This window comes from Melanaphis sacchari, unplaced genomic scaffold (assembly GCF_002803265.2).
Source record: "Melanaphis sacchari strain LSU unplaced genomic scaffold, SCAv2.0 Contig1_pilon_pilon, whole genome shotgun sequence".
Taxonomy (NCBI): domain Eukaryota; kingdom Metazoa; phylum Arthropoda; class Insecta; order Hemiptera; family Aphididae; genus Melanaphis; species Melanaphis sacchari.
The window spans coordinates 4,219,054-4,291,142 of record NW_020270976.1 but is presented as its reverse complement, the minus strand read 5'-3'; the positions used below and the strand labels follow the sequence as shown (position 1 = coordinate 4,291,142).

The window sequence follows — 72,089 nt, the reverse complement described above, 5'->3', positions numbered from 1 at the left end:
TATTCGATTTTGTAGTACTGAATTTTAACATTAATTTATAATTAATATTAAATATTTAATAAATATGTTTTGGTTACAGTATGAACTGTTTTAGAAAAACCTTGTTTTAAATTTACAATTCTTAGCTATGAAATTGAACATTAAATACATTTTTAACTACAAAATTATTTACGATTTGCAAATGTTCATGATTTTGATGAATTTAATCAAAAATTTGAACTTAAATTGCTTATGAATAAAATTGTGAACATATATCATTGAACATTTTTGAATTGATATGAAAACATATTATGAGGATTTATGCACTTAATTTTTAAACTTAATAAACTAACAAAAAACATTGTATAGACATGTAAAAAAAAAAAATTTTAATTTTAATTTTCTATAAATAGCTTAAAAAGAATGAACATATTTTAAAAATTATACTAAAATTTATTAAAGAATTAAAATATCAATTTTTTCGGAAACATGTTTTGCATAAGAATTTCCGTTATTACTTAATTTTATTTTCACTCGGTTATTTTGAAAAGTTATTTTTATTTTTGACTCCCCAAAATATCAACTAGATCCAATTTTATAGTCAACATAGGAAAACATCTTAACTTCAAATTAACTTATTTTACTTACTAGTATTATGATTACATCATATATTGGTTAATACAAGATTTCCAAAACTATTGTTAATCGATAGTGGTGCTTTATATTATAGATTTTAATTTCAGAAACAAGTTCGTGATTGTGTTATTATTTTCTGACAGTTAATGCGGTTTTTATTAATAATAATTATTATGAAGTGGTCATAACTTAAAAAAAAAATAAGTCTATTAGCTTCGGGATGTTATAAACGTGGAGTAAATGTGTTTCACACGTTCAAAAATACGGAGGTTTTGTTAAATAAAATTATTAACTATGCAATTATATATAATATTAACCAACGACTCACGAAAATTCCATTAAATTGCATTTTGATCTATTTTAGTGTAACATTATTAACATCGTGTCTTCTGTAAGGCTTGCAGGTCATGATAGGTACCGAGAATATAATACTTTCCGACATTAAGATAGGTAGATATATCATATGTAAAGAATAATATTTAATACAATGCGTAATTTGATCGTACATTATACAACTTTCATCATAAACAATGGGTGATAATATGTACAATAATAACATTTCATTTTTATTGTTTTATTTCTTAAATAGAAATTACAATATAGACAATTACCTTACGGTTCGTAACTTTCTATTTTAAAATATGGAACTTTGTAACTTTATATCGTTTAAATGTTATAAAAATAATTTATTATATGACATAAATATAAAAAAAAATTAAACAATTGATTTTTCGTCCATAGATAAAAAATTGAACTTCCTATAATTTGTTTATGTTTAAAATAATTATATTTTTATTAATGGTTTGATTTTCAAACTTGTTTAGTTTTTTATTTATTTATTTTTTTTTATTTTTTATTTTTTTTTTAATTTTTATTTTTTTTTTTTTTTTTTTTTTTTTTTTTTTTTTTTTTTTTTTTTTTTTTTTTTTTTTTTTTTTTTTTTTTTTTTTTTTTTTTTATATTACTTAATTATCAATATAATAAATTATACTATACATACTACATAAAAAAATCACATTTAATTCATTGATTAAAACGAGTTATGTTAAGTGTTTTAAAGACATAGTTTAATATGGTGTCAAAGGTTTGGTCAAGTATGTTCAAAAAATAAAAATAATAAAACTTGTTTGTTCATAAGCCAAATAATAGAATAATAATTTATGGCATCGCGCAGCCACAAACGATCACTAACTTGTACTTCTTAATAAACAATATGTGTTATATTTGTAATCACTTGTACACCTGTATTTTTAAAACAACGCATATAGTTTAAGTAAAATGTTAATTTATTTCAAGTATAGTAAGAGCATTTTAAACGCCATAGATTCAAAAAGTGCGAAAACAATTGTACAAATATTTTTAACTAAATCAGATGTAAAAATATATCAATCTAAATACCTACTTCAAAATATATGCAAAAATGCTAATGATATATATACACGAATAAATGGTAATTGTCAGTTACCAGCCGTTTTTGTGCTTCTATTTTTGAGTAAAAATGTTCAAAACTATTTAATTCTGGTATTCATATCAGCAACTTACAAGAAATAGTTTTACACCAATGGCTAAAAGTATATAACAAAGAAACTTCTTAATTTTAAATTAAGAGCAGTGATATATCTATAGTGGATAAAATACGATAAGCTGTTGAGCTTAACAATTTCAAACTTTAGAAATGTAATATACTTATCTAACTTGATAGACTAAAAATCAGTTTTTTCAATCTTGATAATAATAAACTATAAAACTTTTGTTTTCCAAGCTTTCACTTACTTGAACCAAATGTATTATAACAATAAGCAAATTATTTCTAAATATTGGACATACCACACAAACAAACAAATTGAATTCCACCAAAACTAATCGATTCCATAAGTATAAGGTATTAATAATAATATCGAAAGGATCCAGTTCATAAACTTAACACGTTAAGTCTCTCGGGCGTCTCTCATTTAATGAACAACATCACGTTTCGATGACTTCGTGAATCAATAAATACAACGATAAACCTGATACATGGCATTGCTCTTGTTCCAATCGGTTAAATTCCATCGAAAATATGATTGATAGGGAATGGTAAATCCATTACAACTGCAAACACAGAAGCTCAGCGGTATGCTTCATCGGATCGGATTAAGGTCGAAAATAAATGGATTCTGACATTTAGTTCAATAAAAATACATTACGATTTACGGTATCGAAATATGTTAATATTTTTAAAACATTATTTGCCAAACAATAAAATATGATATTATTTCCATTAACATAGTTATTTTTAAATGTACAATATCGTTTACCGGTATTTTTCATTTTTATTTCAAGTATAAAATCACGTACAAATATTCTAATCCTGTGTAATAAATAAAAAATTAAAAATTAATTATAATTGTATAGGTTCGATAGTATTATTGTGGTGATTACTGATCATAATTGGTTAACAAAACATATTTTTATGATTCGCATTTGAAAAAAAAAACATGTTTATTTAAGTTTCATTAAATGTATTAATTTATATCTATTATATCTATTATGAGTTTTGTTATTTATCATACAAAACATTACATAGAAATTTAACAACTGTCGGCGTATTTAAATCAACGTCGAAATTAAACTTAACAGTATCCGTTTATTGCTAAATGGTAGAATTTTAATTAAATATGTCAAACTTTAAATTCCAGCATATTCGTGGATAGAATTAATTAAAAATTGAAATCTTAAGAAAGAAATTGTATTTTATTATTCACTTAAGAAGGCGCCACACTCGCATGTATTGTCTCCGTCTTACAAACGCACAACATAACAAATTTTTGTTCAGTAGAACCAATTTTGTATATTTAGCTTAAATTTTAGATTGAAATTACCTATTATCAAACTTAAAAATAAGAACAACGTTTACGCATATCGATATTTTAATTTTTTGCATGATATAAGTAAATGTTCTCACTTTTAAGTTTAATAATAAGTCATTTCAATCTAATATTTAAATTAAACACAAAATTGGTTCTACTGAACAAACATTTTCTGTGTTAATACGTTTATAAGACGAAGATAATACAATGCGAGTGTGCCGTTCTCCTAACACGATTATAATACAATTTATTCTATTGAAAACCATCACTATTACTCAAATTATTAAAATTAATTAAAATTATATTGATGTTAAAATAATTGTACGATATAAGAATATTAATATTGGTATTGAATCTGAAACAATTTTAATGAATATCATTAATATTTCAGTAACAACGTTGAAGGATTAAACGTATAACCAACCTGATAATAAACATAATTTTATTAAGTCTTGAACAAGTAATCACAAAATATAGCAAACATAAGCACAAAATGGAATAAAATGTTCATTAGTTTTAATTTATATCTACTTATTATTTGTACATTAAGCATGTAAACATTTTTTTTATACGCATATTTGCTGTGATAAAAATACAAATACCATAAAACACACGTTTTACAAATATAAATATAGTTATTTAATCGTAACATCTAAAATTTAAAAATATACACAGTAGAATTTGCTAATAAACAGGATGATTCACCAAATATTGCTTTCCTATTTATACATTTAGTATTAAATTAATTCAAATTCTAAATTTTAAAATTTTTAAGAGCCATATTTAAAATTTTTGATATTTTTTTTTTACTATTTAAAGAATTTATGTACACTCGCACAAACTTGTTATTTTGAATGATCACAAGTTTTCGATCAACACTTTTTTTTTTCTAATAATTTTTATACTTTTTTTATTTTATTTTCATTACTTAAAAACTGTACTATAATTTAATATAGGTAATAAAACATTATAAGGTAAGTATACTTGCCATTAAACTTACATTGTTACCTAATAATAATATTGGTAATTAATGTATTCAATCGCATGACTTTCGATTTCTACTTTTTAGTTGTACCCAGTGGACGTTTTAATAATGATTTTAGTGTTATTATGAAGTCAATAAAATTATAATATATGAATTATGATAAAAAAAAACTAAAATTATTATGCAATATAAGCATTTACCATCTACCATGATGTAAACATATTTTCCCTAGGGTTCTTAGATGCTTGTTAAATCAATTTTCTAGTTACATTGCTGTTTTTATTCGTCGCATAATGTTTAGCACATGCGTAAGTTGTGTCTAACATTGAATATTATATTGATTTGTTTTTAAAATATGTCAAAGCTAAGACAAAAGGTGATTGTTTTAGTCTCAAACAGTATAAATAATGGTTTGATTACTTATTGATTTCGTGTAACAAGGCTTTTTAATTCGTGTTATTATTTTAATCATATTTTACTCTAACATATAAATTCACTTCTGTCAGCAACTTAAATTTATCCTGATGTCTAATTAACAGAAAAATTTGCATCAAATGTAGGCATGTAGAATGTCTGTCATACCTATATAAGCTCACATGTAGCATATTATAAAAGGAGTTGATCATAATAGTCATAATTATATATTTTCAAAACACGAGAATGACCTGGTGTGGCGTGGTTTTTGGCCTCGGTCACTAATGTGTTTTGAGGTCAAGCATTGGTTGGTATTGCAAGCTCTCAGACGAGTCGGATGGGTGACTCCCAAGTTCTTAGTGACGAATCCATGGTGCACACACATACACACATTTTTTCAAGCCCTACTCACCTAACTTTACAAACAAACCTTACACAAAAAAAAAACCTACTAATCATATCCACAAACTAATGGCCTTAGTTGCCGGGCTTAAATTAGATCAATAATTTTTAAAATAACACAAGATACTTATCAATTGGCTAAAATATAGTTTCACAATAGCTGAACATTACGCGATGTATAATTTTTTTGAATTTATCAGCAGCGAATTGTTTTGTACTGAAAATTAGAATGATGCACAAAATTATATTTTACAATAAAATTAAGAATATTAATGTTACATATTACATAAATGAATATATTTTAATGAAAAATTGTACTAAATAATAATTAATAATATATATATATATATATATAGTAAGACCGATAATAAGCACAACTAAGCACGAGTCTTCACTGGAATAAATAATTACGTATCATAATATAAGTTGATCACAGTTTGGAAAACATAGATACGCATACGAATGTCTGTATTATATTTAAAAATCAATGTCAGTTATCTAATTAAAAATCGACGTTGTTGTTAATTAGTAAAATCAAATTACTAAGCGTGATTTGACCAAAATTACTTGCAACATTATTAAGTAATATTCGTTGTTAAGTTTATCGAGTTCCTTTTTGTGGAGAGAATGTCAATTCTCAAAAATAATTAAGTATTAGGTACGATTTTTTTTTTTTTTTTAAGTTGAACTCGGTGTTGTAGCTAAAATATTAAATATTAATGGAATTAATACTTAGTTATTTATGTTATTTTTTAATCGTTTTCATTTTAAATTCCACTAATCAGGGATTTTTTCCAAAATGATTTTTGTTTTTATTCTGATATCACAATGTATAATAATAATGTAGTTGTATAGTTTATTCTAAAATTATATTGTACAACTTTTCAGTTTCTTAGAATAGCTTTTATTGTATACTAAAAACGTATTTTTGTTTAATCAAAGTACATCTCAATTATTAAATTATACTCATAATAATAACTATTTAATAAAATAATTTCATGGTATCACTATTAAAAAAAAACAAAATAAATCTTAAAACAGAAGATAATTGGTATAATGAGAAGATAATTTGAATAGCACTTGAAAATTAATTATTATTGTTTCACAACAAAATATATTAGTAAAAATTGATGATAAATTACATTAATAAAAATCAATCAGTTTTTTTTTTTTTGTTTTTTTACTTAACTTATGTTGTGATCTTATAAGCCTGCAAGCTCAGTTTATTATCCGTATTTACGAGTAAAATAGTTTGAAAAATAGTATTATATGATAAATAATACCATTAAAAATAATAAAAATAAAATTTACTGATTAATTTAGCTTGATAAATCAGTGTTTGATTCATGTAGCTGATGTAAATACCCGGGTATGATGCTTTAAAGATTTTACACTAAGAAATATTACAATATAATTATAATCATAAGTCTATGAAATTAAAAATATCAAAAATAAAATCAACTCAATAATGTCATGATTAATTATAATTTAAATAGTAAGAAAACTAGAAATTCGAAAATACTTATATTAAATGGTTATTTTCTTACATTTAGAATATTTTTTTATATCTAACACAATACAAGTTATTTCAAAAACATTTTTTAAAAACCTCAAATTCCATAAAAAAGAAAAATATTAGTAAATATTTCTCTGAATAATAATTTTCTTACGTTAATAAAATTGTCTTAAGTACCACCTGTTGTACTTAAAAATAGGTAACATATAATATATCAATAATATATTAAACAAATATAAAACTACTAAAAATGTATACCTACTTTGTTTGTCTGTTAAGTTTTTATTAAATTACCAAAAAAAAAAAAAAATTAAAAAAAAATATATTTATTTTATACTCCGACCCACCACCAAAGGTTATTTGTGATTTAATACATATAGAACCAGTACCCACGCCTCCGCCTGTCAGCAATTGTATACTTATTAGTTATTATACTGTATAAACAATAAATTCACGTTATTGCATAAACCAAAAATTACCTGTTATTAATTTTTTTTTTTTATCAAATTACAAAATTATAGTATATTATACTAAGTATAATATTGATATTCTTGTCTATATCATTAAAAAAAAAATCTATAAGTATATTATTATTATAAAAACCACATAAAATTTAATCGATAAATATATACTTTTTATTAAACAGAAACTAACTTTTGTAATACGTAGTTTAGACAATTTTATTCTTAGAAAACAGTGCATATAAATATTTTTTTTTCTAATAAAATATAACAGAATGTTTTTTTTTTTTTATTATAAAAAACAAATCAATCATGTCTTTCAAATTTGACGCTGAAAAATTCAAAAGTAAAAAAAAAACATAGTAGCTATATCAGATAATGTACGTCAGATAGAATTATTATAAAATAATATTATTTGAATACTTAGATATACGAACTACGTACATAAAATCTTAGTCAATATACATTTTGAGTGAAATAAGTTATATGAAGCTACAATGTTTTTTTTTTACATAATTGTACAAACAAATATGTAAATCAATAAGTTTAAAGATTAAAAACATTTTAATTATTATTTGAAATATAATAAAATAATTTTTTATAGAAAAATCAAAACTATTGTGGCCTGTAAGATCGCGTGGTTAACAATTAAATTCTTATATAGTTATATACTACCTATATAATTTTATAGTCCTAAATTAATATTAATTATAATAGTCACCTATAAAACGATTAAAGTAATTCGCTAGAAATAGTTACAAGCAATTAAATATGATATTATTTACTAAATTATACAAATTTGATAAATGATTTAACCGAACTTAGTAAAATTATTTTTGATTGCATTAAATTTAGAAAAATACATAATATTAAAATAGTTTAATAGTTTAAAAATCATGGTCGATGTATATTATTAATTGTATGTTACGTTAGCTATATTTAAAACCTTTGGGTAAAGGAAAAATCTAATATGCTTTAAACATGTTATACCTATGAATAACATGTAACCTATGAGCAAATGAAGTATCTTTAAAAATTAAATTAAATATAATAGTTTATAAAATAACTGAATAAAACTGACATAATATACCGATAATCTCGATAAAATGATTTTCATGGTAATCTTTTTCGCATGATTTATTATTCATTTTCATATCATATAACATCCTCCTTAAAAACTTACTGTCTAGTATTGTCAAATTTCTCTCGTTTTCTAGCTATGTTAAGTCATTCAGTTAACTAAAATATTATGTTAATAAAATAAAACAATAATAGTTAATTAAAAACACTCTTGTGACAAACAAATTGTATAACATAATTTCTTTTAAAATCCATCGAATGCAATGAACACGATATTATCTTTAAGTAAATGATGATTTTTTATAAGGCTGTGTAATAAACCACAAATGCCAACAAAATACAAAACACCGCACACACCCGCGCATTTTGACTAGTTCGTTGTTTTAGTGGTAGAATTCTGAAAAAAATGGTGAAAGGACAGTAAAGCTTTTCTGTACCATTTAGAGATTTTGTTATCATTAAAATCATATTATTTCGTTGTTCGGAGTGCGATTATACTTCAAATATTTATTTTGGCCGTCCGTATAGGTGTATATTGTACCTATTGTAAACTTAATTGTATGTTTTAATGTTTTACACAATTGTAGCTGACACATGATAGTAGGTACGAAATTGTTTTCCACCGTAATAAATCAATTAATGTATCGTTTGCACTGTGTTCAAAACCGTCTGTCGGATTAAAATATAACGTACGCGTATCTTCGTAGTAATTCAATATTCACGCGATACATACATACGCGAGCTCGCGGCCGAACGGCAGTTATTAAACGCATCGAAAATCGTCCATTATCCGACTAGCTCGATTTCATTAAACCTGCGATAATGGATACCGTCTCGTTTGAGTTACGCATTACTTTTAACTCGTTTCACGAGAACAAAATATCTTTACTTACGTATTATAATACGCGTGCAAGGATTCAGTTTCCGCGTTTGTCGGTATTTTATCGTAAGATATCTAAAACGAACTCGCAGTAAACTGACGACGGGAGGTAATAGCGGGTAGCTCGTATTCGTATAATATGCCAAACTCATTTGATGCCCCGACGTAATTTTCAGTATTTTTTCGAGAAACGCAGAAAAAACCCGGAATATAAGAACGCGTATAATAATGTTGTTAGTATTATAGCCTGGGGGAGGCATTAGGTGCATATTGTGTTCTTTTCACCTATCTGACATTTTTTTTTTTTTTAATTATTCATTATTTTGCTACTTTTATTTTAATAATAACTATGATATTATCTAGGATTATAACAATATTATCAAAGAAACTATAATAAACAATTAGTTCATTATCATCTTATCGCCGATTGTAGGTAACATCAGATAATTACAATGGAGATTTTAATTGTTTTTATCCACAACCACAATTATATGACTTGTTATTTTCTTTTAATAAAAATTTTAAGTAGAATTTAGAAATTTTAACGTCACTATCTTACTCGTTACATTTTAAAGAATACAAATACAGTAGTAATACTAGTAGTAAATTTTATGATATCTTATGGTTTTATAAAGAAAATTCAAATTAAATTATATATACACTATATTATAGTCATACTAAAAAAAACATTTGGGTTAAGTATCTTTTACTACAAATGAAATTGAAGATAGAAAGAGTAGTGACAAGAATGCATTAATATGTCATTTTGAAGATATCTTTCCTAATGTTAAAACATTATAAAAAAAAAAATAATAAAATACTCAATTTTAAAAATGACAACAGCTTCAAGTGATAAAAACTTCATTAGTGTGAAGTGTGGTCGAAACATATATGAAAAATGTTATGAGTTAAAATAGATTGAATGATTAAAAAAAAATATTGATTTACTAGAAAAGAAAGGCGTTTATAGATTTAAAAATTTTATTTTATTATAATTATTATTGTTTTCATTATTATTCAATCAATTTAGCTGTAATTTCTGGTATTTAGTAAAATATTTTTGTTTAGTAATAAACCTATTTTGATTATTTAATTATTATTTTATATTCAATAATATACTTGTATAACTTTCCTAGACATAAATCTCTACCGAAAAAAAAAACAATTATGAATATCCCTTTGATGAAAAACTATCCATTTTATAATATTTAGTCTTATTTTTACAAAAATAAAAAACATAATTTTTTTTTTTTATAAAGCAATGAATTGAAACTGAGTACCATGAGCTAAGTATTCGTAAATCTGCGAGTTTGTTCAAAAAATTAAGTAATAATAATAAAAAAAAAAAAAATTGTAAAAAGTAGTTAATATACATTAGGTACAACGTGAATTTTTTCAGTTTTTGTGAAAAGCACAGTGTTTAAAAACAGTTTGAAAAAAATTACTGCCATTAAGTAATTAATATGCGTAAAGTGAATGTATGGAGCATAAATGCAAACGATATTTCTATGTAAAAAAAAAAAATAAAAAAATATTTAATGAATATATAATATAATTCAATTTTATGGTTACTGTTCGTAAATTAAACATCTGCACTACGTAAAAAGAACAATTATTTGAGTCCGAAAGACTGAAAATGTGAAACCGACGTAAATATTACGTGCGATTACCGAAGTGTATAAATGTTACCCTCATTAAGCATTATTATATTATATCATCATTTGTCGTTTTGTATGTTTACCGGTCGGTTTAACTTTAATATATTATCGTGTATAATATTATTAAGAAATAAAATAAAATGTAAACGTTTCAAAACGCAAATACACACACCATGCACACCGCTACAACGATTCAATAATGATGCTATTATATTATTATAGTTATACATACACACCCCTATACATATACATATATATTAAATCGTTACGTAAATGTCGATATAAGTGACTGCGTCAACCAGTAAGTCATAATGTGTGTACCTATGTGTAATAAACTCGTCGTATTCGCGTACGATACGTATTTATAACACTACACACGTTCACCGGCCCGTGTATTAATAACAGTTGTTAGTAGTAATCGTTTTAATAATGGTCGTTGTAATAATGATAATACAATAAGTAATAACGAAACGCGTGCGAGTTTACAGAGTCGAATACCAAATCGGACCGCGACTGTCTCCTTGGGGCTTCAGCGGCCGTCGTCATATTTAAAATGCACTCGGCGTATTGTCCAATCGACGAGAACGCGACGACGACGACTACAATAATAATTTGTCGGGCACGTAGACGCGTTTTTATTTCTTTTTTTTTTTTTTGTAATGTGTACCTAATAACAATAATAACATACGTATAACATATGGCAATAGGTCAATTGTTTATACAATAAATTATACGTGATGTGTACAGAGTGATTCATCCAAGCACGCTCATCCCCGTTTGTTCAAAACCTGATTTTTTTTTTTGATTTATTCGCATCTCTTAAAAAAATACCATATCTTCAAATTCTTGAGAGTTTTCGTACTGCTAAGGAGTAGTGTTTTATGCTCTTGTGCCCATGTGGATATATCGGTGCTTTTAAGTACAACAGTCCCCGTATTATATTATTACAAATCGGTCGAAGAATCAATATAGTATGGAAGAGTCTAATTTAAAAATAACCATCCGTAAAATTCAAACATAAAAAACGATATAGGAAATATAAAATAAAACGGAAACTTCATATAAGTAATAACCTATTAGTATGCAATTATTTAACTTAAACTATTTGTTAAAAATTAAAAAAAATGATGGTCGAATACCATATGATATAAAAACATTTATTTTCATATCATGATATATTATTGATCCAATGGCATAGTTTGATGATTTTAAAAATTATTTATTTACAATAAATTTTTTTCAAAAGAATCGTAAATAAATAATAACATCGCTGGAATTACCTTTTGACTTACGAATTAAATATTGACCCCTCTAAGTACCTATTTAATAATTGTCGGTACAAAAATATAGTAGCCGAGTACCTATTTTCTTGGGACAGATAGATTACATTATCAATAAACTGGAAAATATACCCATCCCCAACACTGTATTAATCATTATTTGGCGCAGTCATCAATAAATTTCTGTTTGTTTTTCTTTATTATTTCTTTTACTATAATGATAAATAAATACCTTCACTAATAGCACTTAACTTCTCTTTATCATATCATATTTTACTTTGATTGTTTCTATTTTATTTAACATAGATTTACGCAGTATTATTAATAAAATAGGTATGACGACACAGTTTAACATATTATGTGATATGTGATGTACCAGTGTACCAAAGTATATTACGTATTTAAAGGATTCGAAGATACGCTGCAGTGGAATGTATTTTTACGATGTAGTCAATTCACTTTTTTTAACGTGTGGGATGAGATACAATCAGTGACATTAAGAAACTTGTTTTCAAAAATATAATAAATTCTCGAGATGATAAGTTTTTTGTACAACAAATTAATGATTTCTTATTGCAATATTCTTTTTAATACCATATAATCATAATATCAAGTACCTGTGAAGTATCATCTGTTTTGCAAAATTAAAATTTTCAACACATCAAAAGCATATAATTTGTCTCACAAAAACAATAATTTTTTTTTTTCATATTTTGCATTTGTCGTAGCGAAAGTATCCTATAAAAATAGTTTATCTTCTTGATTTTTTTTCATTTCGAAGAAATTGTAAACATTCGGGACAAATTTATTTTAAAAACAAGAACGGACTTTTAGAACAAGTTCTTTTTTATGGTAAAACATTAAGGTATGGATTTCTATTAAAAAAAATCGTAAGGGTTAATGATATGGTGTATTAAATAATAAATTATAGATAGCCAACGCCGTTTGATGATTTATCGTTTTCCGGTCATCTACCCCAGACTTATCGAACTTTACGTCTTCAACTAGTCTTATGACACAAAAAAAATAAATAGGCATCATTAGGTTTGCGTGCTCACTATAGTAAACCATAACGATTTTTTAAGCACAGACCCGGCAAACAAATGGACGTTTTTGAAAAGTATTCGTATACAAATATAAATACTTTGAAAAAGTGTCTATAGACATTTTCAAATACTTTCAAATATTCACCTTATAAATCAACTTTACCGATTATTTCAGCATTTTCACGTTTTACATTCATTTTATAGATCATTTAACAGCATATTATTCGGTGTAACTATAAATTACTCATTTGCTTTTTCTGTGAAGGTATTTGAATTTTAGGTTGATCATAAGTCTTCTCATAAAAAAATATGTTATTATATTCTCCATTTTTTATTTTATTTTACGTGATTAAATTCAATTTAGGAAATATAAAAGTATATGTTATTAAAAAGAAAAAGTTTTAAAATTTAAATGCGTGCATATTTTAATAAAGTATTTGAAAACCTATCGGAGTACTTAAAAAAGTATTTGAAAACTTTTACTGAAGTACTTTACAAGACTGCGAATAAGGAGTGGCCGTACCCGACATAATATTATTACATGGCGTGTACATTTTTTGCGTGTGCCGTCGCTTGAGCAGTTGATAACCCCACCCTGCGCCAGCCTGTGGACATCTTGATGACGGTCGAAAACTTCGTCGCACGTTTCGAAATGCGGTAATTTTTTTCAGATTTTTGACAGTGCGAGGTGCTTGACCGAAATATTTTGTTCAGTCTCTACTGGCAAACGTCAGCGAATTTTCGCCTACGGGCGCGCTATAAAACCATACAGAAGATTATTATAGGTATGTTCCGTGTATGATAAAATATTATACAGAGTAATTCCAACGAGTATGCTCACTCTCGTTTTTTTATTATTTTATAATGAACTCGTTCAAATTTTAATGAATTCAATTTTCAAATATATTTAGAAACCATATATTTTAAGCTCCTGAGAGTTTTGGCAATACTTAACGAGTGGCTTTTCGCGATGCAAACTTCTATTTTTAAAACGAGAAAGACCCCCCAGCCTCTTCTTACTGTAAATCATTAAGCGGACAATGTTTTCGAAATTGTAACGTGCCTGATTCAAAATTCAAACTAATAGTTCACCAGCCGTTTAAATTAATCAAAAAATAAAAATGAATATTATAGGAAACGGTCCTCAAACATGGACCTACAAAAATATATAAAATATGATATCTATCGTGTAACATCGCGGATCTAATGGCTATACTCGATATGCTCGAGCATATGGTCTTAAAAATCCGTCGTCGCGGATCTATATTATTATCCTCGGTGTGCGAAGTGAAATGACTACTCGTTCGAGTTGTGATTTTTGACGGGTCGACGTTTCCGGGAAAATAACTCAACGACTGAGTGATTATTAAATAGGAGGGGATCGTCACGTACCACGTCGTTGAAGGAGAACATACGACAGGGCGAGCAAGTGTGGTGAAGCACCCTGTATAAGAAGGTGCCGCCACCGCGACGTAACAACGGTACGACGTTATCGTGCAGACGGACGGACGGACGGCGTCCACTGCCGCCGGACGAATCGCAATGTACACACTACTGCCGCCTCCACCGCCGCCTCCACCGCCGCCGCCGCCGCCGCCGCCGCCGCCGCCTCTTTGCCGCATGGTGTGCGTGCGCCGTGCCGGGCGCGTGTCATACGCTAAACCGCTCAGTCCGATTCGCCGCAGTCCGTTACAATATCACGTCTGGACAATAGCTCCTCGCCGGTCGCGAATACGATCTCCACGCTACTCGAAGAAATCAAAAAAAAAAAGCCCGTCGTCTTTTTGCCCGAGCGCGCACGCACACGACACACCTACGACCGCCCACTCGAACACACGCGCACGCACACAAACGCGCTGTATGCAAGACTTGATTTGATACTTGAAGTAAGTGTGTGGTCTCCGAACCTTTTCGGTATTATTTCTATGGCGGTTTTTGATTTTTCACGACACGTATTCTGTACCCTAACCGTTGGTCGTGTTTGGTATAATAATAATAATAATAATAATAATAATAATATACTCGTACATGTTATATTATTATTGTGTTATCGAAACGGAAAAAACTCGGGTCAGCCGAGTAGAATATTGTGCGATTGTGTATTATTTATCGATGGTTTTTGATTTGATATGCCCATATTATTATGTATACTATCGAGCTGATATATATCGATACTCATCGTAAACCATTAATGTGTGTCTGTTTTCCTACAACATCGAGTTGCACAGGTATATAAGTCTCGAATCGAAGAGGTTTTGAGTGCGCTCAGCGCTCTGGATTTCTAGAGCCTAACACCTTGATTCCGATAATAGGATCTATATCGTAGTAATATAATTGTCTCGGTTAATTGTACACATTCAGTTTACGACAACAAATATTTTATGAGCCATGTATGACGTATGACGTTGGTCACTCTCGTACCCATTTCAACAACGAAGTGATATAGTTTTTGAAAATTTAAGTTACCTACGCGCTTATATCACAACCTATATTTTTAATTACATTGTCTAAACTAAAGCATACGTATGACGTATAAAATATGATATCGATAAAACTGTACAAATAGTTTTTTTTTAACAACAAGTATTTAAAGTTCAAAAGTAAATATACCTGAACATTTTTCTTACTACTTAAGCATCCATTTATAAACGGTTTGCATCTATGGGAAGGTACATTAATATCGTATAATACGTATTATTCGTATCTAATAGGTTATTATTATTTTGTATTATAATATATCATTCTCTCTCTTCGCTTTTTGGAATGAAATATGTGTTCTGAAAGTTACGCATAGTTAAACAATTGTTCAACAATTTTGTTATGTGTGAAGAAAAACTATCTCAACGACAACTGTGTTGGAAGATTTTTAAAAAAAATGTCGATTAAATCCTTCAAGAACCATTCGAAATTATTTTTCCATTCATTAAACTAATAAGTAGCAATATTTATGATTATTCAAAAGACATTGTAATAGGAAACTATGAATTATTATTTTATCATATTACAAATATTACGGTGTGGCGTATGAGTCCTAGTAAAAAATAACAATGAACATTTAAGTAATATGATGTGCAATATGCACTACTGCTGAAGGATCGGGTTAGATTTTGTAACTTGATACGCTTCCTATACTTAAAAATTAATATATTAAAAAGCGCACAAATCCATTTAAATTATCCAAGTCTATCTAGTTATGAAAGCACAAAATGATGTTAAAGATGTTTAACTTTATGTTTTCTAAATTTAATAAACAAAATTCATATAATTATACAGTACTGATTTCTATAGAGCTATACATGATGCTTGAGACTATTTACTATTTAGTCTTGATCAGTATTTTTTTACCCCCAATAAAACATATCGTATTGAACAGCTGTTATTGTTTGGCTCGAATGTTGGAATGACCGTAACATGTATTACTATTGTATTTTGATTTTTTATCAATAGTACTTATGGTGAGAGTCTCCGTTTCGTAAATTATAATATAACATACTGTTTGCATACTAATCTTTATTATATAATAACTTATAATAGTATATTATCAGTAACTTATTTTAGCGAAGTATTATATTATATGCATCTATGGCCACTATAACTAAATATTATATATAAGTAGATTATAAACGTATTTATTATATTATTTTATTTTATTTTCGTGTTTAAATAATTGTTTAGAAAATCACAATAAGGTCAATCACATATTATGTAAAATCACATAAATAAAAAATATTGTAATTATATATAGCTAAAATATTACATGTTGACATAATAAACATTTTTAATCAAAAGTTAATTTCGTAGAATATTTAAAAATTTTGTGTTTTTACGTTTATATCGGTTTCATGTGGTTATATTATAATAGAACACTATAACTTTTAGTTATAGCTATTAATATAAACTTTTTTTATTTAGTCATAATTAATATCTGTACAAATTGAATAAATAAGTAATATACATATATACCTATATATAAGAACATACGTACATAATGACTATATTGTGCATAATCAATAAATTATTAAATCACTTGATGAAAACTATTTTTAATTTTAATACGTATTTATATAATATAAAAATGTTCAATATATTTTAATATTTGTCTGACTCATCATATTTATATAAAAAAGCAACAGATATTTATATTTTTTTGGTAATCAAAATAATATAAATATTTGTTGCTATTTTTTTGGTAATCAAAGTAATATAAATATCTATTGCTATTTTTATATAAATATGATGAAGCAGACAAATATTAAAATATATTGAACATTTTGATATTATATAAGTACGTATTAAAATTAAAAATAGTTTTCATCAAGTGATTTAATAATTTATTAATTATGCACAATATAGTCATTAGGTACGTATGTTCTTATATTTATATATATTACTTATTTATTCATTTTGTACAGATATTAATTATGACTAAATAAAAAACACTAAAAAAGTTATTATTAATAGCTATAACTAAAAGTTATAGTGTTCTATTATAATATAACCACATGAAACCAATTTTAAATAATAATAAATATAATTAGTTTGAAAACCCTAAGGAAACTAGCTGTAATAGTTAGGTTTTAGGTTATATACGATATGATTGGTGTAGAATAATTTTTTTTTTTTAAGAATTATGAAGTATATATCCTACGGGTACCTACATCTGCATTCACCACAATTACAGGACAATAAGTATGTCATCTCGTAAGAAGGGTATAATGATATAGCTTTGTTTCATTAAAAACTATCTTGTCATTCACTATAATATTTGAGTCCAATTAGCTTATTCAAATGCTATTTAAACTTAAAACCATATTATTATTTCTATTATATATATCTCATAATTTATATTAGATGCTGCAATCTAGTATCTTCTATATGCACGAATAGTCAACATAATTTATATTTACTTTAATATGCCAACTATTATACTAGGGCTTAAAAATGAAACCATTATAAAACGTGTTTAAAATTACAAAAAAATGTACATGATTCGAAATTTTGATTTTGAAATTTCAAAAAAAACTTCTTATTATGCATTTATTTAATCTTATAAAATAACATATTATAGTAAAATATATATGTTGCGTATAAATTTTAAGCGTGAATAATTTAAATAATGTTTTGAATTATATAATTTATTATATATTTAACTCTTTCATGAAGTTGTTGTGGGTGGTTATACAATTTTTGGCTAATCATTTATGTTGTCAAAATAATAAATAAGTAATACATTTTAAAACGAAAATTCATTTATGATTTTATATACTTGTATAATAATATACAACATATTTATAACAAATGACGATGAACGACTTTCATTAAATCGTTTATGTGTTATATAAGATTATCTTAATAATTGTGTGCACGAATTTGACAGAGAATGTTTTTGTTATCTGAAACGTTGTTTCTCAATAGGTATATATTGACTAAATATTCAACGGATAATTATTTATTTACTAATATTACACATTCCGTTTACGAAGTGCGTGCTTCATGGAAATCAAATAAGTTAAATAATTCGAATATATTTAGAATATCATACATAAATATAAATAATATATACTGTGAAGTATTATACGAATTTAGTTCAATTCTATTATTTTATGTTTAGGTACATAAAGATAAATGTTGAAAGCATATTATATCTCCTCGTAATGTGATGTAAAATAAAAGTTATTACACAAGCTATGAGAACGATTGAGATTGATAAAGGTGATATATGAATTCGATTTATGAATCCATGTAAAACAATAACTGTGTCAATACTTTTTAAAGCATTGGGCCTCACTGGCTCTTGTTAAGTAAAAATCCCTTGACCTCGGTCTACGTTGATGCACTGAATAATTTTTCATATTATCAGTGGCCCGAATCATCCATATTCCCTCGTATTCCCTTGACGAATGATCATCGCAAGTTAAACAAACGTATGTAATTTAGTTTAACATCAACACCTTGACTATAGAGGTCTGGAGAACCTTGTGCTGACAGCCGTGGTATTATCGTAATTTATTTAACGCCCAAGTAATTAATAAGTTATATTAATATTGTTAAAAAATAATAATAATATTAATTATAATGTTCATCAAACAAACACGATACAATTTGAAAAACACACACATATCAAATATTATTATTCACTGTAATAGTTTTTATTAGAACCTTAGATCATATTATAATTTCTAAAATGATTTAATAATAAATCAACTACAGTCTGACAATGATCAAGGCAGACGGACTACTAACGGTGTAGTTGGAATTCTGCAGCTACTTTTTTTTTTATGGATCTATCTTTTTTTTTTTATTAAATAATAAACAAATAAGACTTTGACCGTTATTTAATTAGAATACCTCATAAAAATCTTATTTTAATTCGATACTATTGTTAGAGTATTAACCAATATTCTTATAATATAAGTTATTCCATCAACCAATATAAAATAAATCTAAGATTCCTCAAGTTTAATATAAACTTAATATATTTTACTTAAATTTACTTATTTATCTTCAATACGTAGGTGTATGTAGGTGTATATATATAAATATAATCTTTTTTTAAATAATATCCATATATATATATATCATAAAATTATACAATAACACGTTCATAATTTCATCTGCAGATTAAATTGTGAGTATAATTTATAAAATAATTTATAGTACTCTACCTGTTAGGTATTAAAGTTCTTAACTATATTTCATACATATTATATTATCATGTTTTCTTGACTAAATCATCTAAACAGTACGAACTACTACTAATAAAAAAAAAAAATTATTTTTTAATACAAGGAATAAGATATAACAAATTATGCAATAATAATAAAAATAAAATATTATTAAAAATGGTGTTACACTTGATGAAAGTAATAAATAACGCATCGAAGATGCATTCTTTTTTTTATTTTTTTTTATGTAAGACCTTAGTGTATAATTTTTATATTTATATTATATATATAATTATATTTTATAATTTTATCTGAAAATATTGCATTAGGATACGGTTGAGCTGAAAAAGGTAGATGATTATTATTTAGATGTCCATTGTCCTTAACAAAAACCTTATTCAAGCACCTTATATAAGTATTTATTCATATCGTCTTAACATTTAATTTGTTCACATTATTGTATGTAACATGTAAGAATTATATGACTATCTTAGTGTTATCTTCATATTGTGCTACAATCTATAATGGGTCAAGTGTCCACGTTAATCTCACATTACGATTACCACCATTGTCATATATTTGCAATTCACTAAACAATGATCAGTTCGTTATGTTGTATCGTTTTATTTACGATGATCCTCTTCAAAGGTATTTAAAGACAATACACTCCAGCATCGTTCAAAAGTGTGCATAATGCTTAAAAAAAAATAACCATAGCGATATTTAGATAAATCACGATAATCCCCCTTCCAACCCGTCCTTATGGACTTAAGCTATATTACTATTAAGTTCATATTTTTTTAGATACACGAATTTTATTTTAACGAACCTGACTTGTCTATCGTGACTCGTTGTATGTTTTATGTCTCAAACAAGTTGTTATTTAATAATCATTACCCGCGTGTTTGCTTCTGAAACTCGGATAAACATCTTCAGTGAAACACATTACCATAATATAGCTTTATACAAATAACAATTAACCGTATGTTTTTCATGAGAAATATGACGTATTAACTATTTTATACACAATATTTTACACCAGTAGAGGACAAAACAGTTGAGCATGCATAGAGTCAGCCAAGCGGGGGAGTTAACTTGTTGTCGGAAGTTTATTTTCAAACCTGATTATTGCATAAGCACTACATTGCTTTCAAACTACTTATTAAATTGACTAAGCATACATGTATAAAATATGTAATAAACATACATATTGTTTATATATTATTACATTACATATGCTGTAAAAAATTTGACATATAATTTATGTTTACATAAGAAAATTAATGTTCATAAAATCATCTTAAAAACGGAAAACTCTTATCGTATTTGATTAATTCAATGAACAGAAAAAACGTCTATAAAACATCCATTTACATGCACATTATTGCGTACATTTAGCTATGTTAAATAATTTGATAAGATTTCCGCATTTTCATGTGGCGATTATGCTTAACTTAATCAGGAGAATTAATTATTATTAAAAGTTTTACTTTTAAAACCTACAATTTATGTAATGTTCGGAATTTAATGAAGAGCAACATGAACACTGAACAGTTACTTTGGTAAATAAATAACAATCAAAAACAGACAATTAAAACACTTACCATTGTATATGTGTAAAATGTAGACTATATGTGCTATATATATACTTATAGGTACAATTAGTTATTTCAATATATTAATAGATCGAATTGCGTGTAGAAAATTTAAGAAACAAATTCGAATTGAGTTTTGTTTTTTAAATAATTATAATTTACAAATAATTTGATTTTTTTTTTTTAACTATTAAAAATCGTATAAGTTGTTAAAAAAAAATATAATGTAATGAATATAATAATATAAGTAATGCAAGTTATATCAGTATTTAAATTTTAAATTAAAATCTCATATACTAATATTTTAATAACTTAAACCGTGTTCTGGGCATCAGTTAACTTATTTAGATACATTGTCTTTCATTAAACTCTTTTTTCATGAATTTCTATCGTTTATTTGTTTTATTCGACATATCCATTTTGAACATATTTTGTCAAAACTAATACATACTATAATAAAAGTCAAGACCACCGCCCGTGCCTGTCGTAACAAATATATAAATATAATATATTGACCATTTTCTATATTCTATAACTAAACCAAAACAAGTACAAAACTGGTTTCTAAGTTGATAACTTAGCAACTATAGCTTGTGACAAAATAGCAAAATAGTTGTCGTTTTTTTTTTCTTGACTAACCTAATTTTGATGTAGTCGGTTAACAATTAATTAAAACATCAATAAAATACAATTTAAATTGAATATTTTTTAAACAAAATACTTATTGACTAATAATATATAACAGAATAAATAAATAATTTGTTTAGTGTAATGTACATATATCACTTTGTAAGCCTCTATTTCATAGAATATCTTACATTCTTACTGTGAATTCCATCACAATGTCACTATATTCTAAAAAAAAAAAAATTTAATTTATTTTAAACTTTATTATATCATGTATAATATAACATTTTGAGTATGTTATAACTTTTGAGTTTGAGTTATTTCATGATTTATTAAATAAATGAAAATTACCTAGTGATGTTCGTTAATCATTAATATATTATAGTGATTTTTAAATTGTTGTGTTTTAGAATGAAAAGCAGTAAAAAAATGTGTAAGAGCTTTTTTTTTCATGAAGTTATGGAATACATTGCGCACTTTAAAAATCAGTTTAATTTTTAATAATAACTAATAGTACTCTGGTTGAATGCAATGTTTAATATTTTGAATATTAATAATATATATTAACTATTTAATAAAATAAAAAGTAAATAAAAAAATATATATATTTATAAATAAAAATTTTTAACAACATTATTTTATTTTATTTTATAACAAATTATTTCTAAAAAGTATAATAACTAATATACACGAATACTACACGCTATAATACCAAAATGTACTGCATAAAATATAATCTATAGATAAAATATTTTATAATATTTTAAAAGATGTCGAAAATTAATAATTATCATTAGTACAATTAGTATAGATACTTATTTAGTTAATTTTGCAATATTTTTAAATAAAAAAACAATTATTTAGCTATATTCATTAAACGTTATGAATACATAACGTTCTTATATAGTAACATTTTTTTTTTCATTTAACACTTCATTAACATATAATCTCTGATTGTTATTTAAGAACTGTATGTCTATTTCTTTAAGAAATCAATTATACATTACACGTATTGATGCGGCATATCTGTTATACATAAGTAAAATATAAATGAACAATCCATATTTTTTCTGATGTAAATATTTTTAAAGATAATATTTATATATTGTTAATAAAATCTCTTTATATAACACTATAAGTTAATTAATAATTTCATGGATGTATTTTTATAAAGCTTGCTAGTTATGGATATTATAATAACAATTTTATTTCAACTTTTTGCAAAGTCATAAATGTAATCACGTAAAAATATAATAAATTTATATAAACATGAATATTATTTGATTTCGGAATTCGACTTTTAAAAAGCTATAGATTATTACTATCGGTGTCTGCCACCATTGTTCACGATTATACCGACCAAACCGTCATAATATAATAATTCCTCGTATTCAATAGATTTTTAACTATGAGCTGTTTCCTTGATACTGAATGCCATCTGAAACCGAACCCATACTATCCTACACAATAATCTCCAATGAGCCTCATTGTTCGGGTGCATAACAGTATAAGCATCCATGTGTCAAAAATTCTTATGATTTTAAGTATCTTCGAAACAGCGGTTGTATAATTATACACAAATGTTCTCAAACAACTTAACTAGGTACTTCATAATACAAGTCACAGAGCATTAAAATAAGTATAACTATATCCGTATCATAAATACTTATACAATTATTACAATTGTTTTCTAGTATTAATTCAAGTTTATTCTTTTATCCTGAAATTTGTAAGTTGTAAATAACTTTATACTTATATATTTTGTATGATACATTTTATTTTGTTTTTCAAGAAAATATTCAAAAAAAAAAAAATATATATATATATATATATATATGCTTATATTTTCATTAGATGTATGTACGTGCCTAACCTTGTACAAAGTTTCTAGAGATATTTCATTTTCTAGCTTATTTTAAAACATATAAACTTAATCAGATTATTTTTAATACAATATTTATGATATTTAAAAATTATATTCTCTGAACAAGGTTATGCTTTTTTTAAATTTTTAATTATTACAATTACAACAGTATAAAATATGATCTTCAATTCTCACATCGCAACAATACGACATTATTTATAAAATTTATAGGTCAGCTACAAAAATGCATGCTCGTTTATACATATTTTTCTGTTTATTATATTGTAAGTACCATATACTTTGTTGTATATTAGTTTTTTTTTTACATAATATAGTTGAAATATAATTTAATTTTGTCTTATACTCGTACAGTATATTTTTACACTTATATAAAAAAATAGAAGTAATAATAGGAACACATTTTCTGTTAAACGTATGGAAAAGGTTATAAGAAAAAAAATATGTACAAAAATATGTGCTAAAAAGCCAATATGATAATCTAATCGGAACGGTCTTATACATAGTACCTACGTTGTACAAAATATAAACTAGTCTTCAATACAAAATGTAAAATAATAATATATAGATAGACATATCAGAATATTTTCTGAATATACGTGTTTAATACACACATGAGTAGAATAATTGTAATAAGATTTCACAATATTACGGTTACGATATATTACATCTAAATACGCGCAAACGATGGTTCCGAGACGGTCGATCATGTTTTTTTTCTATCCACTAGTTAATGCGACACACATAATATCGAATGTGCGAGAATAATGTCTTGCAGTTAGCTCGACATTATGTGTTGACGGATTAAAATCACAAAGTATTTTGCGGTCGAACACCAGTTACATGCGAGTATAGACGGTACAGTAATTATAGTCACTTGCAGCATTTGTTTACATTTCGTAATATATTTATATATTATTTATTGATCATTGCGATGAAATGAAAATGATATAACGTGCTTTAATGTGAAAGATTTTTAATAGCTTATAGAAAATGCTTTAGAGTAACATAAAAACAACTTTTTAGATTACGATATAAAATCCTTTATTAAAAAATCAAATGTTGTTTTCCTTATGAATCACTGCTAAAAGATAGCTAATCTGACATTACAATCTCGATAGAATCACACTGCATTCATGACCTAGAGCACAACTACTTCTTAATAATTATATAGTGAAGGTTTTGGTTAACGAATATAATATTTTTTGTTTTGTTTTAATTGTTTATAATTTTGATATGAATATTTTTGAGCTATGAATATTTAAAAAAAATAGTATTATTTTACAATTAGAATTCAATAGTATTCATTTATTTTTATTTTTTTTTTTAATTACTTATTCAATATGAATAAATAATAATACACCTAAACGAAACGAAGCGATTAACATTATAATTGATAAAGTCGACGTAATGGTACCGTGTAACTTTATAAAATACAAAATACAAGTATAGGTACCTATTTGTATGCTACTGCATAAGTATTAAAACATTTTAAATTTGAATAGAAGTTATATACTTATATAGATGATATACAATGTATAATAAAAATTCTAACGTTATTTTTTTTTATTTCGTCAATTCATCATTAAATTATATCTATTTCCAGTGAGAAATGTATTTTTTACCTTTTTATCAGTTATATAATATGATCTATAAAACTAGTTAGTTTTACATTGCTATCCATGTATTACTATTTAGAGCTGCGAACATACAACATAAATTATTTACTATCAAAGTTTTTCTTTTCTAATCTCTTAGTAAATATATTTACATCATCGAGTTTGTTAGTCAATGTAAGTTAGTTATTGTTTATTTTTGTCTATATACATAAGAGTTGTTAGTAGAGATAAAACTATATAAGTAAATGTCAATAAGTCATTAATCAATAAATGTAACAATCGCTATTCACTTGCTTTGAAATAAATATTGTAGAATCTTATCGTACATATATTTTAAATTTGTCAATATAATAAAACATTTAATTAATTTTATTATTTGAATTTTCAATTGGACGTGACATATGGTATTTGACACATTGTATTACATTATTAATATTTTACAAAAGGAAAATAAAAAAAATTATATAAATTATAATATCAAATAATATTAAATAGAGTAAACGTATAAAATTAAAAAAAATACAGAATGTATGTTATATTTTATGTTCAATAAAGTCTAACATGTCATGTGACAGTATACATAATATATCTATACAAGTATGCGCTCCGAAATTTCAATTTATAATTCCTATTAGGTATTAAATAAATTTTATAAATGTGATGTTCAATTATTAGTGCAATAATTTTCCATATGGGTGTATAATAGTACACTTTGTTTTCGTTATCACAACGACCCCATTAATTAATAATTTTTTCATAATACTAAAATAATTTTGTCACATTCAACCGGTTTTCGTCGTAATAATGTAGTTACAATGTATCCAAACATACCTCAATAAGTATTATTATTTATTATACAGGTTCATTATATACAGGTGTACTTATAGCCATAAAGATATAACCATCGAATCATTGCAAATTACAGTACATCGAAACATAATACATGGGCATTGATGCATACATGAACTAATACAATGCTAGAAATGGATATCAGACCGAAATATTTTGGAACTATCATTATGCAAACGCGTGTGTGTACGTTAATATTAAAATTTACATTATAAATGTATTTATACATAACTTGCACAATAATAATACATATCATATGGAGGTATGGTGTATTTTAATATGCTATCCTCGTGGAATACAATGTGACATTTATTCAAGAACACTCATGGGATTGGCAGCCGAAATTGGATAGCTAGCTATTGTAGGGGAGGAGAGAAACTATGAAAGCCCAATGTCATATTATCAACAGTTATCATTACTATTGAAATTTAAATGAAAATGAAAAATCGTTGGATGTATAACAAATTTATGTACATTGCTCAATGTCTTTGTTAAAACTAAATATAATAAAATACAATCAATGTGTGTACAACGAATGTGTTTTAAATAATGTGTTATTTTTAATGCATATAAAACGAAATAAATTTTTTTTAAATGCATTTCTACAGATTAATAAACTTAAATACCGAACAATATCTCAGCTAAATGTATAAATACATAAATCTGGCGAATAAATAATAAACTAACAAACGTGTGTATGATCTCTATCATTACCGACAATTTACGTAATTACCTTCGAAATCGAATAAATTGTAACTTATTATAATGTTTGTATTACTTTATAATTTTTCTACTAAAGGCAATAAAAAAATTAAAGATTTCAGATTTTGATTAGGTCCAAGTATGGAACACCAAATCCTTTGATTAAAAATTCTAAATTCAAATTGCAATGTCTATAATATTTATTATTCGACATTTTTTTATTCTTAATGGTTTTACAGCGATCTTATTAAAAATATACACCGAACACATTATTTATAAATATTAATCTTTGAAATGTTCATACTTGAATATTACTATATTAGCATAATTGTTTATGGTATTTACATTAATTCATAGTTGACTCATATACTTATTATTAGCAAATTAATGACTAAAAATGCAAAACAATATTCCTGTTACTTAGTACAGTGAAGTATTGTTAAAATAATCATCGTCTAATACGTACTTAATTAAAATACTAAATATACTATTTTACTTGTATTTTTAAAACTAATACTATATAATATTATGTTGTTTTTTTTCTAAAAATAAAAGAAGATAATTAGGTATTTCAGAATATTCAGAATAATCTGACTCAAAATATTTAAAAAAAAAAAAACCCCTTATTATGTATAATATGAACAATACACATAAATATAGTATTTATCTTTTCAATACTATAATGTTTACTTAAAAAATTATTTGAAATATTTTAAGCTCCCGACTTATGTGCTGAATTAACAAACAATTTTCTCACAATTTTCTCCTCTATAGTTAAAAAATTATAATTTTAAGAAATATAAGTTAACAATGATCTATATTTTATTATATGTCATGATCGATATTATATTATCATATTGATTTTATAATTTAGATATAATGAATATTTCATTCACACCAATACTAACGAGTAGTAGCATTACAATAATGCCAAACTCCATTCTAGTTTAAATTCGTAAATTTAAATCGTTTTTAATATTCAAAATATTTCGTATACACATGATAACACCTAAAGTACACATAACTCAATAAAATATTTGCAAAAGTTTTTTTTAAACATAAATGCACTTTTTTAATTTAATTGTGTCAAAAATAACTAGCGTTAACAATTTGAGAAATATCATTCGTACATTTTTATTTTTATTATAAAAAGTACACTATTTATGATGTAGATAATTTGTTATAATAGCTGAATACGCGAATTACAAATAAAGGTACACAGACTCAAAAATTTCATTAAAGTTTATCTTTGTAAAAATAAAATTTGAATTTTTAGTTAACTAGAACTATTTTAATAAGCTAATTTATTGAAAGATGTCTTAAAAAACACTTCGTTTGTTAGTGGATATCAAAAACCGTGTAAACACATTATTAAAAATTAAAAACCATATAAATTAAACATTGTGTTAAAAGACGAAAAATGCTGTTTTTTACAATTTGACATTGTATATTGTAAGTTAATATTCTCTCAAACTAAAAAAAAAAAAATAAAATCATGATATATAATATACCCGGCGATGCGCAACGTAAAACAATATCGATTATGGGCCTATGAGTAAGCTAATAGTAAATAAATGTTATACACTTATCTGTGTTTATTATTATTATTTTTTTGTTATATGTTACGTATTACCCCTCGGAGCACTAATAATGAAAATAATAAAATGAAAGTAAGCCGCCGCCGGTCATGTAAATAAATACTAAAGTATATTATTGTTCTCTGTATTGGTAATAAACTAGATTCTATCGGTGTGAAACTTTGACCGATTTACTGACCAGGAGGAAACAAATGATCCGTCCGTTCCATTTATCATCGCATCAATCATTATTCATTTAAAATACATATTATACAATACTTTTCAACATAGGTAATATCAAGTCCCAGGGCAGTTTTGTGGCTTACGAGTTTTTATAAAACATTGATCATTTTACTGCCACTGTTACTGCTGAGTCGTAAACACTTAAATATAAATTTCATGCAAGTACTTTTCTAATATCAATTCGATTTATTATGACTGTTTGGGCGATACAAAAACGTATGATATGATTAATATGATATTCAGTGTTGTACAAATAAATTCAATCTGAGCGATAGACGTTAAAAATTATAGAAATTTCTAACACGATTTCAAAAACATTCGTCGAAATACGTCATATATTATGTACTCGATATTATATTTTAATATTAAATTATTATGCGAATATTACTTTGGAAATAGCTTTTTGATTTGGCAGAGTACCAACATTTTATGTTCATATGAAAAAAATATATTTTTTTTTACTTATTAAGATCAAATTTTGTAGTTAATAAATCAAATCATAATATTATTCATATTGTATTAATTTCCAAACTACTATATTTTAAATGCACATTTTAATATTTTCGGAAGTTTACAATAGATTTGTTAATTACTAAAGGATGAATAGTGCCTTTTTTATGTTTACAGTTGTATTATTATATATTGTGCATCAAAAATTACTATCGTTAAATAAATCGTAATAAAGATCTGCATTACTCTAAATTGCAACCATTATCTTCACGATTACACGAAAAGAGTCTAAGCTGACTAAAAACGACTAATTTCAATTAAACGCAATAATTTGTTACGAATCGAAGGTATCTGTAACAATAATAATTTAAAGCATAATTTGTAGTTATATTATTATTATCTGCTCTAAAAAAACAGTCACGTCTGCAAATATACTGAAGATCATTTCTGAATAACCAAAACCGATATAGAAGTCACGAAAACGCGAAGCAGTTTATACAAAACAAGGTTTACACATTAAAAAATAATCGAGAGTAGGTACCTGTATAAATATTTATTTAAACATTAAATAATATTTATTATATTGGAAACTTTTTTCTTTTTTTTTAGTTCAAATAAATTATCAATTGATTAAACCATCAGTATTGTCAGTAAATTATCAATGAAGCCGTTATAGTTATTATTGTATAATATTAATATACACTTATTGTACATTTTTTACATAGGTATAACTATTTTCACACTTTTAATATTTATTATTCAGTAATCTGTTTTTTAAACTGGATATTATTTAGGTTTTAAATTTGGTCATTAGGTACTCATAGACTGAATTTTTATCTAGCAAAAAAAAAAAAAAAATGTTTTGATTTTTAATATTTTACATAACATTCAATACAATTTATATTATCATGTTTTATTGAAGCTATATCTTATTAAACAACAAATTTTTGAATTAATAAAACCGATTTAAATGGTAATATTATCTTATAAACCGCAAAAACGTATTATTTTGTAAACTATGAAATGAATAAACATATTATATGTATGTTACAAATAGGTATTTTTTATTTTCATTTAATAGTTAAGTTTATTAATACGAGTATACTATAATTTATACTAAACCAGATAATAAAACTGTTGTAAAGAAGCAAATTGATGGTTATTATTTCAAACATTTAAGAATATATAAACTAGGTACTTCAGGTTTTTGATAGTAGAAAATATGCTTACAGTTCTCATGGTAATATTGTAATTGTGGGTGAATTCATTTATTTTATTTTATTTTCAGATTTTTAAACATTTTAGCTATTTATAATTTGATTACTACAGCTAGCATAGTCTAAATTATCAGTAAACTTTTAGGATTTCAATATTGAATAACCTACTGGCGAATAAAATATGACATCAAAAAATATTTTCACTTACATTGAATTTTACAATATTTTTATTTTTTTTAAATATATAGTATAAAATACCTACTATGATATACTGTAGATAACATAATTCTTAATCGGAACAAGCCTACCACATCATTTAATTATTAATTCTTTAAGACTCTAATAATGCTATGCTGTATTATATTATATTATATTTTGCAATCTGGCACGATACTCGTCCTTGAAGAGAAAGTGTCCACTCGTGATTGCCAACCAGCTATTGTTTGATTCTCTTCTTGATCATATTATTTGTATTGTACTACTCGTGTCAACAATCCATAATCTACAAATTATTGTTTTCTTAACATTATGATGACTCATGTCACGATTACTAACTTGTACCACCGTTATAAGTATTTTGTATCTTAGGAGTGTTTTTAAATTATAATATTTTAACAAATAACAGAACATTATAAAAATATTTTTAATAGTAGAGATTCACTGTAATATTTCTTACCTAAATTACTTGTACCCATATGAATCATATATTTTTCAAGACTTTCTTATAAAGTATACTCGTTAATCATAACATTTTTTTTTTATTATTATGAATTTACAAAAGTAAATTAGAAAAAATATATTTTTTATTATCCATAATATATTGATAAAATAATTTTACAGTGGTTAATAGCATTAATCATTGGTACTTGGTACCTACCTAATAAAAAATAACAGTTAAATTATATTTATCTTTGCATCGCGTGATTTTACTTTTGAATATATTATGATGACCAATTCATATAATTGCCAACTATTATAAATATTATATTATTTAATAAAAAATAGACTATACTTTGTAAAAGTTAATAATACTTATAACAAATTAAATAAAAAACAATAGTGTCCTTCGCATTAAAATGACTTAAAAATTTAAACTTTTGATCAATAGTCATGTCACGATAATTCAATGACCTATTTATTTTCATAAATATATTAATATGTTACCGAGGGTAGTCTATTTTCATACTATTTAATCGATTTCCAAAGGTAGTATTTATTTCACGAATCAACAATTTTAAAAACTTCGAATCGTTAACATATTATTTACAAGCGTTTTTTTATTTGTTACTTACAAATTTAAAAATTCTACTATACTCAAATAAAGTTAAACAAATAAGAATTTTTTTCGTTTTATTTAAAAAAAAATAAATATTATTGTTGGGAACATTAACGTATTCTAAAAATTAGTATTCAATAGTACCTCCTCAAACCACTCAACGCTTTAATTCATATGTACAACATGAGATTTTAAATAAAAATTATATGAAAATATTAACTAAAAAATTCATTATTTCAAATTAGATTAGAAAAAAATAAAACAATTAGCCAAATATGAGATTAATTAATAACGTGACCGTATATTTTGTTGCGGGTATTTACTGATATTTTAATATAGTAGCTGTTATATTTTATAATGGTTTTATTTTTTTACTAGAAAATAATCGTAATTAAATAATATTATTATACACAACGGCGCAATTGAACAAATCTTATGAAACCCGTTTTAGGATGGTTCTTTTTCGCTGGTTCGGACGGTATAGACTATAGACTCGTGCCTTGAAATAGTCGAGCCCGGGGCTCAGCCAACTTGTTCGACTATGTAATTAATAGATTGGCGCCAGTAACGATGAATTCGTGTAAACTATACTTTTTTACGCTGTATTGTCAGCATATCAAAAAACATAACCTACTTGTCAAAATTCAAGAATTAAAACTACAATTATCACGATTTCATATCGAATGAACGTTTTAATTTGTAACTGGGCACATTGTTAGGGTAACATGGTATGACTTATATCAGCATGTCCAATCTCGGATACCCATTAAACATTTTAGGTCCTTTATCGTGTAAGTTATAAATTATAAGTGTTTACTATTATCAACAGAATTAACATGTTTGTAATATAATGATAAGGGGTAGTGTTCTAGAATATCACACTACTTATTATTGATTCCTGATCTGCTAAGTTAAAATAAAATATATCGTATGAATTTATTTTATGATTTTCTTTAATCACAATAGATTTGTAATAATTGCTTTATTTGAGTAACTAGGGCGTAGAGGGATAAGTTGGTACATCGCGTCGTCCCTGATAGACATTTTTGAACCACAACCTTTAACATTTAAACCAAGCCTTAGAAATAAAACCTTTTCATACATTCAATTATATGTATAATAAACAATAAATAGGTATATAGATTATGTAAATAATATTTTGAAAAATTATGATTTGTGGAGATTATTGATTATAAGCTTGTTAATCGTTGACCATAGATGGGGGTTACTATAGATTTTAAAAGACTTCTCTGAAAAAAACTACTTTGAATTAACTTCACTTTAAATAACGTACACATTTTTAGCCCCTTGACCACAAAATAAAATCACTCTACTTAATTTTATGCTGGTGATCTTAATCTACTCGATAACACTTTTGGAGTCCGTGAACTGATAACGAATTATCAATTTACAATAGTCCGATTATAGATACGAGTATATTCATGCTAATAGATACTATACAAAAATGTGTACCATAGATCTACCAATTAATAAAATTAAAAATATCAATGTGGTTCCCCATAGTGTATTATTGTATAATATTATTATGATTATCTGTTGATCCTATCGCAATTATAATTACGAATAAAAAGTAAAATAAACGAAAATAAGCACAATGTAAAAGTAATCTATTTTTAAAACTTAACGATATATGTGTAGAAAGTCAATCCAATAATCAACTTTTTTTTAGTTTAATGCCGCAATAAAATATTATTCAAGTATCGTCTTAAGCAACTGCGATGTACTGCACATAATATTATACCTTTATTTAGCTATTAAATACCCATCATCACTGTTGCTGAAAGCTTATTAAGCATTTAACAATCTATTTCATGCACGATCTAAAATTACTATCGTTGCGTTTTTACAAACTGGTTTAAATTATACAATTATTAATAATAACGTATTTTTGCCCTTTCATTACTTGATAATTACTATTACCTTCCATTTTTTTAAAAACTATAATTATACATTATCTATATTAACAAGTTTTTAGTGAGTATTGGTTATAACGCAATTAATAAAATGTATTATAGGTATTTGAAAAAATAATTGAAACAATAATAAATTATCTAAAATACTGTTCATTACTTTAATATGACTTAAAAAAAAAAAATGTAATACACCTTATTTCAACGTTCTGGTTTTTGTTTTGCAACGAGATCATACTTACCTATCTATGTATATAATACAGTCACGATTCGAAAGTATCATATACAAAATGAACGGCTTCTGCTACTAGGTACGTTAATTTAAAACATTTTTTAAGACTTTTTTTAATTCTTATTTACAGTTTTGGTTTCATTTCTTTGGACAATCTTACAACCTACACTCTTTAGATTTAAAATTTACATCTTTACAGTTTTATAAATCTAGACTAGATTTCATAATATTACGATCTTTCTCTCGAAAGTAGTCACGATTCTCTTGATGTAATAAGTAAACGATTTTTGTTCCCATGGTGTATGGTTTACTTGCTTTCTATTTTACGGACAATATATAAGGTCCATCATTAACACGGCAAAAGTCAATAAACAACGTGTTAGATAAATTAATAATTTGTATAGGAAACTTTGCGTATACTGTATGTTATGTAGCAAAGTAATTGGATACATCAAACAAATAATTTTAATTTGATTTAAGCCATTTAACTATTCGTCATATAAATATGTAGCGTAAGATAGGTACTATTATAAAATATAAGTAAAAAATCTAAATTTTCGGATTCATTCGGAATATTGAAAAATTATTACTTTATATAGTTATTATTACATATGTCTAATTTATTTATAAACAGTGAAATTAATTAACAATGGTACAGTTGCGTATTATGCATAATATACCACTCACAATACAAAACACTACGAATAAAATAATTTTGAAGATAATTACTCTTAAAAAAAATGATATTACCTTTTTTTTTTATTTAAAAATTAAATGTTTTTAGACTACAGTACCAATTATATCGTTAAATCTTAATACAGATATAAATAAGAGTTATAAATTATTTAAATTAAACAATGTATGTTATAATTTATAAAACACTTAAAAAATCAACAATACCGCCATAACATACTGATCCAAAAAAAAATTGAATTTCTAATTAATGATTGTTATAAATTATTTTCATGCTATAAATTTACTCTGTTGAGTATAACTTTATTATAAATATTTAATATAAACTATATTGTTTACATCCATTAAATATAATTTATTATAAGACTAATTTACATAGAGTCAATAAAAAAATTTCTTCCGAACGCAAAATAACATAGGTAATAAATTTAAATTAATTGTATTTGGTTTTCAATCCCCAATAATAAATTATTTTATTATTGTATTTAAAATATTTGATATTTGATCCATTAAACAAGATATCATAGAAACTCATATACATAACAACTAATACGTATTTCAGCTTCATACATTTTGTAATTTAGAAGAGTAGCAACGGTGCCTTTTACATATTGTAACTTCAAAATACTTCATACTATAGGTTATAATTTATAATAAACTTACACTAGATAGCGTTATATTAAAATAAAGTATTTGCATAAAATTCGATATTCAAAGTATCTTAATTTTTTTTTCATAGCTTACTATGGATAGGATTTTAAACAAAAATATTAATCCAAAATAAAAATAAATATTACATAATACCATAATTCACCCATATAAGTATATTTATAATTGCATGTACGCAGTTCTTGTTGTGATGTGTAGTATTCAAAACATTTAGTGGTGATACTTATAAATAGGTTAATTATTTCGGTTTTTTGTAGATACCTACAACCTAAGTAATTTTTAAAACCGGTTCACTATAAATGTTAACTATTATACATCTATTACTATAAAAAAGAATAACCTTTAAAAATGATGATGTTACGATGCAGAGCTATTATTATCAAACTAAATCGTTGGTAAAAAAAAAAAAAAAAAAAAAAAAAATAAATGTAATAATAATTATGATAATTATTGCTTAAAAGATTTAATATATTATAAAAGTGGGATGTCTAATTTAGAACTATTATTGTGCAATTATACGTTTGACCGTCGTAAACGGTGATTGGTCAACCAGACTAAACGTATCGTGACACTGACGGATTGCAATTTAATTTAAAAAATAATATAATATGCATAATCATAAGAAATGTTTGTGTTTATAACCACCGTTCGAAAACGCACTGGACCTGGCGTATTACGCACATGGTTGCTTCTCCATCCGTTATAAAATAACATTACTTCAGGTGTTTATAAAAGTATATTGTACGGATTTCAAATATATAATATTTGGGATCGCAAATAATATTATGCGTGTCTATACTTTTGTATACTTACGTAAAATGATTTAAACACGGGCACATATATGTACCTTTCACGGAAAATAAATAAATGAAAACCAGTACGGCTTCTTGTATGTATATAATATATATATATATATACATATTTAATATTTATTATCTACAGAAAATAGGTTTTAGTGACACACACACACACATACCGGTTTTTTAGATGTTGTATAATTGTCGATATTATGTCGTTATATATGTATGTATATATGCGTGTGTATTATACAAATATTTACTATTATTGTTGCAGTTTTTGATTTTTCGAGAATTATATACTTTGTTATACCCACTCGAATTGTGTAACACAGTGTAAACAATATTTTTATTAATTTGTCACTTCTATTAATTTCAGTCGGACACGAATGTAACGTAAAAAATATGTAATAACATAATAATAAATAATATTAGTATTGTACTATAGAATACTTTTAATATGTATACATTATTATATACATTCTGTATTTATAGGTACTATATGATATGTAATATGTATATGCACTCACGTCTCGATCATACCTAAGTTAAATTCAGGTACGTAACTGCATACAAGGCATGAGTGTCGAATTCTTTTTAATAATTTTTAAATTGTCACTTCTATAACACTGAATACATGGCTATTATGTAATGGACAATGGTACGCATTATTATATTATATTATTGTAATCTATGCTATATTTTTTTGAACATGTACAAATAATATTATGTCGCGTTAAGCACAACAGAAATAGGTGTTAACTGTTATGTTACCTATCGAAATTTCGAAGATTAGTAAATAGTTTAAATTTCGTATTCAATATAAAATATTAATTGAAATAAAAATCCGATCGTAATATTAATTTTGTAATAATCTAATAAATTATAAAAACAATTTCACTCTCGCTTTAAAATCTAATCATTAGCCGGATGCTATGTTATAGCCACTTATATTGTGCACGTTGGTCGATATTAACATTAAGCAATCAATCATTAATTGTACTACTTAAGTTTGGCGTATATGTAATATAGATCACGAAAATGTATGTGAACATATTAGGTGTACACATTTAATATGTAGGTTAATACTATCTATAAATAGAATTACGAGCATTTTGAAAACTGTATGTAAAATAACTATTACCATATACATTTTTTTTTTGTATTTATAGTTAGTTAAATGCAGTATGAAATTTCATAGAAAGAAAAAACAAATAATACATGGTTTGGATAATTAAATAATAAAATCAATATAACGTGACATTTTTAATACTACTTATTATTTAAAAAGAAATTTGTACAACGATATATTTTTATGAGGAATATGTAAGTCTGTACCTATTTACTTTAAATCAATTATTCAAATATAATTATTTATAAATATATAAGTAAGTAATTATTAATTAAAAATAATATATATAACTGATTTAGATATACATACGTATTTTTTATAATACATATTTTTGTTTCTTTATAATCTAAATATTTGATATTCTAAGTGAATTTCATTAATAATTTAACATTTTTTATGTTTTTTTTTTTTTTTATTCTTGACTATGAACAATTTCGGAAAAAACTCTACTTCTCAGTAATACTATTTGAATAATGTATTTTTATAAGGTGTTCAATTATTTAACAGTTAGAATATTTTTTACAGTAGTGTATACTATATAGTAGTATATACATCATAATATAATGTTTAAATATTTAGTGACGATGTAACATTATACACTTACAGAGTTATATAAACTAACATAAATTGATCTTTAATTCATAAAAATGGAGCAGAATAAAAATATTGTTGCACGTAATATCATAATATTATTTAAAAAGTACTTTTTAACTAAATCATTAATGTACATAAGACAATTCACTTACACCATTTTATACGATCTTGTATGCTGAATCGTTGTGTAGAATGAATTGACCCTATTTGTACGTAAAAACTATGTTCAGTGTATGCATCCTACATAATCAGCATATATTGTACGTAGGTATTTTTAATATCTATAACAACAATAATATGTATAAGTGGGCGTACAAATGGCGTGAATCCATTTCGTCACACTCGGTTTGTGAATATAAACAAAAACGAATTACTTGCTTCATTTTAAATTTCATAAATAGCTTATATCATCATAATATAGACTGAATGAAAACCGAGAAAAAATTCTCCATAATATATTATATTCAAATGCTCATTGATGATAAATTATCTATCAAGGCGCGCGTGAAATATTTCAGAAGGTGTAGATAGATTATATGATTTATTTTTAAGAGTTGTTGAAAAGTTATGTGTTTACGACGCTAATATTATACTAAAAATAAATTTATACTTAGATTCGCATTTTGAACCATTGCACGACGGCATAATTCGAGTGTTTTGCGGATACTTTAATTTACTTGGTAACACTTCACCGGACAACTTGTCAACATAATCTACGAAAAATCAAATGACATTTCTTCTCATATTTGTATACAATAATACTATCGTTATTCAATATATTCTTAGAGTATAATTAAAATACTGTCATGGGGATTAAGAGATTATGCAAAATTAATCGCAGCCCACTAAAGTCCTCCTGTGATCATTCCCCATTACGCTTAGTGCATTGTATTAAAATATGTCTATAAGCACCGCAACTTCAATGACTGCACTACAACTAAAGACCAATGAATTTTTTTTTTTTTTCAAGTATGTACTCTGGGTAGACATTCATACAGACTATTTTGATTGTCTTCCGATCCTTTAAATGTATACCCGATCACAATGAATGATTCATCAAAGAAGAAAATTACCGTTTTTCATTTCTATGCACACGTTTTTGGTTCTTCTAGTCTCTTTTTTTCACTATATCTATCCATTCAAAATAGTACATATTATTATTATTATTATTATATTACAATATTATTAATGATATCTTAAGACTATTATTAGTCCTTTATGTTTTATACTATATATATATATTTTTTTTTGCTGTCTACACACACTTCTATCAAGTATAATGTTTTTTCATTCATTTTTAAACATCAAATTATACTTTACTCAATTCTTTGTTTTCTACTTATAATAATATAACAGTATTATATAATTATTATTTCAAATCGACTAACTACGTTATGTATAATTTTTGGTTGCATATGTTATACGAGAAGAACGTAATTCGACAATATATACAATGTTTTAAATACAGTATCATAGCCAAAGTAAAACCTGAAACAATATGCTACTCAATATTGTACAATATAATATAATATGCCATATTATACTATCGAAATGTACTCATTATTTCATTAACATCGTGTATTATTACTTATTCGTTTATAATTATTGCTTAGACCTTATATTCCGAATATAAGGTCTATGGATTATTATAATCATCGAGTCGCAATATGCATGTGAACGAAAGCTAAAAGTATTTATTTTCACAATAACATACAAATAAATACATAACTTTAAGTCACTAATTACTTCTTTTTTTTTAAGATTTTTTTTTTTTTTTTTTAATAATAACTAGATTTAGCTATGCCAAGTACTACATGAATAGCTAAGATATATATAATTACATTATAATATATGATTTGAACAAAAGGATGCTTTCCTTACTTTATCAAGATTTGAAATAACTATTGATAAAATTATTGACGCATCCATGGGATGTATTAAATTTTTATATACATTAAAAAATTAAAAAATACAAAATATAATGTGTCATTTAAACCAACACGTAGGCATTCAAAAACATCAAATTATTCTTTAAATTATACTCTATATAATACCTAATATTGTTTACTTTTTGATACACAATGGTTCAAATTGTAATATTTGCTTTATCTATAGTAGGAAATCGATAAGAAAATAATTCATCAAATTAATTGTCTATTATAATTATTACTATAACACTATTAATCACTGTCGTGAGCTAGACTCGTGAGGACTTTGATGAATATTATCGTCAAGACAACCACTATCCATAATATATTATACTTGTTTCTTTTATTTAGTAATTATTATAATAATTTAATATGTGAATAAATAAGTCTTATAAATATATTAAATTTGATAAAAACCTAATTAACAAATAATGGAGCTAATTAAACAAACTATATTCATATTTATTCCTTTAATACAATCATTGTTTTATCTAATAATTAATATTTCAAAAATTTAAATTTAAAAACAAGTTATTAAATATGAATACATATAATCTTATGTATATTAATAGTATAATGATTATACAAAACAATGTAAATGAAATACATTTTTTTTCTTCAGTAACTTTAATAATAATTGTGAATATGCTTAAGAAATTAAAAAAAGTTAAACTGTTATAATGTCAAACAATGATTTCACGTGATTTCAAATACACAGTTACTAAAAATACTCCAATTATAATAATAATAATAATAGTATTATATTCAGTATGTTGTTCAGTATCTATCTAATAATATCATCAATCATGTAAATATATAATATATTAGCACAAAATCAAATTGTGCAAATAATCATAGTACGAAAATTAACATACAGTTTTTTGTGATTAAAATTAATTTATTATCTGAGTAAAAAAAAATACGTATTTTAAAGATGTATTAGTTTCAATTAATGTTTGACTCGAAATAGTTAAAAAAAAAAAAAATAATAATAAATTATGAATAAACAAAACTAAATTAAAATATAATATGGTAAATACAATTTTTTAATAATAAGTTCTCAATAAAACGAAAAATATAAATAATAGTAGTACAAAAATTACATATTTTCTTATTGATACCTAAGAATTGTAAAATACAGATCAGTGAATACTTTTATACAATTTTTTCAATTTCCAGTATTTTTAAAAACTAAGAATAAATTACAAAAATTAACCACACTCGTGCTAATAATAAATAATATAAATTAATTGGCTTTTTCAGCGTATTGAATTGTAATTTTTCTACTGAAAAAACAACTACTCAAATTTGAAAATTCCATAAGCGTATATTCTAATATGAATTACACATAGACTCTAAACCTGTAAATATATTTATGCATGTATGATACAGGAGCAAACAAAAAAAAACATAATATTTTGGTTATATAATATTATTAATTTAGATTATTAAGTATATCGTGTTTATAATAAAATATTATATATTAAACGAGTATTGTGATTGAATAGTATACCAAATAAACATGATGCAGCAGCAGACGTACTTACTGTTCTGCCAAGGGCTATACAGTTTTTCCCCTCCTCCAGTATAGTTACTAATGTTTTTCAGTTTTTGCTTGATCGAGTTGAAGGTCGGCGGTTAACGGCCTTGAGTAATACGTTCTTTTGATGCACACAAACACATTGTCACAATCGTCTTCTATGATGTTATTTTTTTCATTATTTTTTCCAGTTCAAACGTTCAGGAACCTCTGTGAGAGCAATATAACATAAATATAAGAAAAAATTGTTGGTTTTGAACATCAAACTATTTTTTATTTTTTTATGATTTAAACTCTATTGATCATTATTTTCTTTTTATAATCACAGGTAACGTAAAGTAACAATATCAAAGATCAAACGCGCCCCTAGCAAAATGTTGATGCTTCTGACTGCCGTCATATCTGTAAGTACCCATCTAATTATTGTTTTGAGACGCGTAAAATATCAGTACAACAAATTCAAATATTGAAAATAATATTTTTAATTTCTTTAATTATTTAACGCAGTCAATTAAAATAGTTTTACGTTGTATGGAATTCAATATATTTTAGTGTTTTAAACAAAGTAAATAGTTTAAGTATCTTTCACAAACAACGTATTTATAACAATTAAATACGTTTCAAATTAATCTTATAAATTTTAAATTATAAAACTATTTTCAAACTTGTATTTCATCAAATTTTCTTAGTATTTTATCATTCGGGTTACACTGCAGGTAAAAACATCAAAAACTTTGTTATTCTATTGACATGATATTTTTGAACATTTGTAGCACTAGTTCAGTAAGTTGTAATTCTTTGTATTTTGACGTTTCAATATTAAATATGATTTCATTACAAATGTATTGAATCAAAAACTCACGGATATAATATTGTAGCTAAAGTAGTAGATACTACAGAGAACATAAGTCTAAGAAATCTAAAGCGTCATATTTCATATACTTATGTATTTAGTAAAATGATCTGCAATCCATGTCATGCTCTGTTAGACAAACTACCAGATATAGTTTAAAATTCATACCCACATTTTAAATAATATATTTTATGTGGATTTAGCAGTTGTGACTTTTTCCAAACCACGTCTTGTCAGGATATTAAAACCCTCTGTTTATTTTACTTCAACAACTTTTTAAATATTTGTACACACACTCCGGATAAGGAAAACGCTGCAAAACGCATGTTAACGGAACGGTAAACATATTGTTGAAGAGTAGGTATATTATATCAATACAAATCTGACCTCACTAGAATATTTATCGATTATGTCGAAATATAATTTCGTATTCATAATTACTAAATTTCGAAACGAAACAGCAATTACCTACACTAATATTAAAACCTTAATTAAGAGATATCCTTTGGGGTATTTCCTACTGGATATGATTATGGTATTATACAAACACTTTTTAAAATGTAAAGTAAATCTCCCATACACATGCAATAAAACCTAATCATTTATTCAATAATTTCGCATAAAACATGTCGGTTTGTATCATAATTCATAATATTAAACAAAACAAATGCATTTTTAACTAAATCTTTCATAAATATCCAGTTAAAGCTTATCATTAAGTCCACAGTCATTTCGTATAGAAAATATTAGCTTAACTATATCATGCTGCAGAATTTTCTTCACTAGCGCACTATACAAGAATTAAATTTTATATTTTTATAAATACATAGATGGTAAAAACAATAATAATTTTAATTATTGCTCATAAAAAGTTCATGGCACTTTATCTCAAATGAATAAATAAGAATTAATAAAATAAGAAAAATCCAATATTGCATGTTCAATATGGATTTAATAAAAGAATTCAAAATTAATAATCTAAAGTAAATATTTGTAATATTCCTATTCAAGTTTATTTTTTTATTTCATTTTTCATTTTATTTTTTTTAGTAAACTATTGAATTTAATCATGAACATAAAATATGATACTACAAATTAAACGATTTTTAATTTACTTTAACATAAACGATTTATTTAAAAATAAATAAGTAAGTACAACAAATATTAAGATTTATTATATAGTTAGGCATAAGTAATTATATTAATTGGCTTATTAATACAACGAAACCACAGTCCAGTAAAATATTGATCAATTCAGCCTTACTATTATGATTTATTATATTAATTAGTTCCACGATACCTATACTTAACTCGATAATTATTTATGAGGTATTAATAGTTATATCATATAAATGAACAATTTCATTTATTAATTATTACTCATCTCTCATATTGATATATCATTATCACTTTTCCATTAGATCTCAATTTATCTAATACTTATACGTGTATTACGATTCCATGTTAAAAATATATGAAACATTAGATGACCTTTCAGAAGTCTGACTGTTAAATTCTCAAAAACTATTCACGGTGCAGTAAACATAAAATCATAAAATAACCATCGAGGTCTGTAAGTCACCGTGATAAATTTTATATAATTAAACCGTGTGAGATTGTTTCTTACTGTTTTTTCAAATTATATTATAATATTTTTGCACATGAATAATTAATACAATCCTTATAATATCTGAAAATGGACAAATACGTAAAATATTTTAATACTTAAGTCCCAAAAATATGTAACCAGATTCTATTGTTATGTTAATCAATATGTTTTACCTATTGAATACAATTTAGCATAGAAAAAATTTACAAAATTATAAAAACTGCAGTATACTAATTAAAAATAGCATGTACCTACCTATTTGATAAAAAAATTATGTTTCTTAGTGATATGAAATAATCAATTTACATAAATATGTATAGGTAAACAGTATCGTCTGCGGAGTAAAGTGAACAAAACAAATATCCTACACCCAATATTTATATAGCTATAGCCCATGTTCATGTCTTCTTAAATTTATTACAACATAGTAATCAACTATATAGCTTGTTTGAGCAAAAAAATATAAAAAAAAAAAAATATCTCGTAAACATAATTAACAAAAAAATGAAACAACGATAAAGTAATAATAAATAAAGCCATTTAGGGTAATTCAGATGAACATGAGCGTGTAATAACAATAACAAATAATCAGTGGCTAAAGTTATAAATAGATGCTTATTAGCTTAATTACTTATTAGCGCCTTTTTTAATCAAATCTCTTTAAAAAATAAAGGTACAGGTAAGGTAATAGGTACCGCTATGCTGTAAATTGAGTGTCAAATAAGTCACCAATATAGGTGTGTTAAATTTGAATTCAATGATAAAATATAATTAAATGCGAAAAACGATCCTGAACGAAAACGAGCTAAAATTAAATAAAAAACGATAACATAAACATTTGACGAAAATTTCCAATATCTAAGGTATTTTGTTTTCAAGTTACATTAAAAAAAAAGATTTTGTCAAAATTAGATTTGCGCAAAAATTCTCGTTTTTCCTTAATTTTTTTATTTTTTTTATTCTAATATTGTAAAATTAAGTACTAGCAATTTTTAAGTTTGACTTATTTAAAATACAAAACTACAAACTAAATCTAAAACCAACTCTATTTTTGAAAATTAAAGCATTTTATCGATAACTTATCATGTACCTTTTTATCCACAAAAAAAAATACATATTAAAACACGTCATCATAATAAAATTAATACATTCATCGTTTTGCTGAGAATTTAGAAACATATTTTTCTTCTTTTTATTTAAAAAAAACAATTTAAAATCTGTACGCAATAATTACAATAAGCAAATTTGACGTATTTACATAAAATGAAGTAACATGAATATCGTGTTAAGGAAGAAACCCAATGGTAGCACTTAAATATAATATACGAGTATATACTTATTGGTTATCTCCGGAAATAATCATTACATAACAAAAATACTTTGTTTTGAAAAGAAAAGTAATACGATAAATATTTGTTTTTAAAATAATTATTGCTCATATGAACAAACACAATAAATTCTTTTAACATTCATTATCTTGGAAAATATTTACATAACTTTTTGAAAATTTTTTTCGCGTTTTAACAATAATTACGATATAAAATTTTTGAAAAAATTGAATTGGTGCATACATTTTTAATATCAATACCAATACAGAATATCTGATTAAAAACTTCGATAGATAAAAATTGAAATTCCAATAATTTTTATTTTATAAGGAAATAAGTGTTAACTTTAAAAAAAATCACATTCATGTTTTATTACACAAAAATACTTCACTTGAAAAATGAACTTACCTAGTATTAATTTTTATAATTTTCAAAGTTTGATAAATATTTTGATGGAATGGTGTTTTTTCCAATCATTATTTTCTTCTACGATTCAAAAAATTAATTAAAGTCAACGTGTCGACCTTTAATATCTTGAAAGTATTCCCACGTATGGAAATATTTTTTCACGAGGCTAATAAGGATTACCTTAGACTTGGGTAACTATAATAACATGAGGATTTTCTAACAGTCACGATAATTTTGATAGACAATTCAATAGAATAATATAATATCACATAATTTATGTATAATCACAATAATTTCCACTAAACTATAAACATATAATATGTTCATGAACACAAGTAGTTAAAAATCAGTGTTAACTCTTTGAGATGATTAAATTCGTAATTTTATCCGTTGACCATAAAAAAAAAACAACGTGATGTACAAAATCACGAATAGGTACACGATTTTAGTTGTGTATATACGTTGTACAGTACACCTGTGTACATTATACTCACGGTATTGGATAGTACGAGTATACATGTATATTTATATAATATAATGAGCTACGGAAGTTCTTACTGGAAGATATAAATACGTTCCGGTATGTGATGTACATGACCTCGTCATCGTTGTCGTGACCTCTCCGGTGGAGACGAATTATGATAGGTACTTTAGAGAAAACATATTACACACAAAATATGGTGTCGATGATATGAATAAACTCAAGGGATATTATACGCATATTATTATTTTTATTTTTATTTTTACGATATTAATAATAGTATTATTATTATCATTATTAATGATATTTATGCTTATATTATATTATAGTGATAGACATACTACCGTCTCGACCTTGCTTCTGCGATGTTTAATAATTACAATTTCTTTATGAAGTTTCCGTTCTGCATAAAATCTATTGGGTAGGTATAAAACGTAAAACTATTATTATAGATATTCGATATCGGAAGAGAATGTGTATACATGAATATAAGTGTAAGGATAAAGGCATGCCATCGTTATATTCTTAATATCCGCGATATTATTTATCATAAACAACAATATAATGAATAACGATATTGTTACTTGTTAGATAATTGACAATAATCATTCCAACATTTCACACAATTTAAACTCAAGATCACGTAGATATATACAACAACGATTATATAATATATTTTTGGGTAATTAATAGCTACATGTTTACATATGATTTAAAAATTTGATTTTCCTTCATTACGAGAAAAATTGTTTTATTTTATTGACCGATTCTGTTCAGACTTAAAATAACATAAGATACTCATAACAATTTAACATGACAAATTTTTTATATAAAAGTTATAGCTCCAAAACTTGCTGATCAAAGTTCGATGACAAAATTCAAATATAATGAAAGCTTTTTTTTATTATTTAAAATATAAAAATTACAATTTGTGCAAAATATACGACGCATACAATTAATACATTTGACGAGGAAAGAAATGAATTCGGAAGTTGACCATTGACGGTACACTAAATAATAAAAGTTGAATATGATTTTAAAAACGTGTACCTATTTAACTTACCTAAAAGTCCTGAACAACAATTAAAATAAATAGTAATAAATTAATATTATGATAAATTATGAATATAGAATTTAAATTCCAGATTTAAAATATAAACGCTGTACTTAAAAATTAAAATAATATATGCTCACTCAAAGATAATAATAAAATAAAAAAATAAAAATAATATATTAAATATTATTAATATATATAGTCATTAGTCAAATAATTGTCTATTCATCCAAGACTGTTATTATAATGATAATTATTATAATCATTAACTAAAACTTTAGTTAAAGTAAATTTAAATTATAAAATAAAAATTATGTTTAATATATTTTTTTTTAATAATGTTGGAAATAATTGAACGTCTATTAATAGGATAGTACTTAGTTAATACTATTAATATATCTAATGAAACTAACAATATATTTTAATATTTTGCAGAAAACAATACAGAAATAATCCTATTTTATTTTACAATAAACATATCATTGATTTATTCAGCTCGCGTGATTTTTTACCCTTTATTTCAAATATGATTTGACCTATTTTTCAAATTTGCAAAATTATTTTTATAAAACAATTATTATGAAATTAAAGGAGTTTTTTACGTAGTAGCAGTCCTTCGTAGATACATAAAAAAATAAATAATGATAGAACTTGTTATTTGATTTTTTGAAGTTCAACTAGATGTCAGTTATAATTTAATTCACTGTAATCGACAGATAGAAAACAGATTCTAAAATTGTAATACGAAACGTTTTATATAATATAAGAATGAAGGTAAAAACCGAAATATTAAAAACTGTGTACAATGTACATAGTTCCTACATGCAGTGTAAGCACTTGAGGACTTATAATAACAATTCATGATACGTGTTAATATAACACTGTAAAATGTGTAAGTACTCGAAATAGTGTTGATCACTCACATATTGAAATTTAAAAGTAAGATAGAATTCAATAAGATAAAAAAAAAAAAAAATTGTGACGCATCTTGAAACACGTTTGGTAGGTTAAAAATAAGAGAATATCTGATATTTAATATATGGTCATCAAGTCTAAACTGCATACATTAATAGTAATCCAAGTCCATATCAGCAATTTATCCAAGCGTATAACTTGACACGATTTAGATCTATAAGTATAAACTTGTTTTCTAAATGTATTTTTATTGACAATAATACGATGAAATGTCTATGATTCGAATCTCCAAATCTATTGTTACAAAACATAAAGCAATGTCGTGCGATTAGTTATAGTGGCAATTGTATAACCAAACAGTTTGTAGTTTGTAGTTAGTACTATTAGACTGATGTTACACACTAACACGAATAATTCACTGTAATATTATGTTCGATGTTGATACATAAACGTCGATCCATTCAAGTTTACCGTTGTCATTATGTCAGTAAAGGAAAAATTTACTATTCATATTATATTTCTGGAGGCAAATTGACATCAATAAATTGTAAACAGTTGTATGCATTTAGTGATTGCATATTTCAATTGTACAGTGGTTTGTAACCACTACGATATCGATGAGTTTGCTATAGATTTATACATAGGTATATCAGATACATACATTGTATATTTGTATAATATATTATAATATGTACTTTTTTTTTAAATTTAATAACTGTTAACCAGTTATTATTATTATTATTATTTATTTATTATTATTATTTTTTTTTTTTTTTTGACATTCTGTAACATTAACACGTATTTTTTATAGAAAATAAATTAGACATCTATGTATATATTACATAATACATATTGTTTCGCACAAAAATGATTATACTTGCCAATATTTATTGAAAAAAAATTTATCTGTCGATTACCGGTTAGGTACACGAAAATTATGATATCGCCGAAATTCGGTAAAAATATCAACTGTTACTTTCGATATGTATACCTAATTGTTGAAATCACGCGAATTTATTCAAGCACGCATATTGTGATCAGTGATCACAAACGAAACGTCTGTATTTAAAATGACCACCATATAATTATTATTAACTAATATTTTGATATTATTATTTACGACATGAAAAAAACATATTTCGATAAGCATCATAGTTATACTAACTTACATGATGCATATATTATCTATATATTTATAATTACTGTTTGAAATATCGATAACTCAATAGTTAATCACATATACTAAAATACATAATAGATAGGTACTATTAAAATGGATAGCTAACCACTTAAAATATTCAATGTTTCGCTAATTTTTCAAATTTTGTAACAATAGCTATAGCAGAAATGATGAATTATACAAATAACGTCCGATCCCATATTTTCATAATAATTTTCAATACCACTTTTGAATGTTATTTAATTATTAAATATACAAACAAAATATAAACAAACAACAGAAATTAAACTCGTAATTAATACCAAAATAGGTATTTTAAATTGTTGACATTTCATAGTAAATAATTTTAAATAATTCAGTCACTATGGAAAAAAAAGTATTTGAAAAAATTATTAAAATTTAAGTATTACCTGTATCCGCGACAAAATATTACAATAAAAAAAAATTTATCAAATTTATGATCGTTAAAAATTTATGTTTTACCACCATTGAAGAGATAACATATTTTAATAGTTTTTATGTCAACCATGCCAAACCATTGCTATACATAAAAAGTGTATGGACAATGGACATATCATTTATGTAGTAAAATTTTATTTGGCACAATATTTAAATATGTATATTTGCAGCGTTTAAATTATCTACACTTCACCTAGAAATAATATTATGTAATATCTATTGAACAATACAATAAATGAACCTTGTTAATTAATGCAGAAATAATTTTTGTACACAATGTGTGTGTGTGTGTGTGTGTGTGTGTGTGTATGTATCGATAAAATAATATATCATATTGACTACAGTTTAACGTTGTTGGTGATGAATACAAATATTATCTAGATTGCTAAACGACCGTGACTACCAGTAAGTAGGTGCGACCGTCAACAAAACACGAGAATAATATTATACAGTATCATAAACAGACAATTCACGCATTTTAGTATTTCTACCGAGTGCTTCCCAAATATGAAATTAAAAATAACAATTGACTCATGAGAAGCATAAATATTGTATTCAAACTTTTGTTTTACATCTTGTATTATGTTTCACTTATCAGTTTTCGAAAGTCATTAATACGTATGTCTTTCTTACACCAATCACAAAATTTTTTAATGCATCAAGTTGCGCTTTTGTGAAAATAAAAATTCTATATTGTTGAAATGAAAGTTAACTTAAGCCCTATAGCCCCTGGTTACAGCCGTAAAAATTAATAACAGTATTCATGAAGAAATAATGAACGTACAACAACACAAATGTTATCTATTATCTAATTGTTAAACAAAAAACTTCTTGTACCTAAATAAATTGTCATTTACTTAAAGCAGTACAGACAGTAGTAAATGTACATATTATTCTTCAATATTTTATTAATAATTGTCCAAAAAATATTAGTTGCATATACCTATATATTATTTTAATTTTTAATTTAATTTCAAATGAAAACAAAAAATTTGGTTTTTAAATTCTAATTTTATATATATTAATTTTACATACCGATCATTAGCATCATAAAGAACTTTTAACATAAAAAAATATTTTACGTTAAAACTTAATTTTAAAACTTATGTTTTTAACCACAAATATTTATTTAAAGTTTACTATCATAAATACCGTAATATAATATACTAAATACCTCTACATATATATATCAACGTTCTAACACATTTTGTTAAACTCAATTAAAACTACGTCATATTATATTCTTAATTAGCTTATAAAAAAATTGATTATAGTTAATACAAAAAGCTATATGAAACGATTTTATTAACCTTGCTTATTTGCATATTATTTTCAACTTTGGGGATAAATAAATAATTAAATGTGTCATAGAGACCTATTATTAATTTACACTGATATTTACTCTAAAAACATGTACCTATAAGTAATTCAGTGAATAATAATTTTCTTGGAATCGAATTTGCTTAATGATCAAACAATGTATACATATCATTTATAACAAAACACTCATATTTCATACAAATTCAAAAACATAAATTTACTACATAATTAATTCTAAAGCCCTGGTATTTTTGAAATGATTTTAGTTGTTTATTACTTGCTTCAACGGCATTATGCAAACAAGAAAATCTCTTGAGGAACGTTGACTATTTTCAGACAATTACCGTTTAACTTCGTATTGTTCTCCAAAGGAAGGGAATTTTTGTACTCTTTGTAGAATGCTTAATTAAAATTATTTTAAGTTTTTGGTGTTTTATTATTTGATGTCTGCTTGTAAAACTATGTAAGAATAAAATTACAACCCGTAACAACAGTTTTTTGATAGGATTTTTTTTTCATTTCATTTTAAGCCCAAGACATATTTCATTTTATTATTTCAATACCATATTAAATTAAATTTTATTACTAATTTTGTTTTACACAGTGCCTGTGCATGATGGATTTGGGAACGGCGATATCAGTGCCAACGGGCAAGACGACACCCATTGAGCCCGCTGTGCCCGAACCAAAAATAATTCCAGTGCCTGGTTCCTATCTCGCGCCACCGGCTCCCGTACAAGAGTATTCCGAAGAAAGGCCCGAGCCACCGCCCCTGGATCCATCTTATGTGCCAATCCCATACAACTTCATCGAGTATTTGGCGCCTCAAAGTCTTCAACTGGTAATAATAACTATTGTATTCTTACGGCGATACATGGTAACGCAATAATTAATTTAGAGCAGTACTAAAATGTTTTGACATATAATTTATTACGGTTAATTAGAACCATCTTATAGCGAATCTTGTTTATGAATTTTCAATCAACGCCTATAAAAATATTGCATAGTCACAATGTTAACCAACTTATCTATATTAGTATATTATAATAAATATTACACGTCACACACTCATATTAGATACATATTTATTTATCAAACGGTTACAGTTAAAATTTTCCCATTGGCGAAGTCTATCAAACCTAAAGGGGTAAAATTTCAAATGAAAAAATCAAATTTTAGAATGCGATTTAAAGTTAGAAAGAAATTAGCCAAAAGATATCTTAAATTATATATTGTCACTTATTTTGTCAACAATATAACCTAGTTTTAGATGTATTACTAATGAATAAAATTTCCTCTCACCTGCATCCATACACCATTTTTTTCTTTACTTTTTAAATTTCTTTTATCAAATTACCTTTAAAAATGGACAAGTTTTGTATTACAAACATTATAATGTTATGTTTCAAATATCTGATTACAACAGTTATAACGAATTATTTACCGAAATTTTACAGAAACAACCATTTTAAATTTAGCGGATTAAGCTATTGAAATTCATTAAACACCTTGACGATTTATTTGCAATAAAAACAAATAGTCTTACATTCCATTGAAATAAATCATAAACAGTTATAAGGAAGTGTCTGCTTTAAGAAAGATAAATTTACAAATTGCTTTTATTATTCCACTGTATATTTAAAATGTACCCATTCTAGAAAGTATTTTGGTAAATATAGAAATGTCATTAAACACTATGTTACTTATTATTTTGTTATCATTATTATAATTGTTTAAAATATAATTAAATATTATTTCGACCTTTATGTAATGGACCAAATAATAAACATACTGTAGAAGAATTTTACCATGATCAAATAACGAATCGTATTAATTTTCAACCTTTCAATTAATTTTTAATTTTACCAATTAAAATAATTTCATTTTTTTAATATTTAAACTAATAAAAGATATTGACTATATACCTATTTCTTTATTAAAATTTATCTTTTATTGCACTATACATAATACTTACCTAATATGATGTGTACATACTTTTCAGGTTCCAATGAAAATTAAGTTCCAAAAACCTTATTCAAAATATGAAAAATACCCACTCACAGCGATTAAGTATCAGAAGCTTATCAAAAATGAAAATATGAGACGGAAATATTATTCACATATCCCACAGCAAAATTACATTCCATCAAACTGATGAGTGTTATAATTCTCACATCGTCAAAAAAAATTGCCATGTCATATACATATATCATATGTAATTAAAATAAAATGTTATACATTTTTTTATCTCTTAAAAATAATTGTTTTTATCTCTACTATAACCAATATTGTTTTGTAATATAATTTATATGTAATATTTTAATATAATAATATAATTATGTGTAATAAATGTCATATTTTTGTATTATAAACATATCGTCAATAATTGAATGTTGAATTACGTAATCCTTATCAAAAACCAAATTGTGTAATCTATTGTGTATCTATTCTTAACCACTTCTGATCATAACGACTAACACTATTTTCACTAAATCTGCATGAATATACTTATATACTTAATAGTTATTACCGTTGATACATCGAAGATAAATTTTGATGATAGAACTTAAAGTTAAATTGATAAATTTATCATAACACTGCAAAACAATATTTCTGCAATATTTATAATAAGTATTGATCGCGTGAACACCTCTTTTATATTATACATATATAATTGTAATTTTAAACACTCGTGATACATACTAAGTCTAACTAACTATCTAACTATTATAAAACATTATTACAACAGAGAATTTTGAAAATCATTTGTTAAAAAATTTCGATTTCGTGGACTTGTGCTTCCTTAGGACTCAAGTAATTGTAAGTAATAACGTGTTAACACTGTGAAGAATATATTTCTTCGAATTTTAGTACGTGTAAACGTAATGCGTAATATTTACGTAATAATTAATCATTGTTGTTATTTTTCTATTTTAAAACTAATATTACATAGTAAAAATCAACGAAAACTGAAAATTTGACAAAGATTTTAAGTATACCCGAATTAAATGAAAAAATGTTTATTTTTATACTTATTCAGAATCTAATATTGAAAATTTATAGATCTAACATTAATGTTAATATTATTTAAAAGGCAACGAATGAATTTTCATTAATTATTCAAATTGTTACTAAGTGCCAAACTTTATCAAGAGATGAATAAGAGAGATTTAAATCTTATTATAAGTATGAACCATTTATTTGTACCGTGGATTAACAAAAAGAAAAACTCTATATCTATATTTTAAAAATTATAAAATCTCATTCACAAATATTTTCAAATTGTCTGATGTTTTTGATCAAAAAATATAATAACACCAAAAGCTAGAATTAATCGAGGAACATAAAGCTATGGAACAATATTTAAGCGAACAGGCCAATCAACCGGCTCATCGCCGAGCTGCTTAGTTGACAGTTTGTCACACATGATATCATTGGAAATCAACCGGAAATTAATAGTCAGAAAATAATATGAATACTCAAAGATTGACGAGCATATCGAGTTCAATTCAGTGACGAAGGTCAAGAATTCTCCATGGCGTACATACGTTAAACACAGTATATAGTGTATAAACCATAGACAAAATTTCTAAATAACATACTCTTTGTACATTCAAATATGTTTACATTAACATGTAAAAGTTGCAATGTAAATACAAAAACGAATGATTGAATGACATATTGAACAAGTGCTAGCAGTATACATATATTATTATGTTCATTAGATAAAATATGCGTTTGTTATGTTTTAGTTTAACGTAGTTAATTTTATAGTTTCGATTTTGAGATAGCGAAAAAATTAATGGGTATGTTATGTTGCAAGATTGAAAAAAATATAATAAAAACAACATCATGTATTTATGTTATTAAAGACGTCGTCCTCCAAAATGCACGCATTTTTTTTTTATTATTATTATTGCTCAGCGAAATGTAGGACGAAACCTGTACAATGTATAGTATTCGAGTATCATCTTATTAGGTTAATGTTAAACTAAGTTACATTTCAAATTTCAATGTAAATGAAAATCATACAAGTTATGACCGTTTTCTCAGAAATAAATTAAATTTATTCAGTAAAAAAATTATTTTACGAAATTGATTTTAAATTGTTGTAAACGCATTTTTAAAAACCAGGGACTCACACGTGTCATCGCAAAAACAACTAATAGCTATTATTAGTTTAGGTAGAAAAAATAAATAATGTTATTCTGTCATATTTTTAATGATACAGCCACAAAGATACCGTAAAATGATTAAATAGACACAATAGAAGACCTCGAAAATATTACATAATTAATTATGTTATTTGCAGAAAACCAATAATTTTTGGCTTAAATATGAATAAAAGTGTCAGATTTATACATATCAAAAAAAATAAGACAATTCGTGTGATAATGTTGAACAGTCTTGGGAATTCATCTAATAATCATTAAAATTGCATATTATAATGTATATGCATATATCATTAGAGAGAAAAAGTTTTATACTGCGATTGTTTATAAGTGTATAATAAGTAAAAACAAAACCACACGGATAGTTACTTTTATTCAGATTACGATATAGTATAATTAAAAACATAATCCTATCATAGAATTAATCCAGCATCATACAATAGACATCTCTATTACTTTCTCAAATTTTGTTTAATTCATTCCATCACAACAAATATTTATTAAATTATGTTTTATATTTATAAAGATCACATTCTTATGAATTAAGTTTTTAAATCTACATTTCATAATTTATTAATCAAGTTTAATTTCAAAATATTAATAATTCTACCGCACCTTTACTATTTTGATTATCACCTTTGTCGTAACTACATATGTATATCAATAAAAAAAAAAAAAAAATTGGCTAATCAAAAATTCAATCGGAGTATACTATATCTTTTTGGTTAAACAATAAATTGAGCACGCGCTTAAAATTTCACAAAGAACTCGGCGCACACCCAAAAAACTAACAGGAACATCTAAGAACAGTATTTATTGCAACATTATACTAAGAATATATCACAGGTCAATAACTTTATCAGTTTATGAGAAATCATTTTATTTATATTTTTGATATACAATAAAGGATAATAGGTATATTATTCAATTAGTAGACATTAACTACAAGTTACAATACGTATACTGTAACTTGGACATTTGAAAATTTGTAATTAGTTACAAGTGACAATTACAAACTACAATAGTCAGTAATTTAGTTACGTCTAAAGTTGCAAGTTACTTAATTATTTTCATTTATTTCACTAAGAAAATAATGACAATTTTTCAATACGGAGTCAGTGAGAAAATGTATTATGCAATTTATAACTAAAATTTAAAAGTATGAACATTCATGTTGGTTTGAAAATTTGTATTAAATGTTTAATAATTAATATTTACAATAAGATTATATTATATGCATATTTTGTATAAACAAAAAAATAAAAATAAACTTCAAATGTCAAACTATATTATATTACTATGTTGACATGAAACATAAATGATACTGTTTCACTTATACACGATGAAACCTAAATTTCAGGTCATGCTTATTACAGCATTTTTGAGCACTCTTCTTTTTCAGGACCTCTCATAAAAAGTTAAGTAAATTATTATAAATATTAAACAAAATAATTTTAAAATAATAATATTAACAATTTATGATAAATTTACTCTTGGCTCAGAAGTTTATTTTAAGATCCTAATAATAAAAATATCAAGAAGTGACCACAAGGGCGTCATTTGCTGTGGGAATCAGGGTTTGCGGTTGTACCCTTTACTTTCAAAATAGTATAGTAATTTGTCTGCGCTCTACTGAGATATTGCTCAAAATTGTATTTTTATTTTTATTTTGATAATTATCAATATTGTTATACTGTCAATTATTATGATTGTTAATTATTTATTATATTTTAGTTTTTAAATTGATTTTTCCTATTTATATTTATGCAATGATTCAGATCTTCGGTACTTGCAATATATGGAAATAATTGAAAACAGAACAATGTACAATGTACATAATACATATACCTACATATATCCATTTTATATGGCCTGGTGAAATTTCAAAATGACCTGCTTGAAACCTCGCACATACAAAAAAAAACCTAAAATGACGCCCCTGATTGGCCACAGCACCAAGTACCTTCCTGCACACCACTATGCTTATGAATCGATAAAACAAATCCTCTTTAGTCTATATTACAAAAATATTGAAATTATCAACGTTAAAAAAAGAGTGGTCAATCGAAATACTAAAAGTAATATTCTAATAAGATAAAGGATCCGTGGTCAATCGCATTTTTAAAAAAACCATTGTGATATATTTTGAAATGATTTTAATCTACCCACAAATAAAATTATCTTTTTTTTATATGTGTTATGTAGTTTTTTATTTCGTTGAGTTACTTATAAATAATATATCAAAATTTTTCAATAAAACAATTTCTAAATAATACGATTTTATAAAAAAAAACCAACCCTATTATCAATATATAACTATGTATTTGTAATCTAAGTGTATAAAATTAATTTTATTTCCAATTATTGAAGTACGACTTAATAATAACACTTGTACTTAAAATATACATATAACATTAATGGCTTCGTTGAAGCTGAATTAAAATATCATTATAAAAATGTTCAATATAATACTACGCAAGTTATATTAACATAAAGTTATATTATTATTTATCACTAACCTCTTTAAAACTTGAAAATTGTACCCATTCCCAAAGCACATAGTCGACTACACAAAGAGTCTCATTATAATTTTCCTCGCAGCAAATCGGTCAATAAATTTCGGTGCATACTACTTGCGTTCCAAATTAATAATAGCAGGTAACTTACGACCGAGCAGTTTAGATGCAAGTTACTTGTTAATTATTACCAGAGGTAAGTTGCGTTCTAACTACTTGGATGCAACTTACTCGTCGTATATATTGATGTGTTAATCGCGTCTTGAATTATTACTTCGTAACGATATAATTTTATAGTTAGGCATACCTATACGTAAGAAAAAAACATATAGATATGTAAATTGTTATACTTAATAATTATTAAAAAATGTTTGAAATATTTCACAAAATCGCTAATTTCAGAACTATATATAAATAAAACGAAAATAAAACACAGATACCTATATATATTGTCATATAATTTTAAAAAAATTGAACCAAAAAAATCAATAAATGTTGTTATAAATCAATATTAGGTAAACATTTAGGACATACATTAGTTATACCTAAATAACATACTGTTAATTTCTTTATTGTTAAGTTTGGCAATTTGAGTTTCAATAAATTTTATTTTATTTTACTTTTTTATCATTACTATCATTTTTTTTTTTTTAATTTTATTTATTCAAACTGTTTATTTGAATTTATGTATTAATTTGAAATTCTTTAAGTATTTTGACGAACACGAAGATATTAAGGTATGAATGATAAAATAAAGAATTATATTTCGAATAAAATGATTTACATGAATTAGTAGTTCACCGAAGACTAGTGAAACACTCAATCCATATTTGAGGAGGAGAGCGCGAATCTTTAGAGATATAATCATTTAGCATATAATTACAAAATTATTGATATCTAACCAAAATTATCGTTTGGGGCGCAACTTTCCTGTTGTAATAATGCAAATTCTTATTAACTATCTTACGGGATGCAAGTAACATGCAGCCATAAATTTTTATCAAATTTGAAATATAATTCATGGAATATTATTTCTTCGAATTGTTACCATATTTGATAGAAATAATTATAACTTTTCATATTGTTTTAGGTCTGTTTGTTGTTGTTTCAAAGTTGAATATCTTATTTCCATTAAATATTCAGATAACGAGATAAGTTTTGAGCAGAAGTTAATCAAAGAACATATACAGAATGATTCAACGATCATAGTATCCCCCTATTTTATATTTAATCAGGCATCTATTTAAATTTTTATTATTTTTAAATTTACTTAAATACCATATTTTATACAGTGTACACTTTTTTATAAACGATAAACACCCTTTTTTACTGTAAATCGTTAAGCCGGTGTATTTTTTTAAATTTATATACATTTAAATCGAAATTTTAAAGAATAATTTGAAGCTATATAGTGTACGTATGTACACTAAGAATAACAGACGTTAATAATACGTACATAACCTGTCAAGAAAACGTATGAACTATAATAATTTGAATATTATATAGACATTAATATATATATATATATATATATATATTAGTATTGAAATTTTTGTAATTATTTATAAAATGTATCTAAATACAATAAATGTGTACTAAATTACATTATCATATTTTATATTTTATAGGAAACTATTATTAATAACTATTACCTACCCTATTACTTTTACACTATTATATGTGATATATTTAAATTTTAAAATTAATAAGTTATAATCTAACTTGCGAAAAATGTAACTTTAATCTTAATGTTTCATATTATAATAATATAATCAATATACTTTGAATATTAAAAATAAGGTGATCCATTTAACGTTAAACCCTTAGTAATGAATATCTCATGTCACTTCGTCAAATTATCTTGTAATCAATAAGAGTTTTATGACATACAAAATTGTCTTATCTATAATGTAATTTAAATGTTATCAGTTTATTTAATGATTTAATATTCAGTTATATATATACGAGTATATATATGTACAATATATGTACAAGAACATGATATATTATAATTTTGATTAAAAAAAAAAATTATAATAATATTATCAAATAAATACTTATATAAATAAAAATAAAAAATGTTCTCAAAAATATATAAGTACATATTATAATTTTATCATAATAAGTATATTGGTGGAAACAGAAATAAAATATTTTTTCAATTGGTGAAAACAATGGTACATACATTGTTTAAATTTTAATTTAGATCCATTTAAATTATCCGCTTAATAATTGTCTGTATAAAAGAACGGTACTCGTTTGAAAAAAGAAAGAAATTTGTATCGCCACCAAAACATTCCTAAAATGGTATAAACATCTAAAAATGTAAATATTTGGTCATTAAATATATTTAAAATTTAAAAAAAATACATTACTAAAGTAATAAAGGATATAAAAGAGGTGAGCAAACTCTAACTAGGCATGTGGAATGTACGAAACAAACAGGGTGAAACACCTTGTGGTCTGTATACCGCATAAAATTAAAATATTTATTGTATTAGTATGTATGCATTAAATATTTAACTTCTACAAGTTGAGTTATATTCAAAATAAATAATGAAAATTAAAGGTATTTTAAAGGGTATACTTTGGTCTGTTAACATATTTAATAATTAACAAGGTATTAAAAACGAATGCATATTATGTAAGCCAAAATTCTATAGTGCAGTAGTGCACTAAAGAAAAAATTTCAAGTCTTATCAAGTAGAATTTTCAAAATTTTTGAAAAACAACAGATATTATGTTTTAATTTTTCTATTACTTTTCGTGCAATTATCGTGCAGTGAAAATGTACGACATTTCTAATCAAAAAATGATCATACCCAAATCGGAGTGTTAATAAGAGACTGTCTGTTTTCGCTTTTTTAAAAAATTAAAACCATGTAAACAAAGTACTACCGAATAAATCAACTGCGTTTTTAATATTGTTATAAACATCATCTAACCAAACAACGTCCTTCAAACTTTTATCACATTTACCTTTCGGCGTTCACCCACACTCTACAGGGACACCACGTATAATAATTAAAACTGTACCAAATAGTTATTTTAACGAAACAAACAAAAATCCGTAGGTGCTATGTTAAGATATCATAGAATTTTATTAACGCAACAGCGAGTCCAAATACTCCAAATGTATTTTACATACGACATACACGAGTACTAGTGGTATACTATTCCTAAGTTATGAACGCCGAGTACAGATTGAAACATAACTTAATTGCACATAGTATTGTAATAGATATAGCTATATAAGCTATACATTATTTACACAAAAGAGGTTTAAATACCAGCTGGCGAAACTTTCTCTTTCGACTTTCAGGAGAAATATCTTATACGTAATTTTTATTATTATTATTATTATTATGTTTAATGATTCGCCAACGATGAATAGTAAATACTACTCGGAATTGTCGGAGCGCTTCGCGTGTTATTGCTGCTAAAATTGTATATTATCTGCACACTAATACGTGTACTTACAATGTCTGTGTACGCATAATATTATAATATACGCTTGCCCGTTATGGTTGCATGCGAATACACCAATATACGTATGTGCAATCCCAAAGCTATATTATTGTGTCTACACGCGCATTAAGTGCGCCATCAAATACAAATGTGACCACACACGTGGGTTCAAAAGTAATACCACCTCTATATGGGTTGATCGATTGTGCAGGACGTTGGCGTATGTGTGCGCATATTTTTTTTTTTTTTTTACGCAATACGTATAATAAACGCACAGTCGAACGTGTGCTGTGTGCGACAATCCGGCGATACGCAGTACCAATATCGTCAGCCAAATTTTAATAAGTGTACCTATGTACGCCGGGAGTTTCCCGAGTGCGTCCCGTTTTTAGTTTTTAACTTTTTCATAGCCCGAGTGCGTCCGCAGTCTTATCGAAAAAATATATTGAATAGCCCGAGTTCATCCTTGGTCTAAAGCTATAGGTCCTATTTAAGATAAAATTATCAAATTGATATTTCAAGATAAAGGTTTGAGTGATTTGACGATGATCGAATATGTTGGTTCAAAAATACAACTATAATGCTTTATTCTTAAAACTATGGTCGTGGATTACTGGAAACGGTGGAAAAATTGTATTTCAACTTCTATAATGATTTATGAAAATAAATAAATACAATTTGTCTTAAATAAAAAAAAAACTTTTAAAAATAATTAGTACACTTACCCTAACACTTGCCCTAATTCAATGAGTATAAACTAAAATAAAATAAATTATTATAAACAAGAATCAAAAAATATTTTTGGAGTGTAAGCCAGTTCACCTCTTCGTGGTGCACCCTGGGTAACTCTAAATGAACTGAGAGTTAATTTAGGGCTATATCAAAAGTATGACCTTTTTTTCTTGGAACGCACTCGGGTGATACCTTATTTAGGACGCACTCGGAACATTAAAAAAAAAAAAAAACATATAAAATGCCTCCATCCAAACTAGATGGAAGAAACACTGGCTGAGACAATTTACAAAACTCCGTGAAATCAAAAGTACAATATATCAATGGTCTAACCTCAATCTCAACAGAAGAGAAAAAATAGTTATCAATCGCCTTTAGATGGGCCACATAACGTTAACACATAAGTTCCTTATGACTAAAGGAAAACCTCCTCAATGTCCAACCTGCGGAATCATCTTAACAGCCAAGCGCTTAATAACTGAATGCCTTAAGTACGCAGAAGACGCCAAAAAACATAACATAATTTCATCTAACATAGACGAAGCTTTAGGCCTCAACCCGAAAAATATCAACAACACGACCAATTTCTTAAGAAAAACAGACCTGCTCAATCAAATCTAAAGGAATACAGCATCGCAACACACCCCCATCCGGAACAACAATAAACTATGTATTGTTTATTAAGTATATCTGTATTCACCTGAATTTACACATATAAAGTTAAAAACCAGAAAAAAAAATTATAACTAATGGCCTTTGCAGTCGATGTATTTTAAAATCAATAAAAAAAGAAAAAAAGAAAACATAATTTACGCCGAAAAGATACCCCGAGTAGAGAACCTAACAGCTTTATCTGTCACGTTTTTCTTTTTTATTAAATATTTTGAATACTATAAACATATTTATGTATATATAGTAATAGTATACATGTATGTATGTACATTATATGTATAGGTATACCGCCGGATGCAGTATTATATCTCATTCAACGCTCGTATATAATGTATAGGTACAATATGAGTAATGCGTTCACCAATACAGTAGCAACGATTTCGCGTACACATTTACATATTACATAGTACATTGTTCCGAATAATTATTTGCAGTCAATCTACTCTGCACTACGGAACGTTCTAATATCAAATACAACGCCATATTTACTTCAGTATCGAGCCGTGTAAATGTAAATTTATTTATAATAAGTCCGGGACCTGTAAACCTACTTATGATAACGTTACGTATGTTTGACAAAAAAAAAAAGATTGAAATTCGTAAACGTAATAATTATAACATAAATAATTAAATAACACAAAACACACGATATATCGTCAAACAAAACATAACGCAAAACGTTATACATAGTACCTATGTCATTAAATAAAATAATTTATTTCCAAAGATTTAATAGTTATAATTTATAAAATATATTAAAAATTTTAATTCAGAATAACGATAAACTCAAAAATTGTATAACGTTTTAATCGTAAATAACGTATAACGACATTTTTTTTCAAATACAAGCCCTGATAGATAATGACGAATAATGGAATAGGAATAAAATTATTTTGATAATTATAACTTGTATTTTACAATATATGATATATATTATATTATAATATTATTATCATATACACCCCTAGATCTACGGGTAGATAAGAGGGGACCGATCGCACCAGACAGAATTTTTGCAGGAACAATTATTTCTAAGCTAAACGTTTAACATAGATATTATTTAACCTTTTATGATCATTGATCATTATTATTACAATTGTCGTTACCACGCGTAATATTAACAGATTGACTTATTTGTCGCGTTAAGTATAAATGTAAATATTAAAATATGATCTACAGAGTATACATTTCTACACTCTTTTAAATAGAGAAAAAAACAGGTCATAACGTTAGGTTGATCTATAATAGCCATAAAACAATAAAAATAACATCATCGCCGCCATCGAAAAAGATTACTTATGTGAATATTACGTAGATAACAAATTGTGTACGTGCGTTACGTTCTCGGTTTGCAATCCTCAGATAACAGACGACGCGTTTTGTTGGACCGACAATAAGCATTGATTAAGCTCGTAAATATGCGCATATAGGACTCATCCTATTGAAACTATATCATATTGCAAACTACCTACTCATCAAAATGCATTAATGCGCATCCATATGCATTCGCGGACGACGACAACAACTCGGAAATGGATTAATCGATAATCGAATGGCAAGACAGACGTGAAAAAAAGGTCCGTGCAGACTACTACGTTTTTTAAATTCTACTGACTGACGACGGAAAATGTCATGAATACCAGTAGCTCGTGAATATCTCGTATACAGTGCGAATCACTCCGACCGACTTGGTTACTGGAATTTATACCGTGGAATAAACCACAATCTATTGAGTAATAGATCGCCGTCAATATCGTGGTTTATATTTTTCACGAGCGAGTAACAGCGACATTTTCTTTTGGGCAGTCTTAAAGAAAAAAAAGGCGATCACCGACCGCCCTTTTCTATACTAAGCGTTATTTAATTATGATGACTCTTCGCGCTTATTCCTGCACAAAATTAGTTTAAAACTCTATTTATTTTATTGCATCAACACCAAACTGCTATACTTATTACGATTTACATTTTAATATCTACCACTTAAATATATCCTTAAAAAGGATATTCACTTAGATAAATCAACACATTATCCTAAAAAAAGTAAGATTTGTACCAGTGTAGGTACTTGCTGACAGAACGTACAGAGGTTTTTAGTAACCGAGTACGGTGGATAATTATTGTTATACGACAGAAAACCAATGTTGTCTTGTTATTATATATCTGAAAGCAATAATAAATCATAACACATGGAAAACAATTCTAAAACCTATACGAAGGTCGTACCATACTATGTTATAGAGCTCATATCATTATTACGAAACCTTTCTCAAATGTTAAATACTCATAAAAAATAGTGGTATATTACGAGAATAAAAATTTTAAAAATTATAACCTTGTATTTAAATTTAAAATCTATAACATACCAAAATTACAAATTCTATATAAAAAAAAATCGGGTAAGTCACTTTCCTATAAAATAAATTTAGAATGTACATCATCATTTTAGTTATAGGTCACTGCACAGAATTTGTATTTGATGTAAATCGTTGCATACCTACCTTCGATAGTCAATAACCGATTGTGAATGGTGTGATAAGATCCGAAGTATTTATGATCTCTATATTTTCAAAGATGACAAACCAATATGATAGCACAACGGCATTGTATGAACAATTTTGACAGTACGCTGAAATGCTTGTATTTCATTGCTAAATCTTGTGTTTAATAAACAACGAAAAAGTAAAAATATTTCTTTTATTATTTATAAATAATACAATTATTATTAATTACAAAACGTTGAATGTCGAGAAGTTACTTCAAAGCTAACAAAATATACACCTGGTATAAAAAAAAAATATCAAAATAAAGATAGAAACAAAAATCATATAAAAAATATAATGTATCGAGCGGAAAATTTCAGTTGTCAATTAAAAAGGGTGAAAATGTTCTTAAATATATTACTCTATTATGTCTCAATGTCTGTATATTTTTTGCAACTTGCAGCACCCTGATGGCAAATAAAACGTTTTTATACTTACAAATCTTGTTACTTTTTAAGGTTATAGATATTTAAATTAAAAATGTTCAAAATGTATTATATTGTGTGTTAATAAGTAAAATAATAATAATGTTTAATAAATATGTTATACAGATAGGTACTTCTCTTTAAATTAAATCATTAAAAATTTACCAGATATAAATTATGATTTATCTTATTGTTATTATATCTCTACCATATTGATGAGTAACTAATAAATAATAAGTAATAAACAATGATTTTTGAGTTATAATTAATATGGTTACTTGCATATTACATTGTATTATAATATTGTAAGTTTTTCTGTATAAAAGATTACCTGTTTTATTTTATGTGATATTTCATTAAAGTGATTATCTTCTATGGTAAAATGTGTGATATATTTGTGTTATAAGATAAAATCGGAAAGTGATCAATAATTTATTACCCTCTACCGAAGAGTACTTAGAATAAAACTACTTGTATATAATGTATAAGGATTATTATCATTTAAGCACCTAGTCATATTATTATTTATTATTTATAGACTATGGCTAGGAATAAATAATATACTCTACCGATAATATCTATGACACTTATAACAGGCGTTTTTAAATTTCTACTGTTTTTGAAATAAGAATGGAAATTTAACTTCCAATCTTGCGGGATGGACATTAGATCAGTAAAATATCCAAAATCCATTTGGTGCAACTACGCAGTTAGGTACCGTATCTGACCGTGACAGTTGTGACAATAATAAAAATATAAGCTTGTACATAGATACTTAATCCTTACCCACCGTCTACTTAGGCAAATTTGTATTCTGTGGGTACATATATAGTGGATGATAAATCTATTTTTTTCTTCTTATTCTAAACATATTATATGACGTGATAAAAGGATTTTATGATATTTTTTTCATACTAATAATGATTATAATAGTTACTTATATTTAATGGTCGGAGAAGAATTGCATATATTCATAAAAATTAGAGGGTATGATACACATGCATTTTATTATTTTTTTTACTAATGTTACACGTTGTACAATTTTTTACTGCATACCCATTAAAATGGCCCAGCTGTAACTGTCTACATGCTATAGTTGCTTTATCATCTAGAATACATAGTTACTAGACTTACTAAAATAATATATATTAACACTGATTATGAATTATAATTTATCATTTATAATCAATGGTATTACTAACCCATTAAATTGTCTTTGATCAAAAACGAAAATCTAAACAGATGAATAAACACCGATAGTTTCCCAATATCAAGTACCTATTTCATATATAATATTATGTATACCTAAGTATATAAATATACAATATTATTAATATTATAAATCATAAGTATTAAAATTATCTTTTAAGCTTTTGTTAAATATGTCTGTATAATGTGAATATAACTGGTCACGATCATAATATTTTTCGTCATAGTTGATTAAAAAATTGAGATAAAATAACAACTAATATACATTAAGGTATACATTTATAATAATATATGTGCATAAAATATGCATATGTTTATTACTTAAAAAATATATTTCAATAAAAATAGTTACAAGAAATTTAAAAGGTATTTTAAAGATAAAATTTGATTAGCATCAAACAAAGCAATACCTACGTCATTACCGTACACTTATCTATCCCAAAATCCTGTTTAATTATACTTGAGAAACCTTAGTGAGTCAATCTAATAATAAAATCTAATTATTGATAAAATCTTGTCTAGTATTTAAGTGTTCGACAATCTATAGGTAGTCTATTGAAATAGTTTTTTCAATATTTAAAAAAGTTAAGCAACTCAATAATACTGTGAATTGTTTATATATAGGTAGGTAGGTAATTAATAAATAGTTATTACGTTTTGTATATTTTGTATGTACGAGTAATTTATTTCAATATTTCACCATAGTGATAATGTAATGTAATGAGATTAAAATCACAAGGGATAACTCAATGATACATATTTTAAATTATACGATATTCAAATGATTTTGATAAAACAATTAAAAATAACCAAAACCATTTACCAGTGGCGGCTCGTGGCTTGGACAACGGGACGATAGCACCCCCTACTCAAATTAATTAAAAGAAGAAAATTAATGTATATTCTTAATTCTATATTTTTAAAAAATAACTTTCAATAAAAATACAATTTTTGAATTTCTATGTAGTATTTTGTGGTGTGCGAACATTAAATTCGTTTCCCTCAAATATCAGGTGGCAGGAGCATATCGTCGTTGTTGGTTGCTAATAGCTATTGTTATTGTTGATTATTACTTTTAATCATATCAATATAATAATATGTTATTATATATATTATAATATAAGCAAAGTCTCATAAATCATAATTGTATGCATAGTACATGCGTGTACATTTCAACTACGGTCTTAAATACGAGTTTTGGACGACCGGCAACGTCGTTCGTGACATAATATACGTTAGGTATTTCATTTTATTATATTTAATTTGACAATTTATTATATGTATGACTAGGGGTATTAAATTTAAAGTCACGCCTTCACCACCAGCACCCACGAGCCGCCACTGCCTTTTACAAACTTTCTACAAAAAAAATCATGCTTTTAATAACATTTTGAAAAAAATATTACATAATAAAAGAACATAGGTAGTGTTTTCCTGTTGGTGGATAAGTATTTAATTTTAATTCTTCTAAAGTTCTAACTCGTCATCGTGGTTTTATGATTTATAAAAAAATAATATCCATAAAAAGTTCAATTTATTACTTAGGTATGATAAAAAATAAATGAAAAATAGGTAAACCACTATGCTCTACAGTAGGTATTGAGTATACCTTGTCATTGAGTTATACACTGTAATTTATGTGTTAAATTTCAATCCAGTAATAAATCATTTAATACGAATAACAATTCTGAACGGAAACATCATTACTGTAGAATGGTGCAAATAGATTTATGGTATAATTATATAAATAGACAATAGCTTAAAATTAATCTAAATGTTACGACAATGTCATTGTATAATAAATAATAATAAAAGTTAGTAAGAGTTTCAAATCCTCGCAAATAATATTTTTTTAATTACAATAAAATAATTAAAATGCTAATCTTTGTTTAAACTTTAAATATTTAATTTTATTCAAATTTAAAATTCAAACGTATTTATTAAAAAACATATAGGTACCTAATTTATATATTTTTAAATTTTTCATTTCAGGATAAATTATTTATGAGAAATCATGTACTTAATTATCAAACCTGGTTACACAAATTTAACATTTTACTAATTCTTAAATGTAAAATAATTTACAAATTTTGATGAATTCTATCAAAATTTAAACTTTAATTTCTTATAAAAAAAAATCATGCCTGCATATATCTTTAATATTTTTAAATAGGATTAAAAATATTTAATGAGGAACCATATATTGTATTATATATTGAATTTTCGAGCTGTTTGACCGAGTAAACATTTTAAGGATATTCATAGAAAAAACTAATACATAAAAATTGAAAATTTTAAATGTTTTAACCTGAAAAATCCTAAGTCTCTTTTTCGCTGTTCTTCTAGTCTCTCGTGTTTCTTCTCGCTTGCTTTCTTTTTTTCAAACATTTTAACAGGAAAAAATCTATGAAATTTAAAAAACTTACATGTCATGTACTTAATATAATTATATAAAAATATGAATGGTATAATAAAATAAAACCAGATTTAATCATTATTGTTATTCGTTTTACATGTACGCACAATACTAAATATTAATTAACTAGGTAGATACTCGTAAACATATTATATTATTTGATAATGATAGTAAAAATGTCTGAAAATTCTTTCAATTCCATGTCACTACATCAGTTATTAGATTTTGATTACATTATTCATTTAAATGATAGTACCAAATATACTAGCTTGAAAACCTGAAAATCGTGAGCAGATTAGTCTAGTAACTACGTAATTGTACGAAATACAAACGCGAATTATTAATATAACTACATAAATTAATAAAGTCGACATTATTATTAATCTTTAATCAATACAACTATTATTTGGCAAGATCGGAGAAAATACAATTGATAACGTTGACGTTTCCTATTAGGAATTACATTACCTATGTGTAGGTATTGTATTTAAAACACACCATTATAAAATCAATACATTCATCACTCCGCTCAGAATCTGAAAAATTTACAAAAATCAATAATTAAAATTTCCTACATGTTAACTATACATTTTATACGTGTATATAATCTGTACAAATTATTTATTTTTTTTTTTTTTTATCAATAAACACGCAACTTGAAAAGTATTAATAACGTTTATCAAAATATTTTTTTTACAGTATAATTCATTAAATACAAATTACAAAATAATATTTTTACTATTTTTCATCGTTAATAGTTTTAATTTTTTTACTTTTTCTAACGACAGCATACAATTTTAGTTTGATATTGTAAGACATTATATTTTACCGATTATTTTAATTTATTAAAATCGAATTTCAAACGTCTAGTTAATTAATTTTATTATATGCACTTAAAGTTTTATATGAAATGGAGCATTAGACCATTATGTTGATGGATACCTTTGTACGTTGTTCCATTCTACTCCACTTATCAAAACTTTAAAACTTATAGGCATCATTTTGTTTTCATTTTAAAGAATCATATTATTGTGTAGGATTGTAATCTTTATTATGTTGTCATTTTTTTTTACGATTTTTTCACTTATAAATATCGTTATTAATTATTATATTATATTCACAACAGTATTATCATTATAAAATATAAATCAAAAATACTCAATCGCCTTTAAAATTTATTTCAATATTAGTTATTAAAAAAAACATAAACTATACTTATCAATTTTGTTAAACTCAGATTAGAATATAAATCAAAGGTAGGTATTCTCTAGAGTTTTTAATTCTGAACTAGGATGGAAATCGTTGGAAATTATCAAGTTTAAATGGTGGATTAAGAATTTAGAATAGCTAAGCATTATAATACCTCCTTAGATTTTCAACTTCGGCTGAATATACTATACTAACAAATTCTTGATATATAACATTATAGTTGATTTCCTGTGTAAATATTTCCGTATTATGTGTTTATTGTCTAGTCTGTTTTATAACTATGATCTAGCTGTAATCAATTTTTACTTAAATTAAAATTATAATACACAACATTGGATTATATAAAAATATTATTTAACATTAGAATTTAAGGGACTCGATACCGACTATTTTTAAGGAGTCTAAGGTATATAAGCATGTATAATTATCTAAAACTAATAACGATTTCTTTCGATTACTTTCAATAAACTCGGCCATTATAAGTAAAATATAATCATTTTGAACGTTGAAAACTATAAAAACGATGCAACGAGTATAATACATGCACAGACACTATAGTTATTGCTCGAGAATCGATTTTACAAAAATTAAACAAGTAATGAGAGAATTTAATCAGTTACCTATTGATATTTTATCTTGGATATAAAAGATGTGACTCTACAATACGTATAACAATCGGTCTTACAGTTATATAGGAACCTACTACATATAATACCTATAGGTATATTATGGAATTTTCCATTACAAACACGACAAATACCGATAAAATAATTATTAACAAAAGTTATATATAAGTTTAGATAAATTTAAATATAATATATTCAACTTTTCGCATTGTGTAATTTTTAAAATTACCTATTTTAAAATATTATTATACTTCATAATTATCGACGAAAATAGTATATTATTATTTTATATTTTTATGCAATATTATACATATTACATACTATAACATAAAAGTAATGTTAATATATAAATATTCTTATATTTTAATTAATTTTATATTTTTTATAATTTTTAAAATTATGTAATAATATGATTGCCATAATTTTACAAAAATTATATACCAATTATTTAATTTTTTTACATATAATATTATATAAAATGTTGTTTTGGTCAAAAAGGGAAGCATACGATTTTAGTCGAAAACGGCCATGCCCTATAGCTTATTACAAATTAATAATACACAGGTATACGACCATATTTATCGTATATTCTATGTAACAATTTTAAATAATATATCAAGAATCATATTATAATAGTTGTAGATAAATATAATACATCAATAGCCTTGTAACTATGATGTCTCGATAGTCGATTGTATAATACTTTTTTTTTATAGTATCACAATATGATTCCAATGTGTATAAAAAGATTGCATTTTAAACAAAAAATTTAAAATGTAGAATATTTGTAATATTAAAATATTAATAGATAAAATAATTTATTGTTTTTAATGTAGTATATTGTTAAAAGAAATAAAAGTTATAGTTTGATCTCTGCATTATAAATATCTACATGAATAAGGCGTATACGGTATACCCACGGTTTATATTTTTAGCAATACATCACTGATTATCTGTGTACTTAAAATACACAATACACTTTTAATTTTTATTTGAATGATACTTGATACCTACAATATTCATTTTTATTCACAACAATACAACATTCTCTAACGTATAACCCAATTTTACCAACGAGAGAATAACGAATCCT

At 25.1% G+C, this 72,089-nt stretch overlaps 1 protein-coding gene across 3 annotated transcripts; it reads left to right on the top strand.

Annotated features, from left to right (window-relative positions):
- Window positions 1–14,857: 14,857 nt before the first annotated feature.
- Window positions 14,858–53,269, top strand: LOC112593311. Of its 3 annotated transcripts, XM_025337694.1 has the most exons (5): window positions 14,858–15,072; window positions 36,706–36,768; window positions 41,733–41,808; window positions 51,616–51,852; window positions 53,014–53,269. In XM_025337694.1, exons 3-5 carry the CDS (start codon window positions 41,779–41,781, stop codon window positions 53,164–53,166), a joined length of 420 nt encoding a protein of 139 aa, XP_025193479.1. In that variant the 5' UTR covers window positions 14,858–15,072; window positions 36,706–36,768; window positions 41,733–41,778; the 3' UTR covers window positions 53,167–53,269. The 3 variants fall into 3 exon arrangements, with proteins under 3 accessions (XP_025193479.1, XP_025193476.1, XP_025193478.1); XM_025337691.1 differs by lacking the exon at window positions 36,706–36,768; XM_025337693.1 differs by lacking the exons at window positions 14,858–15,072; window positions 36,706–36,768 and adding an exon at window positions 41,546–41,651.
- Window positions 53,270–72,089: the final 18,820 nt, after the last annotated feature.

Coding starts and splice junctions, on each gene's coding strand:
- LOC112593311 (XM_025337691.1), top strand. CDS start 41,779: ATGTTGATGCTTCTGACTGCCGTCATATCT. Junction 41,809..51,615: donor TTCTGACTGCCGTCATATCT/GTAAGTACCCAT, acceptor TGTTTTACACAG/TGCCTGTGCATGATGGATTT. Junction 51,853..53,013: donor CGCCTCAAAGTCTTCAACTG/GTAATAATAACT, acceptor CATACTTTTCAG/GTTCCAATGAAAATTAAGTT.